Genomic DNA, 72,089 nt, shown 5'->3' with positions numbered 1-72,089 from the left:
CAAACTTATCAAATCAAGATTAAACAACCTCAACACACCTTGCTAACTCAATCAACCTTTTTTTTTTTCTTTTTCTTTTTTTTTTTTTTTATGCACCACTGGCGGAAAAGGAGTTACCCAATCACTACCAGCTTGGAACCTACATTGCATTATTTTCATTACACTCATTCTGTACAGCTCCAATAAACTCATAATTGGGAGCTCTCTATTGTCACCTAACCATGCCTTGAAAACCTCACTCATATTGTTGGTAACATGGTCTGACTTTACTATTGGGTCAAAGGCATGCATGGACCATTTGTCAGGTTCATTCTCTAATATCCACTTGTATGCATCTTCATCAACTTCCCTCCCCTTACCCATGGCTACAACAAAATCAACCCTATTTGAAGCTTTACTCACTGTCCAAAACAAATTTCTTAAGTGGATACCCGAAATTTTTTGTCTGAAATTGGCATACACATGCCTAGCACAGTACCTCATCTTTGCGTTCAGCCAATGCTTCTCTAATGCATCTAAAATACCTTTCTACGTGTCACTCATGAATGTGACAAGACCAACATCTCCGAGAAAATCATGGAGTAAGCTTAGAAAAAACCCGTATGACTCATTGTTCTCTACCTCACAAATGCATATGGCCAAAGGGTGCTGTTGGCATCCATTGACACAGTAGATAGAAGAACCCCACCAAAATGACCCTTCAGATGACACCAATCAATCCCAATGAAATGTTGACATCCTTCTAAAAATCCTCTCTTTTGAGCCAAGAAACTTAGAAAAAAAATTTGAACCTTGGACTCTTTGGAACATTCTCTCTAATTGCCCTTAGCTTTGACATTGACCTAGGATTTGTGACACGAATAATGTGGTAGTACTTGAACAACCACATAAATGACTAAGCATGTTCTTTCGCAGTCATACCAGTTGCAATTTTCTTAGCCTTATACAACTTACAATTAGAGGCCTCTAGAAAATGTGCTCTTCCCAATTCATCATGTAATGGCTTCAAAGAACACCCCCTTATGTGACCTAATAAAGTCCCCCATTTTTTTGGCAATCCATGGGGCAGTGGCATAAGGATTATTGTACACTATGAGCACGTGTGGCTATGTTCATTTATTTTAATTTGATACGATCTCTTATCCACTATTAATGTGGCATGAATGTGGAATTGACACCCCTCTTTTTTGCAAATAGCTTTAATCCTCCTCTTCTCATTATACACTTTCTTCACGGCAAAACCTCTTTTAATTATGTAATCCTTAAAAACCTTTCTAAAATGGTCAACACTCATAAACACCTACCAAACCTTAAAGTGAATCTTCTCATCAACCCCATTCTTAAACTCATATTGCTTCATACGCCTACTCATCCTATTTACATTATCATCATCCCCAGTTTCATCCCCATCCTCATTATTAGGCTCATAATCAGACCAAAGACTCCCACTGTTAGCCCCATCCTCATTGCCATTATCACCATCTGCCTCACCTTGTACATTCTCCCCAACATCTACATCACCACTTACATTCTCAACACCATCTACATCACCTTGCACGTTCTCCCCACCATCACCATCATCTTCGTCAGACACATCACTCCAATGGAACTCATCCTTGATAGAATTTTGTTTGGAATTTGAGGTTATGCATCAGTAGTTTCTAGGTTTGTGTTAGCTTCTAGCAAAGCTGGTAAGGATTCTATTATTTGTATAGGCAAAGCTTTGATAGACAACTTAATGTCAACTACCCCTTTCAACCCATACTCTTAAAAATAAACATTACATCGTCATCACTGTTTAATAAGTATATTTCCCTAGACATAGGTAACATAGCTTCCACCCTAAACTTCTCATCAGGAAAAAGGTTTACTTCCTCATTCTCCTTGGCCGTACATTTCTTCATGTCCTTAATCAACACAATGTNAGCCGGTACAGAAATTCGGTGCTAATATTTCGGTGTCCGTAGTGTTATTGAATTTAAAAATCCAATTTAAGACATTCACATTTAAAATTAAACTTCTTGCTTATTTAGATTCAAAAGCGTCCGATTTTTACCTAATTTTTTACAATGATGTTACATATAAAAACTTCATATGAATTTTTTTATATAAATTAATGTGGCACAAAATAATTAAATGAATTTGTATAAAAAAGTTAATACTATAATTATTCAATTAATATAGATAAATGATGTATCAACATAAAAGTTATATCACATCATATTGTTTACACTTAATTTGTACAAGTAGTATAATTCAAATTTTAAATAATTATTTTTCTGTTATCATATTTTGATTAAAAAACAGAATATGTATTTGTTTACTTATTAGGATCATTATTCTGAAAATTAATCTGAATCAAATAAGATTTTTTCTATTGAAAATGAAAAGAGGAGGGATTTGTTTTCTATTATCATATTCTATTCAACTCAAAACATTTAAATTATTTTTTATCACCTATATTTGTTAATTTAGCTTAACACCCCTATAATAAAAGTTTAAAAATTAACTAAAGCACCCTAGCTAGCAACCATCGCCGACCTCTGTCACTATCAGAACTATTGGCCGATCGTGGGTCGATCTTGCCGTTTTTGGCCAAAATCTACGATCAGATCTATCTAGCCATTGACAACGACCAGATTTTGGCAGTTAACGATAGGCAGATTATAGTTGGTGGATTTGGTCGGGAAAGGCTAGATCGGCGCACGATCGGCTAGATTCAATCAGTTGTGCGCCTTTTTTACGACTGCCCACTGTCGTCTGACGGTGGTGGCCGATGGCCGACAATGGCTTGAATGGGTGGGGGTGCTTTTATTAATTTTTAAACTTTTATTGTAGGAGTGTTTAGCTAAATTAACAAATGTAAGGGGTTAAAAAATAATTTAAATATTTTCAGAAAATATTTTTCAAAAATGTACCAAACAACTTTTCAGCATTTTATCTAACTCTGTTATAATTTTCAGATATTATACCAAATACATTCTCAGCATCCTGTCTGTTGATACAAGATTTGCACCAACTAGAGCAATCTGATTAACCTTGATGGAATCGGAACCGATGTATGCGTGATTACAGATAATCGGCAATGTAATGAATTAAAAACAATAAAGTAAAATGACACAAAGAGTTTTTAAAGTGGTTTGGCAAGTTAAGATCTTAATTCTACGTCCACTGTTTTTGTATTAGCTGTGAGAGCTTACAATAGTAATCCTAGAACAATTTGCTAACCTCTTTCTCATCGTTGGAGAGGGTTTATATACAGATTTTGTACAAAGGAAATAACGAAAATAAAGGGATTATAATTAAAATTGAAATGTAACTCTGATATTCTCGTGATTGAGCGCTGAGATTGCACCAAGATTGTTGTCGATCTAATCCCTTCCGAGATATCCGGGATCTGAAGTCATCTGTGAGTTTGTTGAACAACTGTAGGGATTGGTCGCAACTAACTTATGCCAGGTCAAGCTAAATCTTGACGAGCTTATGTTGGGTCGGACAATTGATTAAGTCAAACTAATTCTAGATCGAGCTATAACCTTGCAATTCTCCTAGCTTGATAGAAAAACCACACACAACACAACACAATCCTATTCGATTTAATCCAACTCAACTTAACTTAAAATAGTAATCTACCAAACATGCCCTTAATAACTCGAAAATTATATTCCAATATACGTAAAAATAAGTAACTCACTTAATCATGGATCATAATATTAGTATCATATTTATTAGAAATGTTAAAATCGATTATATATCAATTGACATAATGGTATATTATATGCTTCAATATGATATGTATTAAAGAATTAATTTTTATAACAATCTAATATTAATATGAATTATGTGCAAACTAAGCATAACATAATTTAATGTTATCATTTATATTAGATATGTGACAAAAATGATATGTTTGACATCTCTAATATTTATTTCTAAATTGGTAAGAATAATATTACAAAAGATATGGTTGAGATTACCATTTTTAATAGTCATTTTGATATGGTACCACCTAGACCTGGCAAATACCCACACGTACCCATGGGTCAACAGGTACCTGTACCCAACAGGTGGGTACGGGTAACACACCTCTCGACCCATGATAATCTGACCCGTACCCGGCCCGCCTGTGACTTTTGCGGGTGGAAAAAAAATTTAAATCATTCATTGAAAAAACTTATCACTCTCAAACCCTAATCTAAACCAAAACTTATCAGTGAAAAAAATAAAAAACACAGCAGCTCATTCTCTTCTCTCACAGGCCACAGCAGCTCCACGACCATTCCTCTCAAAGCAGCTCCACGACCACTCGTCTCACAGCAGCTCCACTCCCTCACTCTCTCACTCTCACAGCAACTCCACTCCCTCATTCTCTCACTTCTCTTACGGCAGCAGCAAGCACCAGCAGCAACAGCAGGTCACGACCTCTCATTCTCTCACGGCAGCACAATAGTCAGGTCACGGCAGCAGCAGGTGTCTTCTCTCACGGCAGCAGCAGCACGGCAGGGCAGCAGCACGGCAGGTAGCGTAGGGTGTTTTTTAATAGAATCCAATTTTTTATTAAAGTTATAAAGCATAGAATCAGGGGTGGATATCCCATATTGTTGACTGGTTGAGTAACTTGAGTTGTTGTACACTGGAGAGTCTTTCATGTCCGTAACTTTTATTCTTCTCCAATTAGAATGATTCAATTGAATTAAAACTATAGAAGACAAAACTCATTATTAAATTAAAAAAAAAAACACTCACACTAACCAATTAGGAAGTTGAAAATTGACTACTTAAAAACGTGACGTGAGGGAGGCTTAAAAAGTTTTGAAAATAAATTTTGGACCCTAATATTGGCCCCTGCTCAAATATTTATTTTATTTTGACTCAAATAATGATGATTCACAATTTCACAGCATACACCAGATTATAATTTTTTTTTTTTTTTGGATGAATTGTTATGAATTATGATTGGTTATATTTATTGGAGTTGAGGGGTGTTGATTGTTGAGTTGGAAAAATCTAGTCATTTGGTAGAGCTGGTTTGCTTGTAAAATATATAAGAGTGTTTTTATTTTATTTTTTGGACGAATTGTTATGAATTATGATTGGTTAATTAATTTAAATATAAGTACTTTGTTGTGTCCTTTAGATTGGCTTGGTATGGAGGAGTCTACAGATTTAGGAACGGGTCGTAATGTAGCCATAGGTCAACTTCCTTCTACTGGTAGTACTGTTTGTCCAAAAAGACGTAAAGTTTCAGATGTTTGGGGTCAATTTGCAACATATGTAAAAGATAATGGGGAGGTAAGGCAAAGTGCATGAATTGTGGTAAGTCTTATGCACATGGTAGTTCCAGTCATGGGACTACGAATATGAGGCGTCATATGGAAGGTTGTCCTAAACGTACCATTACTAGTAGTGTAGATCAAATGATGATGGATTGTGATACTAAATTGAGACGTTTGAAGATTTCTCAAGAAATTTATCGTGAGAAGATGGCAATAGGAATCATAAAACATAATTACCCATATTCAATAATGGAACATGAAGGAATTAGGGATGTCCACATGTATTTGAATCATGAAGTTAAGCATTATACTAGGAACACCGCTAAGGCGGATTGCTTAAAGATATATTACAGGGAGAAGGAAAGGATTAAGCTTGCTTTAGAGTGGGTTTCAGGTAGAATATGTTTGACTTCTGATATTTGGAGTTCTTGTACTACTGATGGGTATATTTCTTTAACAGTTCACTATGTTGATGAGAACTGGGAGTTACAAAGTAGAATTCTGAATTTTTGCCATATTCCTCCTCCACACTCGAGGGCTCTTTTGTCAGACATAGTGTATGATTTCTTAAAAGATTGGGGGATTGAAATGAAAGTCTTCTCTCTTACATTAGACAATGAAGTAACAATGATAAAATGGAAGACGTTTTAAGGAGTCAACTTTGTGTGCAAAATGTTTTATTATGTGATGGTTCTTTCTTTCATGTGTGATGTTGTGCACATATCTTGAATCTCATAGTCTAAGAAGGGTTAAAGCTAAGTGGCGTGGCTTTGCATAAAATTCGTGAAATATGTTAAAGGAAGTGAGGCTAAAAGAATCAAGTTTGGAGAACTTGTTAAAAAAATTGGTGTGATAAGCTCAAAAGGATTGCGAATTGATGTTCCCACGAGATGGAATTCCACTTATTTAATGCTTGAAAGTGCGTTAATATACCGTCGTATGTTTGTTCATTTGGCACTGATAGATCAGAATTATAAAAGTTGTCCTTCAGATGAAGAATGAGATAAGGGGTGAGGATTTGCAAGTTCTTGCAACCATTTTATGAGATCACTGCTCTTTTTTCGGGTTCCCAATACCTGACAACAAACTTGTATCTCAGAAATGTGTGGAGAATTCAAGTGCGTTTATACGAAGAGTTGGAAAATGAGGATGAAGTTCTTAGTACCATGGCAAGTCAAATGAAAGGAAAATTTGACAAATATTGGGATTCTTATATAGTTGTGTTAGCAATTGCAGCAATTCTGGACCCACGTTTCAAGTTTGAGTTTATTGAGTTTGTTGAGTTTTGTTACAAAAAAGTTGATGGCCTAGTAGTTGCAACAAGAAAGTTGGAGTTGGTCAAGTAGGAGTTGCATAGGCTTTTTGCTGCTTATGAGGGTCTAAGTGGCAATGAGGTTCCTAGCGATCCTTGCGTACAACCTAGTAATTCTAATATCATTGGAGATGATATTTGTGTAAGTCAATACTCCCTAAATATTTTTATATTCTTGTGATTAATAAGGTTTTCTTTATTTTGTAATTTTGTTTTATTAAATTTAAATATTTAAATGGTGCAGGAATTTGACTACTACAAGAGTGACTTTAGTGCTGCTAAGAAGTCCGAATTTGATATTTATTTGGGAGAGGCAAGGTTTGAACGCATCAAATTTTGCAATTTGGATATCCTGGACCATTGGAAGAAAAATAGTGATCGATACCCGATACTTTCGACGATGGCCCGTGATGTGATGAGTATACCAATAATGACTGTTGCCTCGGAGTCCAGTTTCAGTATTGGTAGCAAAGTGCTCAGTAAATATTGAAGTTCACTTTTACCGGAGAATGCGGAGTCTTTGATATGCACCAGGACATGGATTTCTGGATATGAAGTTAAAGGTAACATTTTAACTTATATTTCACATATTTTAATATTTTTGTTTGTTAATATATTACGATAGTTAACTTATAATTTGTTCATTGTAGAAGATGAAATTGATGATGTTCAGCTGCTTGTGCCATTAAGTCAAGTGCTGGGGAAGGAGATTGCATAATCAAGGGCGGCTTTGTTTGTTTAGTGTGTTTGGTTAAACAATTATATATGTTTAATTGTTTAGTGTTTACTATGTTATGTATGTTGAATGTTAAACAATTTTATATGTTTAGTGTTTACTAATTAGTAATTTCTATGTATGTTTAGTGTTTATTAATTCTATTATCTATATGGTGGAGTTTGATATAAATACTAAAAATATTAATATTGAATTAATAATGTTTGGTGAAATCTAATCAAATTTAATTTAATCATCCATTTATTTAATATAATAAGTTAATAACTAATAAGTTTAATAAATGAATTTTATATGAAGTTTTTAAATTAATATAATTTAGTATGCAATTTGAAATTTTGAATAAAAAAAACAGTAAAAAATAACAAAAATATGGAAAAACAGTGAAAAATATAAAAGGCTGCATTTTTCACGGGTGACCCGTACCCGCACGGGCGGGCACGGATCATGAAAATGTCGACCCGTCAAAATATTTTGCCGTGAACCCGCGACCCGTTGCTACCTGGACCATACCCACCCAACCAGACTGCTTGCCAGTTCTAGTACCACCAAGTAACAACCAATATTTGTACAAGCTAGTTATATTGAATGCGTGATATATCATATATGTTTGATACTTTGATACAATGTATTTACAAATCGTCATTTAAAAACTACTTATTTTTGGTCAATTCATCCTTATCTAAGTTACGAAAAACAGTAAATTAATATATAGAAATAATTGTAAAGACTTTTATTACATGTAACTCGATCATTAACATCATAAAGATGCATGTGCAATTTCTACATACATAAAACTATGCACCTAGCTTAAAAAAAAAAAAAAAAAAAAAACACAATCATTAAATGAGATATATTCTTTCTATTGACACCAAAATACTCAAAGCTTAGCTTACGATGAAAATTACTTAAAAGACTTGTTAAATTTGACCCCTTTTTCAAGAGTTTACAATAAAAGACCTTTCATCAAATTTTTTTATTTTTTATTTTAAAAAAACTCCCTCACGGAATCACTAAATTACCATGATAGTTGAGTTGTAGCAATTGTTCTAAGTAGAAAACCATTTTATTTGATTAAAATTAGTGGCGGACCCACGATTTTATGTAAAAGGGGAATCTGCAATAACCTTAATACTGTATTTAAATAATTTTACATATATGATAATTATTCTTTTATCAATATTATTGTTAATGGCCATTTTGTCGAGGGGGCTCAATACTGCAATCAAGGGCCAAGTCAGGTAAAAAGTCACAAATTAAGCTTCAAAGCTTCACTTTAGCCTTAAATGACTACTTATTGGGATCTTAAATCAAGACCATGACATTTTAGAAATATAAGCTTATGACATCCTCACAAATAAGCCCATAGTATTTTCTCACTAGATGGCATGCCCACGCATTGCGCAGGTTTATTTATTAAATTATTTTTATTTTATTATTGAATTTTTATATTTTAAGAAATCGTAAACTATTATTGTTTCACAAAAAAAAATATCAAATATTAATTATAATAGAATATTTTGTTATTATTATTATTTTTTCTTTTATCGGGTTTTTTATGTTTAAAGAAATTTTCTTTGGAAAGTTTTTGGTTCGATTAAAGTAGAGTATCTTCTGGCGGAGTTGTTATCTTTTATTCATAAGAAAAATACATAAAGTTTAGTTATAAATTGAAGACTGTAATAACAATTTTAATGGCGAGAGAAATTGTTTCAACATCAGATGGTCCGGCTGAACTGGAAGGTCTTCTACAAAACCTTAAAAAGTCACGCTAGACAAATTCAACACTACAAGAGTGATGAATAGAGATATTATGAATGTTTTGTTAGAAATAACAGGCTCAACCATGCATGTAATATTCGATTTACGGAAACGTGAATCCTTGATTATTGCCAAAGAAAAGGAACTTGGTATTCCTCAAGGAAAAAAATAGAACTATATTTGATGTTGTTGCTTGAACTGCTAAAAATTAAACAATGGACATGTAAAAGTAGATATGTAGAAGGAATATAAGAGTAATCAGTTAATGTTATTTACTGCACGCTTCTGTTTGTTTGGATTTTGGATTGACAATAGTTGGTCTTTTGTCTTCCATTTGTTAATGATATCTGTGTGAATTGAAATAAATATTTGAAGGTGTATGGATTGTTGAATTGTCTATTCTTATATAGCTTTAGATGTCACTGAATGACGTTTCGTATGAACGATTGCGAACAAACATTAGTAATTTTTCAAATTAAAATAGGAATGTGAAAGATCCCAAATTAAAAGAGAAATATAAAAGATCTGTATTAAATACATTAATTGAATGCATGTGAATAATCCCTATTATAGCAATCTCTTAATATTCATGGAAATCAATAACACACATGTGAATCATTAGTAATTTATCAAATTAAAAGAGGAATGTGAAAGATCTCAAATTAAAAGAGGAATGTGCAAGATCTGTATTGAATACATTAATTGAATGAATGTGAATAATCCTTATTATAGCAATCTCTTAATATTCATGGAAATCAATAACACACACGTGAATCATTAGTAATTTATCAAATTAAAAGAAGAATGTGAAAGATCTCAAATTAAAAAATTGAAATACATATCATCAGAATCAGTATATTGAACAATTATATGTAATATATTAATGGTGAGTTATTTTTTTTATGACGTTTGTAAATGTTCCTAGGTACCAAAAATCAGAACCTATAACAACGGTTCCGGTTCCGGTTCCAGTTCCAGTTTTGGGCACCCTAGAAAATTACATTTACCACCCAAAAGTTTATAAAATAACAAAAACCCTTTAAAACTTACAAATACACCCCCACTTGGCACTTGTTAACAAAAAATAAAATTACAATTACATTATAAAGCCTTCAGGCCTTCCACCTCCAATTCAACTTTATGGAAACTAAGAATTTCACATTACAAATTACAATAATCCGTTGAAAAATCAAAAATTCAAAATTACAAACTCCAAAATAAAAATTACGCATTCCAGTCTTTAATGTTATTTCATATTAGTCCTGGTTCCCGGTTTCTGTTCCTGACTGCAAGAACCAAAATCAAAACCGCACAGTGTCGGGTTCAAATTTTTGGAACCGGAATCTACCCGTTGACGACCGGTTCCGAGTAAGAATCGGAACCAAACCTCGGGTACCTGCTGGTTTTGGTTTCAGTTCTGATTGGTTCTTTTGAACACCCCTAATGGCAACTAATGTTTGTTTTGTGGAGCGCCATGATATTACAGTACCATTGCAAGTGAAAACATATCCCATCTACGAATAGGCTTTATAAGGGTCAGAAAGGTACCCAGCATCTGTATAACCAACTAATTTAGGATCGTTATTAGACTTCCCTAGATAAAATAATCCCAAGTCTTTTGTTCCACTGAGATAACGAAAGACATGTTTGATCCCATTCCAATGTCGACGAGTTAGTGTAAAGTTAAATCTTGCCAATAGATTAACTGCAAATGCTATGTCTAGTCTCATACATTGTGCCAAATATAATAATGCACCTATTGCATTTAGATACAGTACTTCAAGACCAAGTATCTTTTCATCGTCTTCTTTAGGACGAAACGAATCCTTTTTAGGATCAAGAGCTCAAACTACCATTGAGGTACTTAAAGGGTGAGATTTATCCATATTAAATCGCTTAAGGATTTTTTCAATATAATTTGATTGATGGAGCAAAATTCCATCTGAACAATGCTCGATCTGTAGGCCAAGACAATATTTTGTTTTACCCAGATCCTTTATTTCAAATTCTCTTTTTAAGTACTCAACAACTTTTGTAAGCTCTTCAGGAGTCCTTATTAAGTTCATGTCATCGACATATACTACCACAATTGCAAATCCTGATTCTGGCCCTTTTATAAAGACACACGGGTATACAGGACCATTGATGTATCTTTCTTTCATCAAATATTCACCAAGACAATTATACCACGTTCGTCCTGATTGTTTCAACCCATATAACGATCTTTGCAATTTAATTGAAACATGTTTCTTTTATTTGCTCTTAGCACTTTGAATCCTTTAGACATAGTCATAAAAAATGATATTCCCAATTTGGGATAATTATAAATAAGAATAAACTCCACAATGTAATAAGTTATAATTTTTCTAATTTCCGTCTTAAGGAAAGTTGCCTCCACATAGTAATAATTATCTTTATATTGCAAAAAAATATATGCTATGTTACATTAAAGGTTTAAGATGAAATAAAATATTTATCTGAAGTTGTTTGGGACAATAATTTATGCTTTAGAATTGTTATTACATCTTTTAACTTGCAGGTACATTACTCGCTAGCATGAACATTTTCTTGTTAAAACCAAAATATTTCTATCTTCTCAAGCATGTTTACAACTTCTTGACATGAAACTTTTTGTATTTCCGTACTATCATTCTCATAATTATTTTCTTTCTCTTCTTGTTTAATTGTAGAAATGATTTCTTCTTTTGTTAAAGCATGCATGACTTATTACTCATTTGGATGATTAAGGAAGACATTAATATTCATTCAATTATTGTAGTGAAGTTGTCGAATCTGATCACTCAATTCTACAATGACTTTTTGATTCTCTTCATCCACTTAATTTGTAACTTGCAATTTATTGACATCGGTCTTAATTTTGTAATGCTTAAAACAATTGACAATTGTCTGTGGCTTCACATCAGTTGCCATGCAGCAACTGCATTTACAATTTCATCAAGGACAGTTATCTTTGTTGGTTTCAAAACACGATCTTCTATCTGTTTCAAAAGTAGGCAATTGAAGCGCTGAATTAAAAGCCTAATATTATTAAAATATGAATTGAAATCCTAATATTGTACTACTAAAACATGAATTATGAAATTAGAAATTTTTTTAACTACATCTCTATTAAGTTATAACCTCCTAATAGTAATAAAAAGTCCCACCATTATAACTGTAGAGAGGTTTTACTGTATATACATACATACATATATATATATACACAAATACATAGTGACAACGTCCATAAGACGCATATCAAATCCTTCGGAGACTGATAAACTAATCAAGTATCAAAATGTGATCGCATCAATCACTGGTGAATACATCTCATCAAAGTCAATCCCAGGTCTCTATAGGAAACCTTGAGCAACTAGTCTGACCTTATACCTAGCAATCTCATTTTTCTCATTTTGTTTCCTTGTGAACGCCCATTTGTATCTTATAGTTTTCACGTTTTCAGGCGTTTGGACTACAAATCCAAATACATTGCGTTTTGCTAGAGAGGTTAATTCTACTTGAATTGCCTCTTCCCATTTTGGCCAATCATGTCTGTTTCAACATTCATCAACAGAACATGGCTCAAACTCATCATTCATAATTTCAATAGCTATTGCATATGAGAATATGTTAACTCTTCTAGAGTTAGTTTAGAAGATGTGGAATTGTCAATTATTCCAGTATTGTCAATATTGGCACCTATTTGATTTTGTGCCTTTCGTTTCCTAGGAACATTATCCTTGGCTCCAACAGGCCTACCACGCTTCTGGCGTGTAACAGATGAATCGATTGCTGCTTGCATGGACTGTTCATTGGTAACATCAATCCTTGCTGGTGTATTCATAGCAGGAATGTATGATCTCATTATTTTCGCTGCATTTGTAAATGTATTAGACATTTGGTCGGCAATGTTTTTGTAAATGTACTATTCTTTACACTTCAATTTCAGATTGAGATGTATGAGGATCTAAATGAGATATAAATTTACTTTCCAAGAAATTTCAGGCTTTACTCTAGGAGGCTTTACCTTTCTCCCTAAAAGAAGAAATATTGTCTAATCAAATGGCAATCCGTAAAACGTGCAGTAAACAGATCACCCGTCAAGGGCTCAAGATATCAGATGATGGATGGTGAGTCATACATATAGATTCCCAAACGACATTGGGTTCCCATTTTGGTGCGTTAGAGGGAGGGGGGGGGGGGGGGGGGGGGGGGGGGGGGGGGGGGGGGGGGGATAATTGGAACTTGCACAGTACAACCAAAAGTTCTTAAATGGGATATATTAAGTTGATGTCCAAACACAAGCTGTATTGGAGAGTATTGATGATATGCAATGGGTCTTAGGCGAATTAACGCCGTAGCATGTAAAACATCATGAGCCCAGGCAGAAGTTAGTAATTACATATGTAATAGCAAAGTTCTTACAATTAATTGGATACGCTTTATGAATGACTCTGCCATACCATTATGGGTATGTACATATGGTATTGGGTGCTCATCATTAATTCCCATTGATGTGCAATAGTCATCAAATGTCTTTGAGGTAAACTCACCAGCATTGTTCAAACGGATTTCCTTAATTAGGTAATCTAGAAAGTGTACTTGCAATCTAATAGTTTGTGCCAACATTCTAACAAAGGCAACATTATGAGTAGATAGTAGACAAACATGTGACCATTGTGTCGATGCATCAATCAATACCATAAACTAGCGGAAAGGTCCACTTGGTGGATGAATAGGTCCACATATGTCCCCATGAATTCCTTGTAAAAATGATGGGGATTCTATACCAACCTTAGTGATAGATGGCTTAAGTGCCAATTTGCCTTGTGAGCAAGCAAAACAAGCACTCTCATTAGGTTCTTTAATGGGTGCCCGTGTGATTTTTCTATAATCCTACACATCATTGTAGATCCTGGGTGGCCAAGACAATCTTGCCAAATTTTAAAAAGTTCAAGATTAGTGAACTTCTGGTTCATAACTGCATAGATTTCAATATTTTTCAGGAATGTGTAATATAACTTTGATGAGAAAGCAGAGAGTTTCTCCAATACATGCTTCTGACATGAAATATTAGTACTGATGCATAGAAACTCTCCATCCTTTTCACTTAAAGTGTCAACATGGTATCCATTGAGTCGAATATCTTTGAAACTAAGCAAATTTTTTCTAGATTTGCTAGAATATAAAGCATCATGGATACTTAATTTAGTTTCGCCTAGTAACACAAATGTTGCTCTTCCGAAGCCCTCAGTTATGTTTACAGATCCTGATATAATATTTATTTTAGCCTCAGTAAAGGTCAAACCTGAAAAATATTTTCTATCCTGAAGGATGGTCTGCATTGTTGCACTGTTTACTATACAAATGTCTCCACCATTGTTGGATATTGATGCCTCAGTTTCGAAGTCCATCCTTAAAAAAAAAAATTTACATTAGTAAGGATGTTTACATAACTTCATCTTCATGATGTGGAACTTTAGGTCAATTTTTTGTCTCTGTTTTACAAACTTTATGTTTGTAATCAGTATTTAGAACTTCAAATTCTAAAACGATATTTATTTATGAAACTTCAAGTTCATTTATCAAATTTAGCTATTAAAAATTTGATAAAAACAGATCTATTCAGAAAAGGTTGTATTCAACAAGAATGATTAGATTCGACCATGAAGGTGGTATTCAACAATAATAAATAGATCCAGTCATAGAGGCAGAATTTATCAATAATAAATAGATCTGACCATAGAGGCGAAATTTAATAATAATAAATAAATCCAACCATAAAGGCGGAAAAAAAGATTAAAGAACACATGTAGGATCGAAGTACGTACTTTCAATAGGGGTGCAACGTTACACTTGTTAAGCTCTTCATGCAGATAATGTGTTGTAAACTAATTACGAAATATAAAATAATTATAAGGACTAATGAATAACAAATGAAAGATAAAGGACTATTGCAAGAGAGGAACGACAAAGGGGCTAAAATTTATTATCTTCTCATGTTAGTCCACTCAAATTATAAAGGAGGGAAGGGTTATATAGTAATTCTTGTCACCCTCCAAACTAATCAAAACATGCTATTTCGCAACTAGGTGCCAAAAATTGTTGCCACCTTTTGCCATGTGTCAAGAGGTGGCAATGGTGTGATGAAAGGTGTAAAATAGTGGTGGATCCACATTTTCTTTACAGCACGAACATACTTTTAAGTTATTTTATTTTGTAATAGAAATGTTTGTTATAATTCTTATGTATTGTGTTCTTAATTTAATTATTTGTAAGATTTTCTTTTCTAACTTTAATTTTTTTGAACTTTCAATTTGAATATCTAATATTTTATTTTAGTTTTGGTGATTGTTGGGGGTATATAGCATAAGTGAAATGAATGAAATATTTATTATTTTAAAAGAATAAAAATAAAAATTGGAATGAAGAGCATTTATGGAGTCTATGGAATGTCATAAGAAAAAAAATTAATTTTTAAATTTTTAAATAGGGTATTTTAATAAATGGGGCTTCTTTAGTCTATTAATAGGGTGTCAATAGAACCACTCATAATATAAAATTGGGGTATGATTTTTAGCCCCTATTCAATATATTAGGGTGAATTCTATCATGGATTTTGTGTTTTTTTTTTTTTTTTTTTTTTTTTTTTTTTGAGAATATTGAAAATAATGGAAAAATACAAAATATGAAAACGCGTTCAGTATATTTGTCTAAAAACACAAAGAAAATAATTAAAAATACGAAATTAATCACCTCCACAACCAACAAAACCCCCTAAAATTACCATTTATTTTGTTCATCTTCAAGAGTTTATCTCAAATATGTCAATATTTAATTTCTGTCTGCAATTATGTGTTAAAAATCTTGATTTTAAAAGAATTATTTTTTTTTTTTTAAATTTAATTGTGTTTTTTTTTTAATCACTAAATGTTAGTTTAAATGTGTTCTATAAATGTGTAACCTTCTCTCATAAAATATAATTGTAAGTTCAAGGTTGATTTTATGGATTTAGATATTTGTTGAGTGAAGGATTTAAGGAATTTGTTGAGTTAGTAATTAGTGGAAGGGTAAGATAGACTTTTAATTAAAAATTAGATAGAACGATGTTTTTAATCTTGTAAAACAAAATAAATTTGTGTGATATTAACAATTTCATAGGGGTTAAATGAAGTAGACCAAACACAAGAAATGTATCGATCAAGGCCATGAGGGGAGTTATCAAATAATTCTTCAAATGTGAACAGAAATCACTGTTAATTTTTCATACCTTTGGGGTGTGAATGTAAAGCTGAAATTTTAGGTGAGGTGTGGGATAGGTGTTTATTGACTAAACGTGAACCATGCGACTATTTAGTATTTACACCTTAACCATGCGCGTTACTCATGACGCTTTCGTAACATCTCGTTGCATTTATCAGATTTTGGGCAAAACGTGGCACGCGTCTGATGTGCTCTGTTAAATTTTCAGATAATATTCTATTAATTCTGTCATTCCCATGTGTTGTTTGTTTCTAGCACAATTCAAGTTCCAAGTCTTATAGACAGCTGATTACTTCATCATAATTTTGTTTTATCTTTTATAAAGAGAAAAAAGAAAAAATTGAACTCCAATTTGAAACATTAATAATTTAATAAAATATAAATCTAAATTAATGCTTAACATAATAAATATAGTATGTGATAATTGTTATTTTCTTTAAGAAAAGAAGTGATTCTTTTTTTTTTATTATTATTATATCTTACCAAAAAGAGGTATAAGTATTTTTAACTCTTTACGTCTTCCCATTTTGCCAATTGCAAATCATGTGAAAGTTGAGTTTTCAACGCATGAATACAAGTCAAAAGTGAATAGCAATAGCGTGTCGAAACTGAAAACAATTCCACCTCAGATTCAGCATCCAGAAAACGCCTCTTTAATCTTTTGACTTTCAAGATCCTACCCATATATAAAACAATCTCCATCAAATTTGTAATGACCTATACATAATATTATTCCAAAATCCTTCAATCTTGCTATTGTTGTTTTCTTATAAATAACTAACTGAAAATGGGACACCGTCTGAATTTTCATCTTCATTTCCAGCATCATCATCATGAAGTGCCAAAGGGATGTTTAGCCGTGAAGGTGGGTCATGAAGGTGAAGAACAACACAAGTTTGTGATTCCAGTTATGTACATAAATCATCCACTTTTCATGGAGTTGTTGAAAGAAGCTGAGGAAGAGTTTGGATTTGATCAGAAAGGCCCCATTACCATTCCTTGCCATGTTGAGGAGTTTCGCAATGTTCAGGGTATCATTGATAATCACTACTCAATTCATCATATTGGGTGCTTTCATTAGAATGATTTGAATTTCATTTTATTATTACTTATTGTATTATATTTGTAGAAAATTAATGTCAAAGAGTCGTTATTTACTTCCTACACTTTTTATTATACACTACAAGATTACGAGAAACGCTAAGCAAAATCTCTTTTACACTCTTAATTGTCACGCGTGTACAAAGAGACAAATACAATGAGAAAATAAATAATCATTCATTACAATTGAAAGAGAGGTAAAATGGTGTTCCCAACACTCCAAGATTATTTTTATATTCCCAACACATCTGTTTCAAACTAACATAACACCTACGCCAACGCTAGAATGATATCCCTTCACATATCTTATTTTTTAAAAATAAAATTGCCTTTTTATATTTTAAAGACAATTACATTTAAATTTTATATTTATATGTAATACCAGTAATGTTATATAACATTAATGGTGTATTTGGTTGGGAGTAATCTCTCATTACGAAGGTAATATCATCTTATTTTACCTGATTACCACGTTTGATTATCAAATAATATAAGATTTCGATAATCTTCTCAAACCAATAATAATTACTGTTGGTAATACAGAAAGTAATATGATTACTTCATTTTTCTTAGGTATTTTAAGATTATTTGGTTCTTATTTTTATTACAATTTTACCCTTAACTATTAAATTTTTTGGACAATAATACCATTGTTTTGAAAAAAATTTACAAAAAAATTCAAGGACTATTTTATCCTTATTTACAAAATTTTTAGGACATAAATATCCCTGCATTTTGAAAAAAATTACCCAAGAGTGGTGGCTGGATCTGGCCACCACTACTAGCCACCGACCGTCGGAAACCAAAGCTGGATCTACGGCTTCTGGCCGTTAACAAGGGCTCAATCTCTGGTCGTCGTTAACGGTCAGACAGCCAAATGGATCTGGTCATCAACGGCCAAAACACTGGCCACTAATGATGGTCGGTTCTGGCTGTAGATTTGGCCACAAAAATGAACATATCGGCACATGGCTGGCTAGATTCGGCCAGTCATGCGCCGTTACGGCCATTGACATTGCCACTGGCAGTGATGGCAGGTGGCCGGTAGTGGCTTGGGGTGGGAGGGGCTGTTCTTGTTAAGTTTTAATCTTTTTTTGTTGTTGGGGTGTTTTAGCAATATCTCAAACGTAGGGGGTTAAAAAAATTATTCAAAAAATAATAATAAAAATAATATTGTATTAATATTTAAAAATGAGGGCAATTTAGTAAATTATATGATATACCCACCAATTTATTCTTCCCAACCAAACATATTAATGTAACATACCCATCAATTTATTTCAACCAACCAAACCCATTTCTCTAAACATTCTCACTAATCTTTAAGGTAATCTTTCTTTCCATTAATATAACATTCCCTAAACCAAACACACCCTAAAGGGGCGTTTGGTTGGGGTTATCCTTCATTACTGTGTTAATGTCATCTTATATTACTTAGATTATCACATTTAGTTGTCAAAAAATATAATATTCTAGTAATCTTAAAAAACCAATAGTAATTATTATTGATTATATAGGTGATAATTTAAATACCTCAATTTTCTTAAGTATTTTAAGATTACTTGATAATCTTAATTTTGTTACAGTTTTATTCTGAACTATTAAAATTTTTGGACAATAATGCCCTTATTTTGAAATTAATTTATATGAATCTGCCATTACAATTTTACCCCTAATTAATTGATTAAGTTTTTGGATAGTAATGCCCTTATATTTAAAACAAATTGCAGGCCACCCAAGACCACCATCGCCCGCCAACCACCACCGTCAGCTAATGGCAACCATCGTCGGCCACGGTGGCAATCGTCGACTGATGTTGCTGGAACGATGCATGACTAGTCGAATCTGGTCAGTTGTGCACTGATCTGGTCATTTTCGGCCAGATCGATGGTTGGAAAAGGCCAGATGGCTGTAAATCTGGTCGAAAACAGCCAGATCCATGGCACACGACATTGGAATAGATCTGGCCGTTTTCGATCATATCATGGCTATTAACGGCCAAAAATTTGGCTATTAACGACCATTGATCTGGTCGGAACAGCTAGAATAGGTCTGGCCATTTTCAACTAGATCCATAGTCGTCTGGTTGTTTCCAACCATTGATTTGGCTGGAAATGACTAGATACGCACATGGTCAGCCAAATCTAGTCGGTTGTGCACCGTTCTGGTGACTGCCGATAGCGGCTAACGGTGGTGGTAGGCAGCTGACCGTGGCTTGAGGTGGGTGGAGGCGATTTTATTAGATAAACGTTTATGTGGCTGGGGTGTTTTAGCAAAATCTCAAATGTTAGGGGTTAAAAGAATAATTTAAAAAAATAATATGATATTAATATTTAAAAAGGAGGGTAATTTTATAATTTATATAACATACCCACCAATCTATACAATATTCCCGGTATTAATATAACAATGATATATATTCTATAATTACTGTCCCAACATTGTGAGTGTAATACATATTGATATAGCATAATTTTCTCTAGGGGTGAGCGGTTCTGGGTACCCTCCATTTTCCGGGGGAACCGGAACCGGAACAGCACAGTGCAGGTTCCCAAAAAAAGGAATCGGAACCAGAACCGCACAATGCAGGTTCTTCAATTCAAGGAACCGGAACCTAAAATGTAGGTTCCAGTTCCTTTCCAGGGTACCCTATAAAAAATCAATTACCCCCCTATCAGTTTAAAAAATGACAAAAATACCTTAAAAGTTTACAAATACACCCCTAACAAATATACTATTTGGGTTTAGGGTTTAATTATAATTAATTAAATTGTTAATCATTTAATTAAGTATTGTAATATTGTTTATAATAAAATATTATAATTAATTAAGTAATCATACCATAAATTTATAATGTAATGTTATAATTAATAAAATTCTAATAATTTAATTAAGTATTGTGTAAATTAGTAAATTAATTACTAATGTTTATAACATAATGACATAATCAATTAAGTAATCATTTAATTATGTAATGTTATATTAATTATATGATCACACTATAATAATATAATGTAATATTATAATGAATTAATTAATCATACTATAAATCTATAATTTAATATTATAATTAATTAAATTTCAAATCATTTAATTAATATACTAATGTTTATAATGGAATGTTATAATTGATTAAGTAATCATATTATAAATATATAAGGTAATGTTATAATTAATTAAAGTTTTAATCGTTTAATTAAATAATGTAATAATATAGTAAATTACTAATGTTTATAATATAATGTTATAAATTCATAACTAATTATGTAATCATTTAACTATGTAATGCTATAATTAAGTAAGTGATCATAATATAATGTAATATAATAATGTTATAATTTAATTGAGTAATTATTTAATTATAATGTAATGCTTAATTAATGTTTATAATGAAATGTTTATAAGGTAATATTATAATTAATTAAATTTCTAATCATTTAATTAAGTATTGTGCTAATGTTTATGTAGTAAATTAGTAATTACTAATGTTTAAAACATAATATCATAACTCATAATCAATTAAGTAATCATTTAATTATGTAATGTTATATTAATTATATGATCATACTATAATAGTATAATGTAATGTTATAATGAATTAAGTAATCATACTATAAATCTATAATTTAATATTATAATTAATTAAATTTCAAATCATTTGATTAATATACTAATGTTTATAATGGAATGTTATAATTGATTAAGTAATCATATTATAAATATATAAGGTAATGTTATAATTAATTAAATTTTTAATCGTTTAATTAAGTAATGTAATAATATAGTAAATTAGTAAATTACTAATGTTTATAATGTAATGTTATAAATTCATAACTAATTATGTAATTATGTAATCATTTAACTATGTAATGCTATAATTAAGTAAGTGATCATAATATATAATGTAATATAATAATATTATAATTTAATTGAGTAATTATTTAACTATAATGTAATGCTTAATTAATGTTTATAATGAAATGTTTATAAGGTAATGTTATAATTAATTAAATTTCTTATCATTTAATTAAGTATTATGCTAATGTTTATGTAGTAAATTATTAATTACTAATATTTATAATATAATGTCATAATCAATTAAGTAATCATTTAATTATGTAATGTTATAATTAATTATATAATCATACTATAATGTAATGTTATAGTGAATTAACTATTAAGTAATCATACTATAAATTTTTAATGTAATTTTATAATTAATTAAATTTTTAATCATTTAATTAAGTTTGTACTAATGTTTATAATAAAATGTTATAATTGATTAAGTAATTATACTATAAATCTATAACGTAATGCTATAATTAATTAAATTTCTAATTATAAGTCAATTAATTAACTATTTAATTATGTTATAACTTATAAGTCAATTAATTAAGTAGTAATCAATTAATGTAATGCTATAATTAATTATACTATAAATCAATTAAGTAATGTTATAAAATTATAATTAATTAAGTAATCATTTAACTATAATGTAATGTTATAATTGATTAAGTATGATATTTAACTAGTAATTAAATTTATTAATGTTTATCAATTTATCATATATAATTAATTAATTACTAATTTATTATAGATATACTTAGAACTTGATAATTGAAGTAAATAACTAAATATATTATTACTCAATCAAATATACTATTTTATTCAAAAATAATTCTTTTAATAACATTAAAAATGTAAAACACTTTTAATTGGATCATAATTCCAATTATTCACTTAATTAATCAAAACTTTAATATTAATGTATTATAATATATTAAAGCTTTTAATATGGTGTAATTTATATGTAATAAGTATAATTATATTTGTATATTTATTTAATTAGGTTATTCTAAAAATTTAACTTTTTCTATTTAAATTTTTTTTATAAAACAATAGAAACCCTCCATTATTCACATTTCACAAATATTTCATTGTAGTCCAGGTTCCAAAATAGGTTCCAAATAGGTTCCAAAACAGGTTCCAAAACAGGTTCCAAATAGGTTCCAAAAATCGGTTCCAAACCGGGTACCCCCCTACAGGTTCCAAACAGGGTACCATTTTTACAGGTTCCGGTTCCGGTTCCTCTACACATAAGAATCGGAACCGGAACCGCACAGTATCGGTTCTAAAAAATTGAAACCGGAACCTACCCGCACAGTACCAGTTCTGGGTAAGTTTCGGTTCCGGTTCCACCCGCTACCCGTGCTCACCCTTATTTTTCTCATTAACAATACGGTACAATATTACTCTAAATTTTATTCTAAAATATATGAATTCTTGGTTTTTATTATAGTGACTATTAAGATATCAATAATTAATTCAAATATAGTTAGCAGTAAAAATAAAATAAAATAAAAAATGAAATCTGAACCACGATTATGACAAGTTTGTTAAAGTACCTTAATTAGATTTTATATAAAATTAATATATTAGAATTAAAATATATATATGCAGTACTGTATTTTAATTCAACAAAAAATGAATTAATTTAAATTATAATATAGAAAAATAATTAAAAGGTAAAGTTAAGGTGAAATGATATATATTTAAGGGGGTGCGATCACTGTTTTAAAAACTGAACCGGACCGTGAACCGGTAACGTGTCCGATTCGAGTCAACACTAAACCCGCCATTATATAATAACCCGCTTTAACCCGTTTAAAAACTGGATAAAATCAGTGAACCACCGGTCCAACCGGACCGGGGGATAAACTGGTCGAAATTTTCAAAAATCCCTAAACCTATGCAATCGCAGTCCATTCCATTATGATTTCCTTTCTCTATTTCTCAACTTCTTCTGTATGAAAATTTCTCAGATTTCTCAACTTCTTCTCTACGAAAATTTCTCTCTGAGATCCCACTCAAATCGCAATCAACTCTACTCCCTGAAGTCTAAAATAGACGACGACGTCTTTCTCCCTCGCCGGAAATCAACGACCGCCGGAAATCAACGACGTCTTCCTCCCTCGCAAGAAATCGACGACGACAGCTCCGTTCCTCGCTGGAAATCGACGACGATAGCTCCATTCGTCTACGACAGCTCCATTCCTCGATCCAGGTAATAAACACGCCATTCCTCAATCCAGCTTCAATAATGATTTCATTGCAAACTTTATTTGGAGCAATGTTTTTTGTGGATTCATAGTTTTTATTTTGCATAATCTGTGATATTTTTGATACTTTAAAGCTTTCTTAAAAAAGTACACATTGTCTGTTTAAACGTATTTGTTTCCTTTGGGACATCTTCACAATAATTTTCACCTCAATTCTTTAGGGTATCTTTTTAAGCTGAAGCTATTCTATCATTTAGAGTGCAATAATACGGAAATAAAGGCTCTCTTTAATCCTCAAGAGTAATGTGTTGTAAGCTGTTGTGTCTTAACTATATTTTTATGAAATGAGGAAGACAGAATGGTTCCCGAATGAAAAATGAGATATATCTCATGCTGATTTTGAATTAAGGCATATGGCATATGATTGTGCTCTTGAGTTCTGGCTTATTTTTACTCGTCTGGTGTGTTGATTAGTATTATCTTCATCCTTGTCAAATATATATATATATATATATATATATAGATATATGCTAATTATAGGACTTAAGGAATCGTTCAATAATTAAATTATATATATTTATGATTTACAGAACTGTTTAGGGTGAATGGGCAATTGTTTAAACAATCAAATATTACATTCAACTTAGTGAAGGGTGTATAAAAACATTTTTTTTTCTCTCTTCTTGCAATTGTGTGTGTGTGGTGTGTGTGTGTGTGTGTGGTGTGTGTGTGATAAAATAAAGAAAAGGAAGAGAAAGGAAAAAAAAGTGGTCCATTAGGAGATGATTAATGCTTGTGGAATATGCTTTGTGCATAGTCGAGAAGTTTGTGTAAGTGTGAAAAAGCATCATAATTCTCATTAACGATACTGATCTGAATTAGACCAAAGAGTATTCTTAGATTGTATTGACAATGTTCTTAGTAATTCTTAAATTAAATTATAAGTTTTAACTTATTTTCTATTTTTTACTGAAATTTACGTAGATGATGGTGATGGTTATGATGATGATGATGGTGATGATGATTGTAACGCCCCGCTTGAGGTATGTAGTTAAGATTTGCTGTATTGCTTAAATGGTCATTGATTCAGCGTTAATTGAGTTTGTTTATTGTTATAATATTTAGTTGCCTGGTTGAGTATATTGTGAGTTGGTTGAGTGGTTCCCCTGAAATTTATAAAACTTGGCGAAGTTTTTGTGTTACAAACTTCGCTGGGGCAAAGAAGAAGCTTCGACCGGCGATGAAGCCCGACAACCTACGGTGTAGGTTCCGTAATTTTTTGCCGGGGCGAAGAAAGATTCTTCGCCACGGCGAAGGGCTTGACAAAAAGTGATTAAGTTTCTAGAGAATTCTCCTTTGGGGTACAATGACCATTCTACCCCTATAGCAAGAAAAGTGGGGAGTAAAATGTAAGTAATTTCATGGAAATAGGTTAGTGTGGGGTGTGAGTGAAATGAATCAAGGATATAGATGGAATTTCCAAGGAAGAACAGGGCAAAGTTGGAAGTGATGGTTATCTTATGAGCTAAAAAGGGTCAAGTGAATAAACCCTCCATTTCATTCATTTCCACCGCCATAACCATTCTCTAAATTCTCTCAAGTTTCCTTTCAATTTCCAGATTTCTAAGGAGTTTAGGGAGCTTTTGGGGTAATTTTAGTAGAGTTTGAATCTAAAGCATCCTAAGTAGGATTTCTTGCTTTGGATGTGAGTTTGCTTATAGTTCAGTGAGTCTTATATGGTTGTTTTTGTTCTTGTTGTTGTTTTGAGTTGTTGTGAGAGAGACAGACAACAAAGGAAAGGAAAAGTACTAGAGAGATCACTTTTTCACAAGGTAAGTAAATCCAACCCAAGTGGAGAGTTAAGAACTCTTTTGAGTAGAGATTTATGTATGTATGTGTATTCTTTGTTCATTGAGAAATTGAGATGAGATGAGATGAGATTATATTATAGTTATTAATGAGTATTGAATGTATTGGACTATGAGAGTGTTGAGATTTTATGTGTTGAGTTGAGTTTGATTGAAGTTGAAGGGAGTTTGAGTAAACCCATAGAAGTGTTTGTTTCATTGACTGGAAATTAGAATTTTGAGAGAGTTTTCTCCCATATTGGAAGGTTCAAGAGAAGAGAATAGTTATTGGTAACAGAGTTTTTTATGCACTTGAGTTGTATGATGAATGCTCAAGAGAAGCATGAGTAGAGTAGAAAGCCTTAATTATTACTACATGCATAATTGCATTTCATTAGTGCATTAATGACATGAGTCATCCATATGCATTAATTATGCATAGAGAAAGTAGAGAATTTTGAGTGTGACTTTAGTAAAGAGAAAGAGGATTGAGCACTAGAGAATAAAGAGAGAAAAGAGCATATAGTAGGTGTGCGATGGGGAACCCGTGAGTATATGGTAGAGTATTCCCACATGTACGCCGCATTGAGAGAGCGGCATGAGTATGAGAGAGAGATTGGTGTACCACTGGAGTGCATACGGATGAGGGCTATACTCGAGAGTACCTGAGAGAGAAATTATATACTCACATGGCCAAGGGTTCCGAATCCATGCATAACCGAGTCCATCGGCTAGAAGGAGTAAAGTCACGTAGAGCGGAGCGAGTCCCGCCGTGCCTCTGGTAGATGAGGCTGTGACTTACTAAAGAGAGTTAGTAGAAAAGAGTTCTAAGAAAGAGAAACAGAGAGAGAAAAACAGAAAGAGAAACAGAGAGAAGTTATAAAGAGGAGTAATGAGAATCGTAAGAAATAATTAGAGAGAGAGTTACAGGGATAGATGAGTAGATAATTTACTTACTGAGCATTAGTTGTGCTCACCCCGTTGTTTTCTATGTTTTTGCAAGACCTAGGTGAGGATACATTCGGAGGGCGTCGCAAGCGAAGAGATATGGCTACACTGCCACATGTTTTTGATCACTTTTGTACATGATACAATTTTTGTGTAGAATATCCATATACATTATAGTTTAATGAAAGTAAATTTTGGACCCAACTATTTATGTTATTTTCCATGTTTTTCATTATGTATCTTTTATGAGTATGAGTAGGGAGCGACTATTACAATGATGATGAATTTTGATGCTTGTGTGTGAACTCAATCACACTAGAGACGGATCAAAGAAAAAACACTTGCACCAATGTTTTGTTGTTAATATTTTGTATTTTGTCATTTAATTGTATGGATGAACACAATATCATGTTTTGGATTTGGACTTTAGATTGTTGTTAAATACAATTAGTTGGGATTGATATTGAATTTGAACTTTAAATCATGTTGGGTAGTAATTAAGGGTGCGTTTGGTTTATTATTTGGATATGATTTTAGGGATAGTATTGGGTTGTTGGATAGGGGAGTATTACGAGGTAAACTTTAAAAATTTGAAAAAGCCCTTAGGTTTACTAATTTAATTAGACCCTAATATATAAAATGATAAAAACACCCCCACCACTTGCAGATCCATTGTGGATCTGTCGGAAAGGCCAGATCTGGCCATTACCGCTATTTCCGGTGGCTATGTGACTATTGTGATATATTCTGGCTACCACCGCGTGGTTGCTGGAATCTAGCAGGATTGTGTGGTGGGGTATTTTTGTTAGTTTTTAAACTTTTTTTCTGGGGGTATTTAATGAATTAATACCTTATAGGGTCTCAACGTAATTAAAAAAATAGACTAATTTTTGGGAATAATTTGCCGAACACATTTGAAAAATAAGATTGAGAATATGGATAAAAACAATACCCAACGCATCCTAATTGTTATTGTCTTATAAAAAAATAGAAATCCTTTAAAAAAAAAAAAAACAGGTTTTTTAGTGCTAACGTCATCATGTTTGAGTGATGACGTCACCGGTCCAACCGTTGGACCGTTAACCTATGAACCAGAGAGCAGAGCGGTTGCCCTCCGGTCTGGGTTTTAAAACAATGGGTGCGATTACAATTAGATAAAAGAATACTTAGGTTAAAATCGAACTTTCAAATTTTAGGAGTTTTGAACGCATTTGTAATCTGTCCAATATAGTTGGAGGAACAATTCAAAAGTAAAAGTCAGTTGAAAACTAAAATTATCTTCCAAACATTTGACAAAATTGTAATTTCCTCCTGAAGTATCACTATATAATACTTTCCTCTTCATGTATAATATAATTCTGTTAGTATTCCGTTAAAGTGTGATTATTATTTCAGATACACAATAACTATTTTTAATGATACTTTCAATTCAACCTTTTATGTTAAAAATAAAAAATAACCTTATGGAAATTGACAGTAAAGATGGATCCCACTATCAAGTAAGGCGCTTGTTATATACAAAATGCACACATTTTCAATTAGATCAAAGAGCATAGATCAATATTTGTTCCACATTTTGATAGACAAAAAGGTGTTTGATCTTGACAACTCAAATGATACCTATTTTGGTATTTTAATGATTATCTATTGACGTTGTAGTGACCAATGTTGATGCAAAGATCTAATAACCTGCTTATTACAACAAAAGGCTACAACAAGAATTCTGAGTTTACTCTATTGTATTATGCACATTTGACTCAGAAATCACATGGTATAGCATTTCAGTGGAAATTAAATGATTATATATATATATATCTTTTAGACATTTCATGTACACGCTCCTTTCTCTGAATTCATAAAATCAAATGACAAATACCTTTTCTTAAAATTTCTGCCAATAAATTCTATCATTGTTGCCTCGCCTTGTATTGGTATTCCGTATCGTCACACCATGTAATTTAGTATATCCAATGTAACTCAGCTTCCCACTGAATTTCTGATACAGTCGTTAAACACAGAATAAGCTGCAGGAGCCACATTCATTCCTGCAAATTGTTTTCATATAGCTAGTAAGTCATATTTGATCATTTAAAAAAAAAAAAAAAAAATCTTGACTATACCAACAACACATGCACATACCAGAGCCAATTCCTCAACCGAAATGGGTCATTTCCTTCCTGTTCAAAATATTCAAAGGCTGTACTTGCATTGTTTCCCATTCCTCGATAGCCTCGAGCGGATATACACTAATAGCAGCAGCACAAAACTCTTCGAATTCCATATCTTTATATCAAGAGGATCCATCTTACGTTAAAAACAAAATGGAACTTCTTGTTAGCATCAAGTACAAGATAAAAATGATAATAAGGAAGTTCTACTTCATAGAAGAAAAATTGGAATCAAGGTTATGATATATATGAATTTTGAGGTTAAATAATAATGAACAAGAAGCTGCAGAAAGCCATGGATAAGAATGTTTTATTTTAAGGTAGATATCAGTCCTACAAAATGAAGAAACGTGGACTTTTTCCTTTTTATTCTTCTCCTATGCTGCTTCAAAGATTATAGCCAGACCATATCCACAATTCACAGGTTTTACAAACACACAAAGCGTATGTGTAATATATCATGTAATTAAATCTTAAAGAGGCAAAAACACAATACAATAAAACCACTGTACAGAAATTTGTGATAATATCTAAACTGTGTGAGGATTAAAGATTTATCAAGAAGACCACCAAATCAAAAATTTCAAAAACCCTTGCATCCATCATGGCATCAGTTACATTTCTCATTAGAGCCTGCACTTCTTCATAACAAACTAATAATCATGATAAGCCATGGCTGATAACCAATTGGAAATTATTAAATAAGACAGCCATTTCTATCAGTAAAAATGTAAAAATAATTTTGAAATCAATAATAAAGAAAAAGAACTATATTACCCACTATTACAGCAAAAAAAGAAATAAGGTTTAATAATTACTTTATTTAATACTAATTTTTTTTTTTTTTAACTAAAAATAAAAAGAATGAAAGAAAGAAAAGTGCGAGACAAGGGAAGCACCAACTAACCGCTTTAAAATTACTAAGAGAGACACGACCAGTTTTAGGTTCCAAAGCCAAACTGTGCCCTAAGATATATTAGCTCGTCTTCTGTTAAAGCTTTTGAAAGAGCCTGCAGCCACATTAAGACCAGATAAGTAAATTGTTAAAGCATGACCACGGAAAAGGCAGCCCAACTACACTGTGAAAGTTGCTCCAAAAGGTGGGCTATGTATGTACAAGATATCACTAGAAAATGAGTTTGGAGGTTCCTGTAAATATCATACACTGCTTTTGTTAATTATGACAAGTCGGGCAACTACCTTTAATGCTGCATGTTTAAAAGGTGTGGCACGAAGGTAAGACTTGACTAACTTGTATATCAAGATGTCCAAAGGGCCAGCACAATTTTCATCTCGTAACCATCGATGAGCTGCAAATGTCAGGATAATAGTTTCCATCAGTAATAAATAATAAATATGCTATTACAAGCAAATATAGACTGTAAATTCTATCAAATGCTTTCTTGTTGGTATATATGTATGTGTATTGATCTAGTCTTCTCTGCCAAAAATTTGGACATTACTTACTTAGACATTGGGCCGCAGTCATTCTTTTCCTGGGTCCTTGCTCAGAAGCCTTCGTGTAAAATCTTTGGCTTCTGATCCAGCAGGCCAAGGTGAATCACTAAAGTTAGGATCCCTCGAAGCACTGAACGAAAGATTCCAGATTCAGACCGGCCCAGAAAGGTCTGCTTCCACATAACAATATATACGTTATGACACCAATACTCCACATATCTGCTTCAACACTATACATTCTGTGAAGAACTTCAGGTGCAACATAATACGCACTCCCGACAATATCGTTGAGACGTTGATCTGCAGGTGTGAAAAAACTGTATGTTTTTTCATTCAAGCTTACGCTCGTCAACTAAAGTAACTCTATGTTAAGGGAGTAATTGCAAAGGATGGCAACTGAAAATCATGATTGATGCGTCACTGTGACTCAGTGAACAAGCAAATTTGCATACCATGCAGTAGCATAAAATTTCAAGTGATATATCAAGTATAACAATCAAATTAGGTTATCAGCCATCCGAAGTCTAAGACTGAGATACATGTAGATGTATTGTGACCCAAGCCCATTTACAGAAAATTTGGCCAAAAATGCCACATTGTTTCCGCGACCATGTTTACAATAACCTTGTACACTACTTACAGGGGAGGCTGGGTAGCTTGCCCTGGAACATAGGCAATAAATTAGCATGATAATTGGTAGCACTCACAAGGTTGAAATGTCTATTAAACTAATGAAGTAATTAATACAGAGCGGCAAAAATTAGCTTCTTAAAAAAAAAAAAAAAAGGGACCAGAGGTATTTCATACTCTCTGGACAAATGCTCTAAGGAAACAAACCCTAAAAAATTGACCTGAGGATGTGATGAACACCTATCCTAGAATTCCCAATCACAACACCAAATCCCAACAATTCCAACAACACAGCAAAAACAACATGAACTAAAGGAGGAAGTAAATCAGATCAGAACAATAAGAAAATTATAGTGTAGTATTCATGAATGGAACAGTAGAACAACTGGTCTTCGAGGCTAAAACCTCCCAGGTAGACTCACGCACAAATCAGGATATCCCACTACAACTCCCTTTTTCCCTTTTCATTTTGACATGAAGATTCTAACCAATTACCTAGCCAACTGTCCAATACAATTTACCCCTTTTGCCCCTATCATTCTTTGTCTTGCATATATCCACTTAGAGATGCCAGGTTCCATCATTAGTTCATTACCCTCCCCAAGAAGTGTCACCTTGTCCTCAAGGTGAAAAGATGGGAACTGATGGCAGATGGTTTCATAAGATTCCCTAATATTATCACAAGTTGGAGAATTCTTCCATTTGATCAAAACTTCATAGTCCCCATTCAGCAATTGTCGTTTGAGCAAAACTTGTTTTGGTTCAACTTAGATTACCATATCACCATCCAGGAACTGAGGAAGAGGAAGTGCAGCAACTGGATGCAAAGTGATCTTGTCCAACTGAGATACGTGGAAGACGTTACGGCTGCAAGGCGTGTCTGGAAGTTTCAAACGGTAAGCCACAGGGCCAATTTTCTCAATCACCTCATATGGTCCATAGAATCTAGGGCTGAGTTTTTCATTGGTTCTTCTAGCTAGGGATTTGAGACGATACAGTTGGAGTTTTAAGTAAACTAGATCTCCCACATCAAACTGAACAGCTCTTCTTTTTCCATCAGCATATGCCTTCATAGCCTCTTGAGCATTAGACAAATTTAGCTTGAGTTCCCCTAGGATGCATACTCAGAATACTTAAGTGTTGGTGGATCTCTACCAAATAATGCCCAAAAAGGAGTCATACCTAAAGATCGGTTAAAGGTCGTGTTAAACCAATATTCCGCCCAACTCAACCATTTAGGCCATTGTTTAGGCTGCTGCCCCAAAAGCAACGTAAATATGTCTCAACACCCCGATTGACCATTTCGAATTGACCATTTGATTGGGGATGATAAGCTATACTCATGTGTAGCTTGGTGCCGGACTGTTTAAACATCTCCCCCAAAAAAATACTCATAAAGAGCCTGTCCCAATTCGATACAATTGTTCTGGGAAAGCCATGTAATTTCACAATATGTTGAAGGAAGAGGTTAGCTACCTCCTTGGCTGTGTACGGGTGTTGTAGAGGAGTGAAATGGTTGTACTTTGTCAGTCAATCAACCACCACCAGTATTGTATAGACTCGGTGAGCTTTAGGAAGGCCCACGATGAAGTCCATCGAGATGTCCTCCCACACTTGGGTTGGCACGGATAAGGGCTGTAATAATCCGACTGGTTGGAGGATATCATATTTATTCTGTTGGCAAAGAAGGCAACTACGGACAAAATTCCGGACATCACCTTTCATGCCCTCCCAAATCCCAATACACAACTTGAGACAATCTTTTGTAGGTTCTGAAAAACCCGGAATGACCCCCCATAGGAGTTCAGTGAAATTCCCGAAGAAGAAGCTGAACTTGGGGGCTTGAACAAGGCAAAACTACCCGATCATCATAGAAAAGTTGATGTCCCACTAAGCGAAAGTGCAGATGGCTTTGAGAATCCATAATTAAATCCTAATTGATTTTGCTCAATTTTTCGTCTTGTTGAATAACTTCCTCCCATTCATTTCGGCTGCTAAACTAGCAAGTAGAGATATTGCATTCAACCCAATCAGCTCGTCGGGACAAGGCATCAGCTCGTCGGGACAAGGCATCAGCCGCCTTGTTTTCCAACCCCAGTTTGTACTATATTTCAAAATCCAACCCTAAAAGCTTGATTATCTACTTTTGTTGACCCTCCCCGTGTAACCTTTGATCATTCAAATAATGAAGACCGTGTTGGTCGGTTTGAATGATGAAATGCCTTCTGAGAAGATAATGTTTCCACTTCTATATTGCTAAAACAATCGCCATAAGCTCCCTTTCATAAAACGATTTCGCCTATGACCTCACCGAAAGCCCTTGACTGATTAAAACTATTGGTCGTCCCTCTTGCATTAAAACAACCCCCAGTCCTAGGCTTGAAGCATCTGTTTCAATGATGAATGTCTTAATAAAATCAGGCATAGCAAGGACCGATAAAGTAGTCATTACCCTTTTAAGTGTCTCAAACACAACCTCTGACGACTCTGTCCAATTGAAAGAGTTCTTGCGAAGGAGATCCGTGAGAGGTCTTGCTAGAGATCCATACCCGTTAACAAACTTTCGATAATACCCAGTTAGTCCGAGAAACCCACGTAGGGCTTTGATATCTTCGAGTACTGGCCACGCGAGAATACACTCAATTTTGGTCGGATCTACTGCTACGCCCATAGGTGAGATTATATGCCCCAAGTAGTCCAACTGAGTCTGAGCGAATTTATATTTCTTCTTGTTCACCACAAGCTAGTGCTACTTTAGTGTTTGAAAAGTGATGCTTAGGTGGTCCAAGTGAGCTACCATACCTGAACTATAAATCAAAATGTCGTCGAAGAAAACCAACAAGAACAATCTCAGATAAGGCTTAAAAATGTCATTCATCAAGGCCTGGAAGGTTGAGGGGGCATTGGATAACTCGAAAGGCATTACAAGGAATTCATAATGACCTTCATGTGTTCGGAATGCTGTTTTGAAAACATTGTCTTCCTTCACCCTAATCTGATGGTAGCCTGAATTGAGGTCCAGCTTAGAAAACACAGAAGCTCCACCCAATTCATCAACTGTCGGGATTGGAAACTTGTCGGGGACAGTAATCCTGTTAAGTAAGGGTGGAAAAAAAAAACCCAAAAACCAAACCGGACCGACAAGTCGGACTGAAAATCCGGTTTTTTTTTTCTAGTTTCGGTTCGATTATTAAAAAAAAACCAAAAATCCAGTTCGGTTTCGGTTTTTGGCAAAATTAATTCCTGTTACCCGGAACCGGTTTTATGAACCAAATTTAAAAAAAAAATTATGTGGTTTACGTTTTTGATTTTGCAATCCCTAACACTAACAGTCTAACTTGTCTAACACCCTAACACTACTCACTCAGTAATACTCATTCTCAGTTCTCACTGCTTCACTACTCACGCACACCACAGCGATACGGTACTCAGTCTCAGATCAGACCTCACTCACCTCAGTAAGTCTCGCATTCTCTCAGTCTCAGTGACTCAGTCTCAGTCTCTCACTCTCATAATCACTCTCACTCTCATTCTCTGTCTCTCATTGTCTCTCGGACTCTCACTGTCTCTCAATTCTCAGATCTCTATTCTCACACGGTCACGCATCAGCCAGTAGCCACCCAAATTTCTGACGTTGCTCACGCCACCGGTCTTTGCTCACGCCACTGATCTTTAGCTCAACAGTCCGCAGTCACCAGTCACCAGTCGTAGTCAGTCAGTCACCATTCTTTTTCCTTCACCAAGTCGGTGGCTCACTACCGTCGCCGTCTGGGTTTCCCAGGTCCCTCACGCGTGGCTACTGCGTGACCTCAGCTGCAGTCACCGTCGTCGCTCCAGTCTCCACGTCGTCGTCTGTTTCTGGTGGGTGACCTCATCTCTGTCTCTCTCTCTTCTTCGGAAGTTGACTGTTATGAGGTTGTGATGAAGGTTTCAAGCTTTGAGTAGGACTTTTTGAGACCCATTTATCGGCAGCGCAACCCAGAGATAGCTCCTTGTTGCAACCATTGAAATCCTCAAGCTTTCACTTTCAGAGCTGAATCTGAGCCCCCATATATCTACCACTCGTTTTGTGTTTATTATTTTGCCTTCTAGTTTACTAAATTGAAATTGAAGCATTTTGGTTTTAACTCAGGCACTTGTTGATGTGAAATGGGTTTGCTGGAAATTTATAAGTGAATCAACATGTACATTTTTGTTAAAAGGTTATGAATATGAATACTTTTGAATTCTAGGAGACTTAAAAGTTTCTTGCTAGTTTAGTTAAGCTGAATCCTGAAGCTTCATGACAGCAACTGGTAAAATCTCTCTTTCTTTATAAGAATTATAAATAATGTCAAAATAAGGAAGAAAAATGGTTAGTCGTAGACCAAATTTACTTGTTGATCAAATGCTCTATTGTGGAGTGTGACTGAATTGGGCCGAAAAATGCAGCCCATAAGTGGAGTGTGACTGAATTAGGCCAAAAAATGTAGCCCATCATAAATTCTAATTAACCGGTTTTAAAACCGGTTATCCGAACTGAATTTTTGGTTCGGTTCATAATCGATTTTTAACCGAAAACCGGTTCAGTTCAAGCTACCGATTAACCGCTTTTTTTCACCCCTACTGTTAAGAGCCTTGTAGTCAACGCAAAAACGCCATCCACCATCCTTTTTCACTAACAGCACCGAGCTAGAAAAAGGGCTTTTACTTGGCTCTATAATGTCTGACACTAACATATCACACACAATGCTCTCAATCTCATTCTTCAAATAATAAGGATATATATAGGATTTGATGTTAGGAGGTTGGCTACCTAGCTCGAGTCTAATTGAGTGGTCATGGATTCTAGTCGAGGGAAGTCTTTCTGTAGGTTCGAACAACCCCTCATGTTGTTGCAAGAGTTCTGGAAGCGTTGTATCCTCAATTGAGAACCCTTCAGTTTGCATCTGCATCTGCCCAAACTCAATGTAATAACCCGACCCTTCAGAATGTAGTGTCTTCAACATCCCTTTGAGAGACACCATGGTTTTGCATAGAGATGGGTCTCCTCGAAGAGTTACTGTCTCACCCCAGCTTCAAAACTTCATAACCAATTTCTTCCAATCAGTTGTTGTTTCACCTAGCATCTTAAGCCACGCAATTCCCAAAATATGTACTACTCATCTCGAAGGGGAAATTTTTTTGTATAATGTTGATACCCTGCAATTTCAAGCTCACATCCTTACATTCCCCTTGACATCTGACATTAAACCCATCTCCCACCCTCACTCTGAAGGCTTTTGTGTGAACAACCAGAATCTATATCTCCAATCCTCTATTAATGAAATTATGCGAAGCACTGCTATCAACTAAAACCATCACTTCCCTATCTTTAACTTCCCCTTTAACTTAAATGTCGCGGACCATTAATCCCAACAACGGAACTAATTGATAAATCAGCCTTTTTGGGTACCTCTTTGATAGAACCCCCTGTTAATTCAACCAATCTTAACAACAAATAATTCCCCAAACACAATTTAACAATAACCAATTCCGCAACAGTCCAATATTGTATTGAAATTAAAGGAAAACGGTAATAGAAAGGCAATTACAAGAACGGATAGATCCCAGCAATTCGAGGAGCTAGGGGCCTCCCAAAAGACTCTTAACAATATTTCCTGCCTTAAGAAAATAGCTCACTCTCCTAATATATTGTTTACTCCCAAAATTATTCCCCTCTAACCAACAATATTCCCCAACACGTGGACAATTATAACAAGTGTAACAAACCTCACTACATCACACTTCCAACACCCTTTCCAGTACAATTTTTACCCTTGTGCCCCCTTAGTTGGTAAACCTTGCTAATCGGAGGTCTATCAACACACCCCCCTCCCCCTCCCCATCCTAGAATTCCCAATCACAACACCAAATCCCAAAAATTCCAGCAACACACACACACAAAGCAAAAACAAGATGAACACTAAAGAGAGCAAGTAAATCAGATCAAAACAATAAGAAAATTATAGATGATAGTATTCATGAATGGAACAGTAGAGCAAACTGGTCTTCGAGGGCCAGCACCTCCCAGGTAAGACTCACACACAAAATCAGGATATCCCACTACCACTACCTTTTTCCCTTTTTCTTCTGACATGAAGATTCTAACCGATTACCTAGCCACCTGTACCAATACAATTGGCCCCTTTTTCCTATTCTTTGTCTTGTGCATACACCACTTACAGATGCCAGGTCCATCAGAATGCTTCACTGCCCTATCAATCCTCAACACAATAGTGATATACTCAGCTATATTAGTATCAGTATTTTCTACGCGTGGCAAAAATTGAGAGAAGATAGGGGCAAATTGAAGATTATCTATTTAAGGGTCCAATATCAACAAACAAGGACATAATAGGTCATGCCAAAACTAACCTAGAAAAATAGTACTTATACTTAATCAGATAGAGTAGAATTTAACGGACTTATATTTTCTCACATGGCAGTTGACTTTGTAGAAAATATGATCAATAATTTTAGGAACGTAATCTTTTTCAAAATAACAATAAATCTGAGAAACGCAAAAAGGATTGGAGATAATGGAGTCGAGTGAACTTAACCAACCAAAAACCGCCATTTGACAAATAAAGCATGCTAACCCCCTGTACCTAGACAGGAAACAGAAACGGGCCCTATATATATTTGATTATCCAATTGTTTACCAATTTTGTTCTGCTGAAACTAAATACTTCGAATCAAAATCTATATCTTACTAATTTGACAACCTAAACTTTTTCATCTAACTCTCAAATTGTAATCAAAGTAGAACTTAAGATAGATATTAGAAGTATTAACACAAAAGTCTTCCTATAAAAAGACAGAATTAAAGTTTAAAATACAAGACACTGGATAAATGATTGTTACCTGGCTTAACAAAATCAGATAGACCAAAATCAATAACCTTCAGTGGAGCATCTTCATCTCTTGTGGTAAAAAGAAAATTCTGGTAAACAGTCACAAGAACAGACAAACATGTAAATTTTAAGTTCCACAAATTACAAATAAAAATACTTAATTCAACCATGGAATACCTCTGGTTTTAAATCACGATGCACAACACCTTGAAGATGACAGAAAGCAACCACACTTAATATTTGCACAATAATTTTTTTAGCATCTTCCTCAGTGTATCTGCCACCTCTACAATAAACAAAAAGAAAACTCAATCCCTCCAATAAAAAAGGGTTTGAAAATATATAGCCAACTCAATATTCACAATTTCCCAAAATGTGTAGGTATTATTTAAAGGACAAATCAAACCATAAAATCCAATGGCTTAACACTTATACCGTTAATGAAACAACAAATGATACGTCCCTAATAGATAACACTAGACTATGCTCGACTATCTAAGACTCGATAGTCTAACAATTAACAGTATGGTTTAACAGTCTAACTAAAGCATGCTAGACCATACTATATGGTGGTAGACTTGGTAGTCTAGTGCATTCCGACTATTTTTGTCATTGTTATTTTTCACTAAGGCAGTTAGGTTGAGTCATGTGATTTTATGGCTATATCTGTCCTTTAAACAAAACCTTAATAGTTTAAAAATTAATATTAGTAAGAATGGTTATATATGGGAACATCTCAAATTAATATTTTCTTTTACCTTGATAAAATTCTGTCCAGCAATTCTCCACCTTCACACAATCTGGAAAAAAAAAATTATTTAATTTAAATAAATTGACTTAAAATTTGGAATAAACTTCACACACTTACTCCATGACTATGTAGACATTAATAGCATCCTCAAATGCTTCATGAAATTTGATCATATTTTTATGGGAAGATAACGCTTTCAATATTTTTACTTCTCGTCTAACATCTTCAACCGATATTGCAGTTGTCATCTGCCAATTCAATTTACAAAAAAATAAAATTAAAATCTTTCTACAGAATTCAATTGACTATTTAACTAACTAAATTTGCTACCTTAGCTTTTGAAATGATCTTCACCGCCAAAGACTGTCCTTTGAGAGCGCCTTTTTTTCCCTTGGCCCAACAAGTATGACCAAAATGCCCTCGCCCAACTTCTTTCCCAAGCTCAAACTTTGACCCGAAGTTTTTACCGTAACCAAAATTCTTATCTAGCCGCCTCTCGCCTTCCTCTGCAGTAACAAGCTTCTCTTTTGAAGCGCGTCGCTTCATGATCGCCGACATTATAGGCTTCGCCGGCGAAGGAGGCGGTAAAGGCCACTTGAACTTCCTCCCAGGCGTCCTCCCCGGGGATGGAGACGGCGCAACTCCTGCCGGCAACGGACTTGGGAAGGGACTTGCGGCAAAAGAGGTGGAGTCAGCCGTCGCCCGTGGAGGTGGCGTTGGCGGTGGTTTTGACTGGTCAACGGAAGTGACTGAGTCATTGTTGACGACAGAAACGTTCTTGCTGCAGCAATGACCCATTGTCGATACTCGCACAAAGTCGTTGAAGAGGTTTGTTATTATAGGTTTGGGGTTATAAAATAAAAGGGTTTATAAGAATTTTCTTCTCGAGGTTTGAGAAAAATAAACACACCCAAGTATTTTGGATTGCAGCAAATACACCCAACAATTGATTACTTTGGCAGTAGTATAAGTCTAGTTATATATTCTTTTCAATTTTGTTCTTAAAAGACCTTAGTATCATTTATCTTATTCTATTTTATTTTAAAATATTATTATATGTACAATTTTTTTTTCACACAAACTGATGTAACACAAAGTAAATCAATAAAATTTAATACAAAATCAACTTAATAAACACTAATTAATATAGATGAATGATGTGTAAATAAAATAATTGTGCTACATCAGTTTGTATATAAGAGTTTGTTGGTATAACACCACTTTTTATTTTATTTATTTTTTAAGTATGTAATTTAATTGAGTTTAAGTTTTTTATTTTTAATTTATTGTATAAAATTAAATAATAATTTATATTCTTATATTTACTTTAATTATAATTTGTTCTATAAAATTGGTTAATAAAATTTGAAGAAATAAAAGTTGGAAAGGAAAGGGTATTAATATGATAAAGTAATCAATTTTTTGGATGCATTTTACTATTCGAAATCCTTGGGTGTCTTTAAATTTTCTTCAAATATTAAAGAGAAAACTGTTAAAACCCTAAAATAAAATTTCAAAAGCGAGAGAAGGAAACGAGGACTTGTTATTTAATTTTAATATATTGGACTTGGAGGGAAAGAAGGGATGTAATATTCTGTGAAGATATACCTAAAATTAAAGAAGAGGACAGATTTTGGCGTTGGATTTTTCACCATTAAAACCTTACCACGTTGTATAAATCGCTATGGTTAAAACTCAAAATAGAGCAAATGACATGTTCCCACCCAAAGATAAATGAAATAACCAATTTCCACCCCTTGTTCTATTTATTCTAAATTCCCACCCCTAAAGTGACTCTATTAGTGACTGTAGAGCTCCAACAAATGCTATTACAAAACTATCCCTGTACCATGTCATTCCAAACCATTCCCATTCCCATTCCCATTCCCATTCCCATTCCCATTCCCATTTGGGTTTTGTGTTTTTTGCCCAACTTCCCAACCTTTTTTGGGCCGCCTTCTCCACTAGAAATCATCCCCCACCTAGCCATTCGACTTATCGGGCTGCCTTCTCCAAAACCCTCGTATTTCTCTACCCTGTTCACCCTCTTTTCACCGTTGATTGAAGGCATTTTCCTTGGGGTTTGGTTGAGTTAAATGATGATTGGGGTTATGGTGCTTATGTTGGGGTTATGATGTGGGTGGCGAGGTTTGCCGACAAGTTGGCATCGAAGGCTAGCCGGAAAGTCCTGCAACTGTGGAAGACGAAAAGTCGCTTAGATGGGTTTTGTGGCAGTTGGGAGATGGTGTGGGTTTTGCAGGGGCTAGGAGTTGGTGTGGATTTTCTGGCGGCTGGGAGATGGTTTGGGGTTTTGCAGCGACTGGGAGATGGTGTTTGAGGTGGCAAAGGGATGGTGGCGGTGGAGTTGAGGATGGATTGGGTTGTTAGAAAATTTTGGTAAAAAGACATAAAGACCCTTTAACCGTTATATTAAATGATTTTTGGTTAATTTAAGGATGAGAATGTAGAATTTATGAAACTAGGGGTGGGAACTTGTATTTTCAGTAAACCTTGGGTGGGAACATGTTGTTTACTCGTCAAAATATTATTTGTATTTAAAAAACCATAAATTCCATTCAATTAAAAAAATAATGATAATTGCTTAATTTAAATATTAGTTTCTGAAACATGTATTCTTATTTTAATTAATTAAAGAGTCACAAATTAACTTGTTTAATTGGACAGTTGAATTTTCAATCACATTTGACTTTGTTTATATTTACCAATTCGCAGGTAGTTGAGCTTCTACCGCCCCATATTTTCTTCAACGTGTTTGTATGAATAACAAATGCATGTTAAAAATTCTCATTTATCTTTCCCTATTCTAGTTCCTCGGGAGGCATCTAATTAATGTCGTCCACTCCACCTAAAACTTAACAACACATGTATAAGTATTTTGCATCTTCATGCAATCAAGATCCAATTATGGATGTGTTTTTTTCTTTATATTGTTAATGATCTCGCCTCTTATGTTCACTCTTTTGCTTATTTTAATCATCTTATAGAAGAAAGGGCTCAAGATTTACTAAATATCAAAGGTTTTAAAACTCGGCCTCGGGAAACTCAAAAAAATGGTCGGGCTCTAGGTTGATCGGTTGAACTGGTTTGACTGATGGGTCAAACCGATGATATCAACATGTAAAAAATTTTAAAGCTAGCAAAAAAAACCCATAAAAACTCTATAAGTCCCTATAGATTTGAAATCTTGCACCAAACCCCCAAATGCAAATCAACAATCGACAACCCAAGCCAAATACGGCCTATTTTCAGCGTCGATAACACTCCCCTTCACCATGAAAACACCCTCTCAGCCTTCTGACTAAAACCCATCTCACCCCATCCTCGTTTGCCTCGCCAATTGTCAATAACAGCTGTTGTTGCCGCCGCGCAATTTTTGCAATTGCTGATCATTTCACTCACTAGAAATTGCTTTCGTTGCCACCTTTAGACTCACCACCCCTTCCTCTTCAAAACCCCCAACATCCCAATCACCAATTGCTCACCGATCGTTGTCCTCAATCGCCGGCAAGCTGTTGTGCATTTTTGCAATTGTTGACTGTTTCACCCATCAGAAATCGCCTCCGTCACCACCTTTAGACTCATCAACCCCTATTCTTCAAAACTCGAACATCCTAGCCACCAATTGCTCGTCAAGCATCATCCTACTCTCTAGAGTTTTCCATGAACAATGGAAATTAGTAACTCGACTCGGTGAAGGCCCCTAATCCCAGTTGAACTAGTTCAGTTGATCGGGTCAGGCCAAGTTTTAAAACCTTGCCACATATGACACTATAAACTATAAAAGCTCATTTATTCATCCAAAAAGATAACTTAGATTGAGTATCAAAATGTTAAGAAAATTAAGTAGAAATGTAAAATGATTTTTTTTTCTCATTCTTCGAGATCAGTATATTTAAATCCTCTTTTTAGTTAAGGAAAAATAGTATATCATATCGAGTAAGTTAGAAGATTTGTCTTGCATATCAAAAACCTTTGCAATCAATAGAGTAATTTGGGTCACTATAAAACAACTATTTTACTCAAGCTCAGGCTTTGTTATTGTTGAGTGAAAATTTAACTAGAGAGTTTGACATCACCTTGTCTTGAAATGGTGTTTGTTAATCAAAACCACTATTTTAAAAACCGGACCAGACCGGCCGGTCCAACCGGGGACCGGTCACGTATTCGGTTCGAGTCAACCCCAAAACCGTTATAATACACTGAGCCGTTTTAAACCATTTGAAAACCGGATAATTTTAGTGAACCGCCGGTCCAACCGAACAGGCAGATAAACCGGTCCAAATCTTAAAAATCCCTAATACGCAACGCAGCCCTTTCTCATCTTCTTCTCTTTCAGTCTTTCTCAACCCACCCAAATCACATCTGAACTCGTTGGTAAACATTATTGATCTGGGGTCCATGGAGAAATGCCCAACCACTGATTTCAGCATTCGATAGCGTGCCTCCGACGGTGAGATATAGGTAATATGTCCAAGACTTTGGTGAGAGCACATGTTTAAGAGTCTCATGCAGAATATTAATCCACAACTCACCACCGGAAACATCCACATACGACAATTTAAGAGGGTGAACTTCCATAAGTGGTTCTTGGAGTGATTCTATGTTGATAACTACACCTCCTTGAGTTTGTGACTAGCCTTGAAGGGAGTGGCCATGGCCTCTAGCAGCCACTGTGAGATCAGAAGCATAACCCATATGATAGATATGCTTTATTGTTGAGGAAATATCAGAAACTAATTTAGGATATAGAATTGCTAATGGTTGGAAATGGTGAGTATTGCCAAAGTCCTGAGCTGCATGATGCATATTTTGAAAGCTAAGGTAGCCGTCCAGAGGCAGTTGTTTTAATGAGAAAGGGATGTTGGAGGAAGAAGAATGAGTTTGAATTGTGGTGGTAGCTAAAGAGAGATTAAAAGAAAGGTTCATTGTGTTAGGAATAGAGCTCAAGAAGAAGATCATAAAAATCATCAGAGATTCAATGTTGTATTGTTTGAGAAAGCCAGAAAGTGGTGACCCCATTTTCTCTGGCTTATGGTGAGAGAGAGAACTTTCTTTGTGTTCTTCTTGGTTGGGAAAAGTAAAAGAACAGGTATAGAGGAACATTGGAAATGAAAGGCTGAGAAGAGAATTTAAAGTCAAGCTGCCATATGTTCACTGGTTAAATCCGTATATTAGACTGTATAATATTATAATCTTTTGGGTTCAAGATTTTCTTTTGGCCCACCTTTTTGGTTTCCAACGTTAAGCAGATAAAGGTCAGAAGAAAGTTATTCGGAAGATTTTTCGTATCTTTGATACTTTCTCCCACACTATTTTGATTTAAGTCCGGTTTCAGTACTGAGTCTGAACGCTCTACCAAGCTCTGTAATTTTTAACTTTTGGGAAGTGTGAAACAATGGTTTGGTGCTCTATTCAAACATAAACTTAAATACAGAGAAATATTTTTATAAAAAAATTGTATCCATAGAAATATTATAAATCCTTTAATTATTAGCAGTTAAGCATTTATATTGAAGTTAGAAGGGCTGAAGCTGAAATCAAATTTCCCAAGGATTGTTGTGTTGTCAGATAGGGTGGAATAAGAAGAATGGATTTTGAACTTTGAATCATGTTAGACAATAGTTGTTATTATCTTATTAAAAAATAAAAATCTAAAAAAAAAAAAAAATTATTTTAAAAATGTGCTAACATCATCATGATGTGTGATGATGTCACCGGTCCAACCGACAGTCTAACCGGTTAGACCGGTTGAACCGTGACCCGGCCATCAGAACGGGTTGCCCTCCGATCCGGTTTTTAAAATAATGATCAAAACAGAAAACCAAACCTTCTTCAATGAGTGCATCAGATCTCTTCATAATCAAATCCCAAAGTCAAGGCATAAATATGCAGGAGATATAATACCATAAATAGATTGAAGATGAAGGAAATATTTCACTATATAAAATAATTACACAGTTCAGACGTTACAACAGAAGTGAAATCTCATCGTATAAACACTAACAACATTAAGATTGTGTAACATCCGAAAGCAATGCTCTAGATCACTCTAACAGAGAAACGCCACTAATCTATACAAACCAGCTATACACATAAGTTATGACGATTGTTACATTAACTTGCTCATGTCACATAATCTCATGAGTGACTATCCCTGATGACAATCATACACAACAGACATGTAATTCACTCATGAGGGCATTTGAAGCTTTGCTTCAAGATGAAGAATCTGAATGCCAATGAGTTAAATCCGAATGCTTGAAACTTCATTGGCATTTTGCTTTTCTACTTTGATGCTATATGATTTTACAATGATTACCTACATGACACCATAAACTACAAAAAGCGCGTAGCTTACACTGGTGATGCTGAGAGTAAAAATTCTGGCTGTAATCTCTGTAGAAGTATCCCACAAAAGGGACACAAGGGTTTTGAGATTTCTTCTTGAACAGAATATTCTTTTAAGTTCTTGAAATCTACTGGATATTTAGGCATTTTAAAAAGAGACTCTGATGCCAACTTGGAAGCCTGTCTATGACAACACTTGCAAAACCATAGAGGAGTAGTAGGGCAAACCTGCATAGAAACGGCACATCTTACTAGTTTGTGGTTCTGGCTACCTTGGCAAACAGCAACTTCTGGGGAATTGAAAGGGACAGGTGCCAAACAATAGCTACATTTCTCTTCCTCTACATATTTAGTGGAAAGAATCCTGGTGTGTGAGACAAAAAATATATGGAACAATAAGTTTAAAAGGAGTTTCATACATCCCGAAACTTATAAAAAAGAAATCCTTTAGCAAACATTATACATGGACAAGACTTTGACGGGTTGAGTTATGAAAAAATCCTTTTCAGTGATTTCATGAATGATTTAATTTGTCTTTTGCTATTATTAGAGATGATGGCTTGCCATGGACTTGAGCCTTCTATTGTTAATGAAAAAAAACAGAACTTATCAAACTTCCAGCAAGATAACCAAATAATCCCTTTTTGTTTGCCTCTTTGCCGAGTAAGTATTTATATAAATTGATTTACGTTAAATAATATTGTATTTATAGAACACAGTAGAAAGATTACCTCCTTCTCCGTCCTACAACTTCTGATGCGAGGGCTTTTAGTTGATCCTCTGAAGTTTCATAATTATGTGCAACCCAGTGTTCCATTTGTGAAATTCCATCAGGACACCAACAACTAGCTTGAACACTAGTTGAGGTTGAATGGGAGGTGAGAGTTATAAAAGCAGAAAAACTGAGACTCACAAGCCTTTGACGGAGCTCTCTTTCACTGTTCAAAAGTAACTCCATCCAAACAGTAAGCTGCTCCTCTTCGGAGCCACATAGTCTTCTTGATTTCTGATGTTTGTTGTTAATATCATCAGCCTTCACCTCTGTTAGCATTACATATCTACAGATAATATTGAGAAGGTGCAATCGACGAGAACTATTCTTTGAGAGATTTTTATGAAGATTTGACAGAACCTTTTCTGTAGAACAGGACACATGGGATCCCGGATAAAATGTTGACAGCCACTTGACCAGTGCACATTCTACATACTTTGGTATAGACCTCTTGAAAACCAGTAGTGCTACTATGACATCCCAAACAACCAAAGGCTTATCTTGATCTTCATACTGCTTTAAAGACCACAAAATATTGGACTCCCAACTAGCCAATTCCTTCTCAGAAAAATCAGGAAAAGCTTCAAGACCATACTCCTGAGAAGTGTTTGGCAAAACATCTAGTTGTTGCCCACCAATCCAGAAAAACTCAATGGCAGCCTTGTGAGCCCTGAGAATGTTTCCAGAAAATTTAGCATACTACAAAATGAGAGACATAAATAACAAGCATCAATCAAACAACATATTTCCTTTTCTCTTACACTGCTCCCTCTTTCTTTTCACTTTCATAGATGCAGACAATGTGTTTAACAAAAGCAATGAGCTCAAACATAATATTGGGCTTGTTCAATTTCTGAGCTCAAATCTGGACCTCTAAAAGTTTTGCTCAAGGTCAACTAAGGAGCTCAAGCTAAAGAATTTATATATTAGTATAGCAATGTGTATAATGTTATAAACTATATATAATATAATTATATGCAAATTAATGCGCATGGTATCTGGTGTAGAGTGTAAATACAATCTGTATATACATAAAATGAAATGAAAAATTATTTTAGCTTATTTTAAGCTTCAACTTCGCCAAATATTATTTTGCTTGAGCTAAACTCAAATTCTAACCATTAATTTGAGCCAAGTTTGAAATGCCCCAACTATTCAACTTAACTTATTTGTGTCCCTAACCCACAAGTTATGCAAGTTTTCCCCTTTCACATCTTTTGCTGGTAGTAGCTGGGATGAAGACCTTTTCAAGTTTAGTAGAATTGTACTCCATCTCGCCAATACACTATTCTTAGCTTCAACTTCGCTAAATATTATTTTGCTTGAGCTAAACTCAAATTCTAACCATTAATTTGAGCTAAGTTTGAAATGCCCCAACTATTCAACTTAACTTATTTGTATCCCTAATCCACAAGTTATGCAAGTTTTCCCCGTTTGCATCTTTTGCTGGTAGCAGCTGGGATGAAGGCCTTTTCAAGTTGAGTAGAATTGTACTCCATCTCCCCAATACACTATCCTTAGCTTCATGTATCTAACTATTCTACAGCAGTTATAACATTCCTAAATCTTACATGCACATGATACAGAGAGTAGCTCTGATAAAGACTATAGTAGTAAAATTGTCATTCACCTTGCCTGGTACATGTGATCCAATGAATCAAGATCAAAATTACGGACCTGCATGGATCAAGTGCCAATCTTTTAGATTTTGACTTATAGTATGTGAAACTACAGCTTGCATCATGATTGTTCCTAAAAAATATTCTTAATTGTTAAATGAGACAAGACAACCAAACAACTGTAGGATGCATACTACTTGTGTGTACGATGGATTTTGATAGAAGTATTGGGCAGATGCACCATATGCCACTAATGGAAATTAGTTATATTTCCACATAAAAACAGAAACAATTTTGTTTTAATAATAAAAAAAAAAAAAGAATTCTAATAGCACCAAATGAATATGTTTAGATTACTAGTGTAAAATAAATGCAATAATGGTTCTCAATAAGGGCAGGATTCATTTATAATATGTACAATCATAATTCAAGGGCATATAAATTGTGTCAGAATAATTTTTTCAGGAAGCAGAAAATATCTAGGTTTGAAACTAATCACACAGAGAAGAACACGAGATGCTGGGGATTAAAATGTCATACCATAGCAAGAATAAGATTTCCAGGGGACACTGCCAAACCAAGGCAAGATACAAATACATCTGGAAGCTGCATCAAAAATTTCATCAGTTTTTCTTTTTTCCTTTCTCAACTAGAATTAATAAAAGCAAGTAGAGATAAAAAAGATAAAATCATACATCAGTGGGGCTCTTCAGACCAGGAGTGTTGGAGGGAATGGGTACTTCAGAGAGGGTATTCCCATATAAAACCCAGCTACGCACAAAATTATCCTAACATCATTTTAGGAGAAAAAGAAACAGCGTGAGAGTGACAGAGACTTCATCAATCAATTGGCCAACATTAAACAAGGAAATTCTCCTTGTAATTTCTTTTCTTTGCTGATGGATCGAGACGAGACAACTTATATGTAATGAACTATGTATGCCATGTCTATGACAAAAGCAATAAAACAGAGAAAGAGGAAGAAAGATAGTAAATGCAACATAATACTTATGAAGTGTTAATTGCATTTCTACAGAGACTTCCTTATATCATAGACAAACCATAGTAGCTTACGATATCTAATTAAGCTTCCTAATGTTATATTTGCACTAACATGAGGTATAACAACTTTGCTTTAAGACTATACTCTGAGGTGGAGTGACAATGTTTACGGATGTCAAATTTAGTTTCTTGATTGACAAGAATCATACTTTGACTAATGCATAAATAATTCAGGGAAACTGCAAGCATATTCCAATTAGTAAGTCTTTCACTTTAGCAGATTAAATTTCTTTCTCTGATATAAATGTAAATGCTTGGCATAGAAATTAGATTCAACTAAGGGCCTGATAGAGATCAGAAAGAGGAAAGAAAGGGAAAGGAAGTTTGAAGAAAGAGGAGAAACAATTGAGAGAGAATTAGAGGGAGTAAGCAACTCAGAAAATCATTTCATTTTCAGCTGTGTTCCACAACATCAATCTAGGCCTCAATTTATAGGGCCAAGGCCAAGAACTGACTAGAAAAGGTAGACATTCACCAGGAAACCAAATCAAATATCTTGGGAAATAAAATCACCATTTAATAGGCAAGAAGATCAATCCACCTAAGGAAGTCGTCTCTCTTATTCAAACTAGGAAGAAAAATACTAGAAAAGGAAACAAACCACATAAATTACAGATCCCGGAAATTTTTTTTTTTATATCAAGGCTATTGACTTTTCTCTACAAGGACTCAGACTGCGAAGCAAGAGTTTGCAGATCCTTGAGTCCTGAAAGTGGTCAGTCTCACACAGGTAAAAATGCACATATAGAGAGTGTAAGTTTTGAAAGTTAGATTGGTTAAGCTTGATTAAAAACCGTTTCAATGGATATAAAACATTGACAAGAAATAAAATCCAATATTGATGATAAAAATAACCATCAAACTTCAGAAATACAATTATCATGCAATTGAACTTCATGAAATTTAGTACCTGACTACAGCTATAGAGAGAAGAACCATCAAAAGCCCAAGCCAAACCTGTAACCTGATATGTATATCCTCAAAATACTCAAATGTCAACATTCAAATGCAGCAAAAGAAAAATAACATGAAAAAACTTACAACTTGGTCATGAGCATCATATGAGCCAGCTTTATCAAACTTGTTGCTAGATATGTCACATATCCATACATCAAAGGATCCAGATCCTTTGCCTATTGCTAACAGCATTTGGTGTGAGGATCGAGCAGGCACACAAAGTGAGAGGACATAGATTGGGACATTATTAATAGTTATAACCTATTAAAAAAACTTTCAGAGTCAGAATCGATTTGGTTTACTAAACTATAGAATAAATCTATAAACAAGGTTGAAATACTTGAAAGAACAAGAGCTACCTCCTTCAATATGGAAAATGGAGCATGATGAACTTCTACAGAATTTAGCAACTCCTCACTATACCCAGTCCAAATCCTCACACTAGAAAAGAAAGAAGAAACAAACAAAAAAAAAAGAAAAAGTCAATATCAACCTTCCAAACATCAATGGGATTCCTCATATTTACAGTTCACAAAAGAAAAACTATTTCACTTATAAGTGAGCATAAACACCAATTAAAAGGATTGAAAGATTTATTTCTCATGCAACAGGGTTAAACTAGTTGCAGAGTACACTTATTTAAATAATAGAAAGGCAAATATATGGAAAAACTTCATTTTTATACAATTAACTTACCATATGATTCTCCTTTAAAGTGCAAAGTATATAAATTTTTTCAGCAGGAAACAAAAAAAATATTGGATTAGTAAGAAGCAAGAATGTGCACAGGTGAACCACTATAAAGATGCTATCTGCCTATGAAGATAAAAAAAATAAAATAAAGAACCATAGAAAAGACTCCCACAAGTCTGAAGCTGATCTTTGCCAAACAAATATATGGCACTCTAATAATTTAAAAACTATGCAGCCCCCAAGGAAAAAAAAATCATCCAAATTACTTATCCTTAAATTCTTTCGAAACTGAAAGTCCTAAAGTGCTCATTATATGAAAAATGGTAACATACATTTCTTCCACATGGACACTATGTTTGGCAAATATAACCCCACATACCTGAATATCATAGCTTTGCAAAAGTACTTAAAAGATGAAGTAACTGAAAAGTATCTCTAATGCCCATTTACAAATGAAATTTATCTAGTTACAATATACTGGTATAACTAGCTCACCTCCCATCAGAACTCCCAGTAACCAATAAAACTTGAGGATTTGAAGAATTAGAAGACAGTAATGCCCAACTGATAGCAGTGATCCAAGAATTGTGTGCCTGAAGGAGCCCAACTTGCACTAAAGTGGTATCAATCTTGCTATGCTCAATGGAGTAAAATTTTGGAGAAAAAATTCTCCAAAATGAAATTTTACCAGACTTCCCACCAATTGCCAATACAGAGAATTGATTGGATGAACCATTTTGAACAATTGGACAATTTTTGGATGACAATCTCAACATTGGTGACCAGGCAACAACAAGTGAATGCAGCATTGCACTCCAAGAGGCATACTCAAAAGGAGCTATTAGTGGGAGTGTGCAGTTACTGGATATCTCGTTGACAAGTTTTCTTTTAGATTTAGTCACCGAGAATATCCGACGAGAATTTTTTCCTTTCAGCTTATCAGATTTTATCTCCATTACCTGAATAATAATAATAATTAAAAAGAAAACTTCAATGGAACTTAGTATAACATAATTAGAAAACCTAACAATTCCAAGACCAACGAAAACAAATAATGTAACATATTGAACAAAAAGAGTATAGTTTGAGGGTGGGGAGAATTAGAAAAAGCATCTTGGCATGAAAGCCATACCCTGGCCATTTCAGTAGATTCACTAGACCCAACATTGGCACCCTTGCTACTTCTAGAAGCATCATTACTACTGCATAATCATCCAAGAGAAAAAAAAAAAATAGGTAGTGCAACAAGGAAAGCATCTCATGCAAACGATTAGAGGTTCAATATGAATGACTTCAAATCCAATAGAAACAAAAAGAAAAAAAGATTAAAAAAAAAAAAAAAATGAAAAAATCAATTTGGTGCCCATGTAGGACCCTTTGTAGTCTAATCTAGTGCATCAAGTCTTATTGGTATGGGTAAATCAAAGATATGTGTCCCATTAATCACAACCGTAATCATCACCTAATTTTTCAATCTAATTCCCTACATATGGTATTGCCTATAAATTGCTGCACCTAATTTCTCAATTTTCAGAAACAAGGCAGCCATCAAAATTCAACCTTTTCCACCCTTATTTGAACCATCAATCATCTTTTGTCCTTTAACTATATTAAATCCACAACCAAGCAAAACCACTCAAAACTTGTAAGGCACCCAGAAATCCCTCAACCCTCCTTATGTGTTCACTGCTCTTTAAAACTAAGGACTACTTCTACACCTTACAACCTCGGCAGCCTGGAAGCTTGTTTGATATGATATCCCAAGTAGGTGGCCCTAATGGGGTTTGAACCCTTGATTTCCTAACTGAAGCCAAGGGCTTTTTACACTAAGCTGAACATTGGTATTAAATTTTTATCCTCCTTGCTTCTACTTGTTACAGCAAGTTACAGTTGATTTTCCCATTTCATATGTTAACTTGAACATAAATAGGATTTGCCTACTTAAAAGAGAGCATGCAAAGTAAACAATGAGAAGTATGTTACTGAATGAACTTCTAATTAGTTGAAACTTATAACAGAATGAGTCATTTACATTACAGCAGATACATACACTCTTCTTTGCTTCTGCTTCTTTCTTGGTATGGAGTTCGTTATGTCATCAATAGAAGCATGTTCTGTTGCTTCCCCCTTGTAACACAATATACAAGATTATCATACAAAAATAAGGGCTAATACGGTTTTATACAAAAACCAAATATTGAGATAATTACTGCATTATAGCATGAGTTTGTAAGAAGACACAGGAAAAGTGTAAACTTACAACAAAAGATTTGGTAGAAGAATTGTTCAACTCTTCAAAATCAATATTTGCAAGGTAATCATATAGTCTGTCTGATATATCCATGACCTAAAAATATGCAAGGAAGATAAAGATACAGCTGGATTGTAACACATAAATAACAGCTATATAAACAGCCATGACCTATAATAAGGAAACTGTAGGAAAACAAACTGTAATCCGATAGACTACATATAGACAACAATATCACAAGAAATAACTATAGATAAAACTCACAAATCATTAAATTCACAATTACTGAAAGTGATGAACAAACAAATGCACAAGAGGGAAGGGGAGGAAGAATATTGTTCTTTTGTTTAACTTTATAGAGGCAATGAATGAGAAACTGAGTTGCATATAAAATATGTATCGTCTTTGAGGAATAGTAGATAAATAAACTTGAATACAAATAACCAATAGGATTTGCTTCCATCTTTTAAAGCAATTATAATTAATATATAAATAAGCAATCATAGTTAATATTATATATAACCAATTATAATTAGTATATGTACAAGCAATTACAGGGGACTTTCCTTTTACTTGGAATATGATTAATCCAAAACCAATTTGATCTCTCAATTCTGCATTTTGGTAGTCACTCCATCTCAACTGAAGGACTTAAGTATTTGAAACTAATTTCATTTCCCTTGAAAATCGCCTTGTTAATCACAAGATTCACTATCATTACACAATTGTTTTGGTGCATACCTCTATCCATTCGGCCCCAAAATCACAAAATGGAGGACGATAAACCTTCACACGTCCTTCTGTAGTGCAAACTGCCAACAAGCACCTGGAAATAATAATACCAACTAAATTCCATTATAATACTTCTGTAGAAAAAGAGCTTGTATCAATTGCATTGCAAAGAAAGTTTATCGTGAATCAGAGGGCAACTGCCCTAAGATATTTTGAAACTCATACCCTGAGTTGGCAGCCATTCCAATAGGAGACCATGAAATCGATCGAACACAAGGATGGCGATCTCGATGCAAACAGGTGGAAAGCAAGCAACCACTAAGTAAATCTGTGACCATTTTGAATTGAATTACAGACAAATTAAATAACTTAATAAAAGAATACTATTTACAACTGAAGTTAACCTATTTTCATTATAATTGCTCACCTTCTCTTTTAACTACACCAATTGGATGTGGTTTACTATCTTCAATTGTAATCAAGCCTCTAGGACCAGAAAGAAATGACGGATTCTGGATTTAAAACACACACACATAAAATGTATAAGTCAACAAATTATTTTCGAATTTACATCTATGCGAAACATAGTTGAAAAAGGGAAACTATCAGGGAATCTTTAATGTTTTCACAAGAACTACCCTCCACCAATATCTTTTTAATGTTAATTCAAAGTAACTAGAATAGAATGTATTTTCATTGCTTAGACATTTTTTAATCATTTTAAATCGTATTTTTCTTTTATTTTCGGTGAAAGCCTCGGGTCTCCCCATACCTGAAGGTATGAGACTAATCCCGATCAGGGCTCGGAGAAGTACCCCTAGCCACAAGTTGCTTCCAATGTGGTTCGAACCCTTGACATTGCCAGTAAAGTTTGCCCCACTTGGAGCCCAGTTACCAGCTGGGCCATATCTCATGGTTATTTTAAATCGTAATTTTAATTTATCAGAAAATGCATTCGATACAACATTTGAAACCTATTTTAATTTAAAAAAATAAAAATGACGTTTCTATAGCATTCAAAAATAGGGAAAAGAAATGTAAATTTAGTTGCCCTGTTTCCCGAAACAATATCCAATCAAGGATTTGGCATATATAGAATTATTTTTCAATTAATGAAACTATGACTAAATATTAAATTTATTTTTTCCTATTGGAATTATATCTACAGTGAAAACAGTAAATTGAACCTGCCACACAAGCCAATTAGCAGAATGCAAGCACAACAAAGAAAGCAAACAAAATCATGAAAATTCAGTGGAAAAGATCGATTAAGAGTCCGATTAAAAGGAGTGTAGAACCCTCGGCAGTAAAATTCACAGGAAAATAATAAAAAGTGAAAAAAGAGAAGTTTACAAGAATGGTGACGAGATGATCAGAAGCAACGGCAATTAGATTTTCATCGGACCAGGCGATGACGTTGGGGTAATTAGGAGCAGCAACAAGCGCAGCTGCCTGGAACCGTCTTGCCATTCTTCACTCTTTGTTTAAAAAGTTGGAGGGAAAGGGAGGATTTTATGTTTAGGAGAGTGAAAACCCTAGTTCGAGTCGCCTGGGAAGCTCTGAAACAACCAGGATTCACATATTATTTTATAGGGTTAATATCTACAAATCCCCTAAAACTTGTCTTTATTTTAAACACCCCTTATAAATTTGAAAATTTGAAAATATTACTTTATCAAGTTAGCAAGCATTGGGGAAATACGTATTAATAAGTACAGTACTATTAGACTTATCGATCCAATTATCGACTTTGATATATCGACTCATGTGAATTGAGTCGAATTTTGAGGTTTGAGTAGTTGGATAAATATATCAAAGTCGGTAGTTGGATTGGTAAGTCTAGTATTATTGTAATAAGTAAATACCAGACATCACCCATGATATATATAGGAGGTTAGCAATAATTTTGAAAACGTAGAGGAGTTTTTAGATTACAATAAAAAACATAGGAGAACGTTATTGTCTCTATATACTTGGTAGATGGGTCCGACAGAAATATACAATCTGAGCCGTCCATCTTTATTTATAAATTAGAAAATAAACGGATGGATTCATCTGGCATAGGGGAGATTATTTCTCACCAGGACAAACCCTAACTCTCTCTGTTTCTCTTGGCGACGGCGGCTTCAGCTCACAATTCTTGGGTACAATAAGGTCAATTTTTTTTTTTTTTTAAATTTCATTTCATAGATTATTCATGCATTTAAATCTTTTAACTTTTTTCTATAGTTTTGTTCTCTTGCTAATGTTTAGTTGGTCAAAGATGAAACAAACACGAGACCGAAATATCAAATTTTGGTGCGATGTGGCCAAGCTGTGAACTTGCGTTTTGCAATGAAGCTTTGTTCAGTGCTCCTTGTTAGTTAACTTACTGCTTTGTGTGGTTAGGTTTTAGTTGAAATTTTGAATTGGAGAAGTTAAAAGACTAAAAGAATTTTGATTTATTTTTTAATTAAAAAGAGAGATGAGTAAGGTAAATGCATAACAAATATATGTGATCTCATGACACAAATGCTTTGTTTATGATAGATTTGAAGCGCTTGGAACAAATTTGAGCTTTGCAATTGCAATCATACATAGGGGTTGGTTGGTTGGTTGGTTATAGAGAGGGAGTGGGAGAAATGGGTTTATTTTTTATAATTGGAGATTCATGCTCACTTTCGGAAGATCTTTACGCTCTGCAAAAATTCATGGGAGGATGAGGAGAACAAATTAAATTTCAATTTTATTATAGCTTTGGAGCATCCTGGAGCAAATGAGCAATGGAGCTTGTGGAGCACCGCTCTCATCGAGGATTGCTCACTTGGTTTGCTTCATAGTTTGGTTTCGATGATAATTGGATATCAAAGTGGATAGGGTTATTTTGTTTTCTGATATTTAGAGATTATGTTTCATTATTTATGCAAATTTCCTTTTCATGTATGCAGCGAAGTTTTTGCTCTATCATCAGAAATGAGTGGTCGCTTTTCTCGCACAATCTATGTTGGCAACCTGCCATCGGATATAAGAGAATACGAAGTTGAAGATTTATTCTACAAGGTTTGTTGTTAACAGACTTTTATGGTTCTTTATTATTGGCAGTTGAATGTAGGGTTTCTTGGTCACAAGTAAATACTCTGATAGTCTGTGTTAGTCTCTCACTGTGTCGACCTGTAATTTACTGAGGGAAAATATATGCAAACTTTTTTAGTTAATTTTTTTTAATATAAAAAGAACATTTACTTTACATTTTCCTATTCCATGTGCTGTTCATTGGTTGATTTTTCTTGAATTCTGTGATTTTTATGGTGTTGCATTCACTTCTATTAGTTTAAATGTTTCAATTGTTTTATTGTAAGGCTAAATATTATAAATTTCTTTGTTTGTAGTATGGTCGTATATTGGATATTGAATTGAAGATTCCACCTCGTCCTCCATGTTATTGTTTTGTAGAGGTATATTTCACTTTTTTTCTCTTCTCTTTTGATTGTGGTTAGACTAAAGTTCTCCTCTCTCTGACTATGTGTTTGTTTGGCTGGTAGTTTGAGAATTCTCGTGATGCAGAAGATGCAATAAGAGGTCGTGATGGCTATAATTTTGATGGTTGTCGTTTAAGGGTAATGAGATGTTCTGTTTGTTTTCATCTATGTTTGGTGGTAGATTTCTTGTGATTGATTTACCATTGTGATTACTGCAGGTTGAGCTTGCCCATGGTGGTAGAGGTCCATCATCAAGTGATCGTCGTGGTAGCTATGGTGGTGGTGGTGGTGGTGGTGGTGGTGGTGGTGGTAGTGGTGGTGGTGGTGGTGGTGGTCGTTTTGGAATCTCACGCCATTCTGAATATCGAGGTGGGTCTGGGACCAAAAGAATTGGATGGGTCTTGCTATGTTCAAATATTGCCCATCTTTGTTTATCTCTAATTTGTAGTTCTATTTGATATATGTTTGAGCAGTATTAGTGCACATTTTTTTTGGTGTGCAGTTATTGTCCGTGGGCTCCCTTCATCAGCCTCCTGGCAAGATTTGAAGGTTTGAAACTTCTAATATTTGACAGGTGTGTATAAATTCTGTCCATGTTGCTATACTGATTGCTTTAATTTTGAAAATTTATTTCAGGATCATATGCGAAAAGCAGGTGATGTGTGTTTCGCTGAAGTTTCCCGTGACAGTGAGGGTAAGCCTTCTATAAGTATCAATTATCATTTTTCCTCCATGTAGGCTTTTCTTTTTTTATGTTTAGTGCACTGAATCCTTGGTATACATTACTTCACTTGTTTATCCACATTGAACTGTAGCAAAAGATGTGCAGATGTAAGAATACAAGGGCTAGCTTCTTTTTCCATCACATTATTACTCTTCCTTTAAAATAGGTTTTTAACTTGGGCATGGGTGGTGGATAGTGTAATTTGATGCTTTGACTATTGAGTTATAGATGTCTGAGTTGAAAAACATACACACACTGGGAATTAATCGATGGTTTTATCGTGACATGCTTTAATTTGATTTAAAATTGGACAAGTCCAGACATTATTTTCAGGAACTTATGACATGTTCTCACTCTTAATGATATTGAATTAGTCTTGACTCTGGATTTTCTGTGTGTTCAGGAACTTATGGCGTTGTTGACTATACCAATCCAGATGACATGAAATATGCTGTAAGTTGTTTAGAACACATGCTCTTGTTTTCAAATTATTTGTCCCTTTTCCTTGGTGTTGGTGCTGTGGTATCTTCCACCTAACAAACTGATATGCTCTCTTGTTCAGATTCGGAAACTTGATGACACTGAATTTAGAAATCCTTGGGCAAGAGGACGGATAACGGTAATAGTTGTATCTATGATTATGATTTTTTTTACCTTTTAATTGGAACTTCTAGTTTTATCATTGTCTTATATGTTTTGTTCCTCTAGCCAATTTAAATGAGTTGAGCATGCACTTATTTCTATTCTGAAGATTTGTAAGCTTTTGTTCTACAGGCAGAGTAGAATATTTAAATGGGCATGCGATCTTTTAGTGGAAACAACTGATGTAGAACAGGTAGGAGAAAGACAAAGAAAAGGCAATAGAAATTGAAGAGTTGGAAAGGAGAGCAAGAATGGGGGAGAGAGAAGAGAAATTAGGGTTAAGGATAGAAAAGTAGAGAGGAACTAAGGTTTAGAGACCTTAATAGAGAGCTTCTCTTTTCAAAGAAAAACACATAAAGCCTATTTATAAAAGCCAAGTCATTTATTAAATCCTTAAACAAGTATTGCTAAGTAAAAAGAAAATAATTCAGAGTAAATCTAAGTCATTCTGCATATAACTTGCTAGGTCCTGTGCTCTTATTATTGTAGCTGCAATGAAAATGCTGTGCACTGAGCTTAATTGAGAGGCAAAGGATCACTCGAGTTTTGTACATGAGATAAAATGATGATGTTTGACTGCTGGAAATATATCTAAGTCATTCTGCATATAACTTGCTAGCCCCTGCGTGTCTTATTATTATAGCTGCAATGAAAATGCTGTGCACTGAGCTTAATTAAAGGCAAAGAATCACTCAAGTTTTTGTACATGAGATAAAATGATGTTTGACTGCTGAAAAAAGAAGCCCTTTTGATAATCTGCGGCATTGTTTTCTTTATCAACTGGTATAGGTGAAGAGATATGATCGTAGTCCATCAAGAAGCCGAAGCAGAAGCCGAAGCAGAAGCAGGAGCAGGAGCAGGAGCAGGAGCAGGAGCAGAAGTGTGCGAAGAAATCGAAGGTACAATTTCTTTTATCTTATTCTTTTTAGTTAATTCTTTTTAAATACAATCCTTAAATATGCTATTCTGCATCCTAAAAATTCTGCTGTTCTGCAGTAAATCATTAGAACAATATGCTTCTAGATCAGTGTCAAGATCTAGATCTGCATCTCCTGTTAAACCATCAAGGTAACCTGTTTTCAGTCAACTAATGTAATTTATTACTTTTTGCCCTGTTATGGACAGTATTTTTATTTGAGTATTGAAATTTTAATTTTCAGAGCAAGATCAAGATCACAGTCACGATCACGATCACATTCACGGTCTGCATCACCTCGTAAGGTTAGCGTTTTTGGGTCCGAGGATGATTAAACAGTGCTTGTATTATGTGTTTGTGTGGAGCAATGGACAGACAGAAGCACACAAGCACACTTGATGTTCCATTATCTGTTAAATGTATAAACATCTGAATAGAAAAGAATTGCCAATATTTAGCATTTCTCTTGAGTGAAAATAAGCAATGACATTGAAGTAGAGGCGATAAGATCAAGCATGGCATGGCCATCTTATAGGTATCTTCTATCTGGAACTAGTCTTAGACAACTTTAGAGGTATATTTCGATGGATTTAAGTTATTTACCTCTTGTTGACTTTCAGGTCTTGCCCTATTTTTTGCAGTATTGCCTAGACTGATTGAAATAAGAGAATATGGCTTTTCATCAGAGAAAACACAACTTTAAGTCAATGAGTTGCTAAAAGTTTGTGAAATTGAGGCGTTTTAAAGTTGATTTTTTTTTTTTTTTTTTTTTTTTTTTTTAAATTTAATTTTCCAGGTGCAATCAGGAAGTGGCTGATTCTTGGAACGGAAGTCCCAACTCTTCATAGCATGCTGAAATGAGTTTTTGGGCAAGTTTTTTACTTGGAAATGATTTAACGAAAGCCTAGAGACTATTTATTAGCTTATGGGTTGGTAATGATTAATCAATATGTGGAGGATGTTGAATTTTCTGAATCTGCGTAGTTTTTATTTATTTTGCCACACATTGTTTTCAATTATCTTTCTGTGCATGTAGCAAGCCTTTGAGCAATAGTTAATGAGTGCAATTTATTGTGAGTTTTGAACAGTGTTGATGTGTTGTTAAATGTCCTAGAGAAAGCATATATGGTGTTGAAGTTTCTGTCTGATTAGTTTGGAAAATAATTTGAATGATTATGAGAGTCTATCAGATTATGAATGTTAAACAGAAAGGTAATTTATTTGAACCCAAACCAACTAATAAATAGATCTCATCTGAGGGTAGGGGTGCAAGCGAACCGAGTAGCTCACAATCGACTCGTGACGAACTCAGGCTTGACTCGTCGAAAATCGAGTAGTTCACGAGTTCGAGCTCATCTTCAAGCTTGTGAAAAATGTTGAGCTTTTCAGGCTCGATTCGAACTACTTGCGAACTTTTGAGAAACTCGAGACGTCATTCGAGTAGGAGAGCTAGTGAGATCGATCGATTTGTTTTAGCTCACGTATTCAGATTTGCCCTAAAATCTGAAACAAAGACATTCGATCGTAAAATCCTTAAAACAGAGACGTTTTCCCTTCAACCTTATTTCACCTCTGCCAAATCACACCTCAAAATCTGAGACGCCACCATTGTTCAGCCTTCATCCAGTCTTCAGTCAACTACTACCGTCCAGTGACTAGCCTTCATTTACCCTTCAACCTTATTTCACTTGCGTGCCGTAAAATCCCTTAAATAGAGACATTTTCCCTTCAACCTTATTTCACCTCAGCCTTCATTTACCCTGCACCAGCTCTGAATATTTCTCATTGATATTTTTCTTTATTCACATTGTTGTTTTAGTAATCTATTTGGTAGCCAAATGGAAAATGAAATATCTTTGGTTGCTGGTCTTGTTGTTCATGTAAGAAAGAGAAGCTGCTGCTCTTGTTTGTGTAGCATGTGTAACTGCTACAGTAGAAGAAGACATAGTGATATATAGGATGCTTTTTTGTTTCCCATGGACTTAATTCCATATGCTTAATGTTTGCTTCTATTTTGTGTTTTCCTTTGAATGTTGTTTTTGGATAAGAATTGTTAAATTTACAGCTTATGTTTTGCTTGGATGTTGTTTTTGGGATGAAGGATTGTGAATTCACAGCTTATGTTTTGCTTTGAATGTTGTTTTTGCGATGAAGGTTTCTTTGGGATCAAGCGGTTGGCTCATTTTCCTAATTTGAATTTTGGGATTTTGGTGAAATTGATTAAATTGAAGTTGATTTTTTTTTTTTTATTTGTTGATTTGTAGTGCAAGTGTATGATAATTTGTCTGAGTTAAATAGAAGAGAGAGGCTTTTTGTTCCTCCATTATTATTTAATCGAGCTCGGCTCGGCTCGGTTAATAAGTGTTCGAGTCGAGCTCGAGCTAGTAATTTTATGAAACGAGCCAAGCTCGAGCTAGTAATTTTATGAAACGAGTCGAGTTCGAGTTGCACTCCAATAGTAACGAGCCGAGCTTGAGCCAGTCATTACTTGACTCGGCTCAGCTCGTATGCACCCCTGGTTGAGGGGATGGTTGTATGGAGCTTTTTTATGAAAATCAAAGTTTCCATTTATGCTAAGTCTTTTACTTTGTGCCATTTTAGTTTCAGTTTTGTTTAATGAAATCATTGCAGAATTACTATAATCTTCTACTTCCACTTCTCTTAGCAATTAATCATAAAGTCTCTAAAAACAAATCATATAATTAACTTTAGTTTATTAAGCATAATCTCATTAATTGTTTATCCCAATTTTTTAGTATAACCCGTGTATTATAATAACAGAACTAAATTATTGGCCAACTCAAATTGAAATGGTAATTTCAAGGTATTTGGCCTGCACACGATTATGTTTAAAATAATCTTTATAGCAATGACGAGTACAAAGATAACCTCGTTTGAAATGTTATTGTTTTAGAATACTAAAATGTTATCGAAATAAATGAAATAAAGTAGTCCAGTAAAATAAACGGAGCAACAAATTAATTGAAAGAGTAGACTGCATTTTCACACCTAAGGTTTGGCCAATCGGCAAGTTCTCACTCATCGTTTCATAAATTACATATTCTCACTCTTAAATTAACAGCGTTATTTTTTTCTCAAAATAAAATCTCAAATCTCTTAAATAACCCTCAAAGGAGATCTCGACTAAGTTAAAAATCTAGTTTGATTCTAGTACCATTGGACCTCCTCAACACCACCATTAGCATCCCTTTATCCTTCTCACCAAAACTCTTAACTTTTCCACTTGACTGCACCTTGTTGAGGGGTCGAAATTTGGCTGGAAAGTTGCAACAAAATGCGAAAACCTAGAGGAGAGGTGATGGCGATCGCAGGCAATTATGGTCGACGACGTTGGGGGTTTTGATGGAGGGAAGCCGATGATGCTATTGGTGGTTTCGGGGGTGGTTTCTTGCGTTGGGACTTGTCGAAATTTTGATGAAACACCGACTAAAACTAAGAGCGGTGGTCGGCGATTAGGGTGTTTAATCAGGTGGGGAGGTTAAGGGTTTTGATGTGGGGTTAAGAGAATTGTAATGGTGGTGTTGGGAGGGGTCGATTGCATTGGGAATATGTTGGAATGGCCTGAAATCGTTGGTGNAAAAAAATCGAAAATCGAACCGAATTGAATCGGGAAATCGGTCCAAAAAATCGGTTTTCCAGAGTAATTGGCTTGGTTTCGGTTATTAAATTTGATAAAACCTGTTCGGTTAACAGTTAAAGGGTAATTCCAAACCGGTTAACCGAAACTGGTTTTGCAAATCGGTAAACCCTAAAAATTAAAAACCTAGCCTGCGTTTGTTTCAGTATTGTATTTAATTTTTGTAGTCAGATTTTTAAAATACGTGTTTGGCACATTATTCAGGGAATCAAAATTTGAAATTTTGATTCTTGACTAATTCTGATTTAGCCAGTGCTGCATTTTACATTTTTTGTTTTTGCCTTCTTTCTTCTTTTTTCTCCTTCTTCAATTTATCTACAACTTCCACCTTTATATACCACGACTTCCACCTTCTTCTTCAAAGATCAGAACCAACGATCGCCACCCTCTTCCACATTTCTTCTTCAAAAATTAACACAGAAACTGCCACCCTCTTCCACGTTACAACCACCATAACACCCTCTTCCACCTACATTCTAAAACACCACCCAAAAATACCTTCTTCCGCCGCTTAAGGCTTAAGAAACACCACAATCTTTCGGTTTCATCCAACAAATCAAGGCTAGTAGGTACAACCACAATCACTGGCTACCATTTTCGAGTTCTTTGGACCACCTTGGGCCATCCTTCTCCAACCCCAGGCCACTAGTTTCGCGCCACCACCGGTGCCCAGAACTCGAGTTCCGTCACCATCCTTTTTAACCACCACCAATGCAACTTTTCTAGTGAAGTTCACCCATCGTTGGCCACCCTCCTCTAACCCGAGGCCACCATCTTCCGGTTGCCACCACCGGCGCACTTTTGAGGTCCGTTAACCCATTGTCGGCCACCCTCCTCCAAAGAAGTAAGTTTAATATATTTATCTATTTTTTGGTTGAATAATGTGCTTCTACTTGTGATTTTAAATTCTAAGAGTAGCAGATTGTTCTAATTGATCCATATATTTGTAAATGCAACTACTGAGTCCTGACTGTGGATCTTCTCAACGGCTGAAAAGTGAGAATGACTAGTTGGATTTTTTATTTACTGTAACTGCTAAAATGCACTTTTTCTGAGCCTTGCTTGCGGTTGCTGCAATTATTTGCTTCACCTCGTTGATTAAGGAGGATAAAGAAAAGGTTGCTCGCACTGGGGTTAAATCAGACTCATGGGATGAGTTCCTCCACTTGGTTAGTGGTTAAATTTTCTATTTATCTGATTATTGTAAAATGTGGAAGTAAACTCTGACTCTCTACAACCATGGTGTATGGTGAAGAAAGAATAGACAATCAACAGAGATTTTCTTCCCTTCTTTTTATTCTTATAATTTTGAAGCAAGGCATTGCCATGCTAAATTTATTGATGATTATGGTGATATTTGCATTTAATTTGTTGATGCGTGATTTTGACACCAACCAAACGCACATGTGAAATGCTGTGCAGGCCCAGAAGACACGTGAATGTGAAAAATGAGAGTAAATGCAATGGAAAACAACATTTAAAGTGGTTCGGATGCTAAGGAAGCGAATCCTACGTCCACTAATTTTTGTATTAATGATAGAGGTCAGGTCGCGTTAGCGAACTGACTTACAAATGATTATACAAGAGAGAGAATGCTATATACTTTTGAGAGAGAGAGTAGCTAATCCCATAAATGAGAGAAGAGCTCTCAATTTATAGTGGGATGGATTAAGGTTATCATAACTAAATCTGAGAGTTGGTGGGATTATCCGTGCAAATCCTTCTTTATGTCACATTGTCCAACTTCAAGAGTGATTTACGCGATTTGGTGTAGGGATTGGACACGTGGAATCACTATGGCTTTTGGTTGGATTGGCGCGCACCCACTTTACTGACAGGAGTGTGCTCCTCAGGTCACCACGCGACGTGGTTGCTTCTAACTGGCTGCGAGCCTACCTAACCTCTGACTTTTTATACTGACTGGGTCTTGTGTCAGCCCTATATTTTCAGGTATAACAAAAGTCCCTTGGTTTTTAAGGTTTGAGAATCGAACCTTGGAAATTATAAATGCCTTGATCTGATGTGTTTGAAGAGATGTTGGCCAATCCGACCTGATTGCAAAGGAGATCGTGAGGACATCTTCCCATAAGCGACCTGGGATGATGCGCTACCTCAGGGTCAGCGACCTGGTCACGGTTGCCCAGTACTAGTGATGATCTCGACCTGAGGGAATTCCTGACATGTTCTCACTTAGCAACTTTTTAGGATAAATGGCCATGCTGCTTCGTAGTCGGTCACATCGCTTCGCGATTGACGTGAGATGGGGTCGAATAATCATGTCGCTTTGTGACTGATGAGAAGTCTGAAGAGTCACCTCACCTCGCGACTGACGATGAAGAGTGTTTCTGATAACGATCTCTTCAGATATTATCCGTTGCACCTTTTGCAGCGGGTGCATTAAATAAAATGCTCTTTGTTCTAACAGACGTGTCTTATACGCAATAAGTGCTAGCTATGCGCATTAAATGCAAGCCATGCTAAAACGACATTCCTTATTAGAGCATTAAATGCGGCTGTGGGCGCATTAAATGTGGAGAAGGGAAAACGTGTCGTCGCTTGAGCGTTTCAACGGAAGGGGTTGACGATCTGGTTTCTTGAGGCGTGATGGTCACTCTTCCTCGTTGATTAGTGACACGTGGTTGCGATCAACGGTCAGATGCGTTTTCCGCCCAAACATCGTTTGATTTCGGGAAACCAAAGCACCATTTCCTTCACTATAAAAATCCCAAGCTCTCTTCAGGCAAAGTCACAGTATTTTCATTCTTAGAGAGCAAGAAACTTTTGCCAGTCTTGATTCTTTGCCTTTCGGAGTGGTGTTTGCTCGATATTCGAAACAGAAGAGCCAATCTTTCTCATTCCTAGAGGTAAAGATGATTCCCTTGTTTTATCTTCAATGTTTGTTGCTTTCGATAGTTATCATGCGATAACTGTCCGTCGGTAGCTCATCGAAGACAAAATACTCTCCGTTGGGTTGGAGCCATTGGTGGTGGCTCTTTTAAGTATTTTGTTACGGTTTTTATAGGTTTAGGGAGGAAAAACTTTCCTCCACGTCATCGTACGAAAATGTACGAAGACTGAATGGTACCCTTTTGTCGCTTTTGCAAATTGCAAAATGGACCCCTCCAATGACCAGAGCAGTGGAAGGAGCCAACTTGCTCGTAGAGGATGCACTTGCGGGCCCCCCTCGAGAAATTTACTCGGCGAGTGACTGACCAGTTTGGTGTTAGTGTAGAGGTTTTCCGCGACAGGGTGCATACTGCCCAGGATTCGCCATGTGGGATGGCCGCGATCTCGGAAGATATCTTCAAGGGTGGGGGTTTGATCCCTTTCCACCTTTCACCAGGTCGGTCTTTCATCACTTCGGGATCGCACAAATGCAGCTCACCCCGAACGCGTACATGATCGCCATTGCCATGTACATTGCGTGTCGGGAGAATCGATTGGGCGAGCTAACTGTGGTTGAGCTCGGTTGCTCATACATCTTAAAAAAAAGCAAGGACAAGGATTCTTGGTACTTGTCCAGGCGAAACTTAATACAAGCGGGGATACATAGCTATCCGAGCAATGCAGGACCATACACCACAAAATTTTTCTTTTTTTGTTATGAGAGCATCAACAGCTTTCAGGATCCGAGTAGGTTCTCTTTCCTTCTGAACTCACTCGATTTTCGTTCTTCGCTAACAAGCTATTTGTTTTCCTTGACAGTTAATAGAACGACCATTTTAAACATGCTCGCGGACTCGGGCAAAATCGTTTCATTCGGTTTTCTGCCCGTAGAAAGTTGAGACACAAGGTTGCTTGTGACAATCGAGAACTTGCGGAGGTACAACTTCTTCAATGCGGATGCTACCTTAGAGCCTACACCGAGTAAGTTTCTACTGTCTTTTCTAATTTTTTGGTAGCGAACTGTTTTACTAACGGTGTTCGCATGCAGCGACCATGTCTCCTTGGGTGTCCAAGTTGCCACAATCAGGACAATTCTCTTTCCCCCAGAGGCATACTACCGGGCCAACTGGAGCTACTCCCAACGGTCCCTCCGCGAGAGGGGCACAGGAGGGTGCTCCGGTTCGACCCACGGGAGCTCCCCCATCTTCGACTGCTCGTCTGAAGCAGAAAACCACTGCCTAGAGGCCTAAGAAGAGGCGAAAAATTCAAACCGAGGAGACGGAGTCAGAGTCGGAGTCGGAGTCGAAGTCCGAAGAGGAAGGCTTGGGCATTCAGCCCGAGAAGTCGTAGCCTTACCAAGCATTCAGCTCTGGAGGGCCACTTAGAGGTGCGATCGACATTTCTATCGGTCAGTCGACACGACCAGTAGCTACAGTCCCTGGGAGGAGGTTGGGCAAAGAGCCCGTGGGGCGAGCTTTACCTACTGAGGGTGCAGGCACGCCCGTGCTAGACTCGATGGCCCAGCTCCCGGATCACTTGCAACCGATGGTTTTAACGCTGTTGGAATGTGGGCTTGCAGAGAAGTTCGAATAGTTTGTGGCCTCCAATTCCATCGACCTGTTGTCCACATCATTCCAACTCCTGAGCCAGGTAAACGAACTGTCCTCGACGAGGACCTTTGCTCGTTTTTTAGAAGGGAGTAACTTTTTGCTTTTATCGTGTAGGCCTTGCTTTCCCTGCATATGTCCCAACAGAAGGCTCAGCTAGGGTTTGTCGAGGAATTGGTCGAGCTACAGGAGGAGAATGTGCTGCTTATGTAGGAGCTGGAGGCCACATGAGCAGACAGAGACTCATCCATCGCTTAGGTAACCAGCACATGTCTGAAAGGGACGCTGCCTACCGCGCAGTGGACTTTCAGAAGATCAAGCTGGACAAATGTGTCGAGGAGGTTAAGGAGCTTTAGCGGACCGTGGCCAGACTCTCCAAGAAGGCTAGTGAGAAGGATCAAGCGCTACAAAATACCTCCGAACGAGCCTTGCGAGCTGAGCAAGAAAGGGCCAATCTGTGGAAGGCTATTGAGAGGCAGTGATCAGAGCATGAGGCTGAGCTCCATTATACTCGGGGTCGCGTTACTGCGCTAACTACGGAAATGCAATAGTAGGAAGCAGATATGGAGAACAGGGCTACAGATTGGACGGTTAGGTCCATCTTAGCCCTTCAGGTGAAGAACCCTGAGATGGATCTGTCTGACCTCTCCGGTGAGTACCGGGATGAACTGGCTATTCTGGCGTAGGTCGAGGCTGAGGAAATGGCTCGGGGACCTAATCTGGAAGAACATCCGGAGTACATCCTAGATGTTATACCCAAAAAGGAAGCCGGCGACCAGTCTAGGGATAGAGGTCGCCTCTCTGGTACCTAGGGAAGAGGATCAGTGATCCGCCTTTGTAGCTTTCATTCTGCTCGATTATGTACTCCTTTTTATTACAAATAAATAAAGATCGCTTTTGGTTATGAGTACTTATTATTTTTGTATCCTTCATTACATATGAGATCGCATACTAACTGCTTATAATTACACTGGAATAAGTCTATGCGAACATAACTATGCATTCTATGCGAACAGAATTGTTCATGTAAAGCGATTACAAAAGAACTGAATTACATCCGTTATTTACATTATAAAAGCTTTACAAGGAAAAAGTGGGTTCGGAATTACTGATAGTAAGGTCGAAGGTGTTCAGCATTCCAAGCTCGTGGTACTATGGAACCATTTAGCCTTTTCAGGTGGTAAGTCCCTGGTCTTATCACTTTAGCGATGCGGTATGGGCCCTCCCAGTTCGGTCTCAAAACTCCCGCACTTGGTTCTTGAGTACCGAGAAGAACTTCCTTCAATACAAGGTCGCTGACCTGGAAGTCTTTTCGTCTGACCTTAGAATCGAAGAACCTTTTCACGCATTGCTGATAGGCTACTATTCTTAGTAGAGCCTTGCTGCGATGTTTTTCAATAAGATCCAGACTCGCTCTCATAAGCGCTTCATTGTCGGCTTCATTGTACAAGTCTCTCTATAGTGAACCGGTTCCTACCTCCATAGGGATTATCGCTTTGCAACCATATGCTAGCAAAAAAAGGGTTTCTGAGGTAGAGGTTTTTGGAGTTGTCCTATAGCCCATAGGGCTTCGGGAAGGTCGTCGGCCCAATTCCCCTTGGCTGCGCCAAGTTTGGCCGTCAGAGTGTGCTTGATGGTTTTGTTGACAGCTTCAACTTGATGACCATTTGCTTGCGGTCTCGCGACGGAGGTGAATTTTTTATGAATACCCAACTCGTCGCAAAACTGCTTGAACTCCTCGTTGTCGAACTGTTTACCATTATCTGAGATGAAAGTATGAGGAATCCCGTAGCAGCACACAATATTTTTGAAAACGAAGTCCTTGAGCTTTTTGGTCGTGATCGCGGCTAGTGGCTCGGCTTTTACCCATTTGGTGAAGTAATCTACTGCGACCATGACATACTTGACTCCCCCTTTACCGACTGGCATGGGACCAATGAGATCGATCCCCCACATGGAGAATGGCTAGGGGCTGGTCATGGTTATCAGCTGGTGGGAAGGAGCTCGCGGTATGTTTGCGAACCGCTGGCACTTATCACACCTTTTGACAAAGTTATAGGTGTCTTCTTAGATTTGGGGCCAGTAGTACCCTTGACGAACAACTTTGTTGGCGAGAGATCGTGCGGCGGTGTGATTACCGTAGATCCCTTCATGTATTTCCCTCATGACGTAATCTGCTTCTTCGCTGGTTACATATCGGAGGAGGGGGGCGCTAAACCCTCGCCTATACAGCTGGTCTTCGATGAGGGTGTAACGAGTCATTACCAACCCATAAGCTAATAAATAGTCTCTAGGCTTTCGTTAAATCATTTCCAAGTAAAAAACTTGCCCAAAAACTCATCTCAGCATGGTTGCTACCAGTAAAGCAAAGGGTAATGGCAAGGGTAAGGCCAAGGCCAAGGTCAAGGCCAAGGTCAAGGCCAAGGCCAAGGCCAAGCCCAAATGACAGGTTTCTCTTGTGCCTGAGAGTGGCATAGGGAAGGGCAAGGTAGTCTGCTTCTTTTGTGGCAAGCTTGAGCATTGGAGGAAACACTGTAAGGCTTTCCTCGCAAGCAAGAAGAAGTCAGAGGGTACGACTTCTGGTATTTTTATGATTGAGATTAACTTCTCTCCCTCAACATCTTGGGTCATTGACACAGGATGTGGTACTCACATTTGTACTGATGTGTAGGGACTAAGGCAGAGTAAAATGCTCGCCAAGGGAGAGGTAGACCTACAAGTTAGAAATGGAGCACATGTAGCTGCATTGGCTGTAAGGACTTATTGTTTATCTTTGCCTACGAGCTTGTTATTGGAACTACATAACTGTTATCATGTACCTTCTATTTCTAGAAATATCATTTCAGTATACGCTTTGGATAATATAGGGTATCATTTTGAGATATCTAATGGATTGTTGTCCTTTAGTTTGAATGGTATTCTATTTGGAATTGCAAGGTTATATAATGGATTATATGTTCTTGATTTAAACAATAAAGATATTCTCAATATTGAAACCAAGAAAGCTAAACATAGCGATCAAAACCAAACATATCTCTGGCATTGTAGATTGTGTCATGTTAATAAGACTCGCATTGCAAAACTTCAAAGGGATGGAGTTTTGGCCCCTTTTGACTTTCAGTCATTTGAGGTATGCGAGTCATGCCTTTTAGGCAAGATGACCAAGTCTCCTTTCACAGGACAAAGTGAAAGGGCTATTGAGCTGTTAGGCATCATCCATAGTGATGTATGTGGTCCACTAACAGTTGAGGCTAGAGGTGGATATTCATACTTCATCACATTTACTGATGATTTCAGTAGATATGGTTATGTCTACCTTATGAGACATAAATATGAAGCCTTTGATAAATTCAAGGAATTCAAGAATGAAGTACATAATATGTTGGGCAAAAGTATTAAAACTCTTTGGTCGAATCGAGGAGGTGAATACTTAATCTCAGGGTTTTCAGAGTACCTGAAGGAATGTGGGATAGTATCACAACTCACCCCTCCTTATACACCCCAACACAATGGAGTGTCTAAAAGGAGGAACAGAACCTTACTTGACATGGTTAGGTCCATGATGAGTTTTAGTGATTTACCTGCATCGTTTTGGGGTTATGCCCTAGAGACTATAACTCATGTTTTGAACCGTGTGCCGTCAAAGTATGTAGATAAGACTCCATATGAGCTATGGAGTGGACGAAAGCCCAACTTGTCTTATCTAAAGAGTTGGGGTTGCGAAGCTTATGTTAAGAAATTGACTTCGAACAAGCTGGGCCCAAAATCCTGTAAATTTGTATTTGTGGGGTATCCAAAGGATACTATTTCTACCACCCAGAAGAGCGCAAAATTTTTGTTGCTCGATCTGGTGTCTTCCTAGAAAAGGAATATTTTCTAAGAAGTACTAGTGGGAGAAAAGTAGAACTCGATGAAGTTCTAGACCCACAAGATATAATAGACAAAGGACATGATGATCTTCCACAGGAAGTGGTTGAGCATCATGAGGAGGTTACTCCATAACTTGTGGATCAAAGTGAACCACCTCAGGTAGCACAGGAGCTACATAGATTTGGGAGAGTACGCCATGAGCCCGAGAGATACGGTTATCTCGTGACTCAACATGGTGACGTACTAGTCTACCAAGACGATGAACCCAGAACCTACGAAGATGCTATATCGGATCCAGATTCCGTTAAATGGCTTGAAGCCATGAAATCTGAGATGGACTTTATGTACCAGAACCAAGTGTGGTCTTTGGTGGAACCACCTGAAGGGGTAAAACCGATAGGGTGTAAATGGGTCTTCAAGAAGAAGACTGACATGGATGGCAAGGTGCATACTTATAAAGCACGACTGGTTGCCAAAGGTTTTAAACAAATTCATGGTATTCACTATGACGAAACCTTTTCGCCGGTTGCCATGATTAAATCCATCTGGATTATGCTTACGATTGCTGCATATCATGAGTATGAGATTTGACAAATGGATGTCAAAACAACTTTCTTGAACAGAAACCTTGAGGAGGATATGTATATGACATAACCTGATGGTTTCGTTCTTGATAGTCAAGCTAATAAGGTATGCAAGTTGCAGAGATCCATTTATGGACTCAAGCAAGCTTCAAGGAGCTGGAACATTCGTTTTGATGAGGTCGTAAAAGAATTCGGTTTTATCAAGAACAAAGATGAGCCCTGTTTTTACAAGAAAGAGAGTGGAGGCGCAGTAGCATTCCTAGTGTTGTATGTCGATGACATACTTCTGATCGGGAATGATATACTGAACTTGCAGTCGGTAAAGACTTGGTTATCCAAGTGTTTCTCCATGAAGGACTTAGGGGAAGTAGCCTACATCCTTGGAATAAAGATCTATCGTGATAGATCGCGTACGTTGCTTGGCCTAAGTCAAAGTGCATATATTGACAAAGTACTGAAAAGATTTAGTATGGAAGAATCCAAGAATGGATGTCTTCCAATGTCACATGGTGTTTATGTCTCTAAGGAATTGTGTCCTAAAACACAAAATGAGAGAGATAGGATGAAGAGGATCCCATATGCATTAGCAATTGGATTGATCATGTATGTCATGTTATGTACTCGAATTGATGTCTCATGTGCTTTGAGCACTTGTAGGAGATATCAATCGGATCTAGGTGACCGTCACTGGATGGTTGTCAAGAATATCCTTAAGTACATGAAGAGGACTAAGGATATGTTCTTGGTTTATGGAGGAGAAGATAAGCTCACTGTAAAAGGATACAGTGATGCTAGTTTCCAAATGGACAAATATGATTATTGATCGTTATCAGGGTTTGTACTTTGTCTCAATGGCGGTGCAGTGAGCTGGAAGAGCTCCAAGCAAAGCACTGTAGCGGACTCTACAATGGAGGCTGAGTATATTGCATTGTCAGATGCGGCCAAGGAGGCAGTCTGGATTAAGAAGTTCGTTACTAAACTTGGTGTGGTTCCCACGATTGTTGATCCTATATACATCTATTGTGACAACAGTGGAGCAATTGCTCAAGCCAGGGAACCACAGTCTCATCAGAAGTCCAGACACATACTCAGGCGATTCCATCTCAG

The 72,089-nt window shown here is 35.6% G+C and overlaps 3 protein-coding genes and 1 pseudogene across 6 annotated transcripts; 2 read left to right on the top strand and 2 right to left on the bottom strand.

The window, feature by feature from the left end:
• The first annotated feature begins 17,132 nt into the window (after positions 1-17,132).
• Positions 17,133-17,426, top strand: LOC116127292 (auxin-responsive protein SAUR32-like). The gene has a single exon (XM_031412952.1). It carries the CDS (start codon positions 17,133-17,135, stop codon positions 17,424-17,426), a length of 294 nt encoding a protein of 97 aa, XP_031268812.1.
• A 10,756-nt stretch (positions 17,427-28,182) lies between these two features.
• LOC116127291 lies at positions 28,183-39,012 on the bottom strand (annotated as a pseudogene).
• A 5,134-nt stretch (positions 39,013-44,146) lies between these two features.
• Positions 44,147-54,222, bottom strand: LOC116127263. The gene is made up of 16 exons (XM_031412909.1): positions 53,991-54,222; positions 53,065-53,149; positions 52,863-52,965; positions 52,647-52,731; positions 51,915-52,001; positions 51,705-51,781; positions 50,787-50,856; positions 50,150-50,613; positions 49,321-49,402; positions 49,046-49,222; positions 48,915-48,968; positions 47,638-47,730; positions 47,483-47,548; positions 46,954-47,000; positions 45,283-45,993; positions 44,147-44,915 (listed from the first exon to the last, which is right to left on the bottom strand). Exons 1-16 carry the CDS (start codon positions 54,105-54,107, stop codon positions 44,558-44,560), a joined length of 2,676 nt encoding a protein of 891 aa, XP_031268769.1. The 5' UTR covers positions 54,108-54,222; the 3' UTR covers positions 44,147-44,557.
• Positions 54,223-54,662: 440 nt separating this feature from the next.
• Positions 54,663-59,464, top strand: LOC116127264 (serine/arginine-rich splicing factor SR34A). Of its 4 annotated transcripts, XM_031412911.1 has the most exons (15): positions 54,699-54,791; positions 54,891-54,995; positions 55,167-55,443; positions 55,565-55,676; positions 56,006-56,071; positions 56,159-56,233; positions 56,314-56,464; positions 56,598-56,644; positions 56,732-56,789; positions 57,223-57,272; positions 57,382-57,438; positions 58,251-58,360; positions 58,458-58,529; positions 58,622-58,682; positions 59,174-59,464. In XM_031412911.1, exons 3-15 carry the CDS (start codon positions 55,400-55,402, stop codon positions 59,192-59,194), a joined length of 924 nt encoding a protein of 307 aa, XP_031268771.1. In that variant the 5' UTR covers positions 54,699-54,791; positions 54,891-54,995; positions 55,167-55,399; the 3' UTR covers positions 59,195-59,464. The 4 variants fall into 4 exon arrangements, with proteins under 4 accessions (XP_031268772.1, XP_031268770.1, XP_031268773.1 ...); XM_031412910.1 differs by lacking the exon at positions 54,891-54,995 and having other exon boundaries at positions 54,667-54,791; XM_031412912.1 differs by lacking the exons at positions 54,891-54,995; positions 55,167-55,443 and having other exon boundaries at positions 54,663-54,791.
• The last annotated feature ends 12,625 nt before the right edge of the window (positions 59,465-72,089 follow it).

Source organism: Pistacia vera, unplaced genomic scaffold, assembly GCF_008641045.1.
Source record: "Pistacia vera cultivar Batoury unplaced genomic scaffold, PisVer_v2 Contig190, whole genome shotgun sequence".
In the NCBI taxonomy this organism is placed as follows: domain Eukaryota; kingdom Viridiplantae; phylum Streptophyta; class Magnoliopsida; order Sapindales; family Anacardiaceae; genus Pistacia; species Pistacia vera.
This window is presented reverse-complemented; position numbering and strand designations above follow the sequence as displayed.

Excerpts from the sequence above, each read along its gene's own strand:
- LOC116127263 (XM_031412909.1), bottom strand. The coding sequence starts at position 54,107 with ATGGCAAGACGGTTCCAGGCAGCTGCGCTTGTTGCTGCTCCTAATTAC. Across the intron at positions 49,403-50,149 it reads ACTGGGAGTTCTGATGGGAG|TGTGAGGATTTGGACTGGGT; the intron begins GTGAGCTAGTTA and ends TTTCTTTTCTAG. Across the intron at positions 45,994-46,953 it reads GATCACATGTACCAGGCAAG|GGCTCACAAGGCTGCCATTG; the intron begins GTGAATGACAAT and ends AAACATTCTCAG.
- LOC116127292 (XM_031412952.1), top strand. The coding sequence starts at position 17,133 with ATGGGACACCGTCTGAATTTTCATCTTCATTTCCAGCATCATCATCAT.
- LOC116127264 (XM_031412910.1), top strand. The coding sequence starts at position 55,400 with ATGGAGCTTGTGGAGCACCGCTCTCATCGAGGATTGCTCACTTG. Across the intron at positions 56,645-56,731 it reads CCTCCTGGCAAGATTTGAAG|GATCATATGCGAAAAGCAGG; the intron begins GTTTGAAACTTC and ends AATTTATTTCAG. Across the intron at positions 58,361-58,457 it reads AGTGTGCGAAGAAATCGAAG|TAAATCATTAGAACAATATG; the intron begins GTACAATTTCTT and ends GCTGTTCTGCAG.